This window comes from Solanum verrucosum, unplaced genomic scaffold (assembly GCF_900185275.1).
Source record: "Solanum verrucosum unplaced genomic scaffold, falcon-dt-bn FXZP01000007.1, whole genome shotgun sequence".
In the NCBI taxonomy this organism is placed as follows: Eukaryota; Viridiplantae; Streptophyta; class Magnoliopsida; order Solanales; family Solanaceae; genus Solanum; species Solanum verrucosum.
Window position 1 is genome coordinate 5,730,790 of NW_026020177.1, and position 72,089 is coordinate 5,802,878.

Below are 72,089 nucleotides of genomic sequence, written 5' to 3' on the forward strand. Positions count from 1 at the left end.
GTGTATGTGCTGGCACAAACTTTATATTTAATTTCTTATACATAAGTCACCATGACATAGAACACTTGTTGTTTCCTTTCTTTTACGTAGAAAGACATAAAATTGACACTTGAAGTTGTTTCGAAATTTCAAAAAGACACCTTAATATTTGGAACAACTTCATGTGTAACTTTATTTTTTTAGGATACCAGTACGCTTGAACTATTTAAGTACGATAAAAAGAATTTACTTTGGAATATTTAAAAATTGAAGTCCCCAACTGAAAAGGAAAATATTATACTGTTATTTAATATATAAAATAATATATGATTGTTAATTAAATCTTAGCTAATTATTATATCACATAGATTTTCCACATCATGAATTAGTCAAAACTACTTGTGTAACGATCGGGTTACGTCGTTATAGAAAAGCCAACGGGAATTTTTTTGGGTCAGAGAACTTTTTCGTAGTAACTTGGAATTTCCCAACCTAGTCCAGATTTCGACGAAATCGGAGTTGTTGAGGTGTAGGGAAATATGGTAGCTATTGGCTAATTTAATTATGATTTTGATTACATGAGTAGTTAGATAAGTCGTTAAGGAATCTGTACGACTTTACGAAATTGAATTCGGGCGAGTAAAACTCCCGGAATCGATCTTAGCACGAAGGGAATTTTCTGAGTGTCGTAGGTTAGAGGTGTGTTGTGAAATGGGGGTCTTGGAATTATTAAAATAGATCACTGTTTCATGCAAGCCGCTTTGGTGCTGGGTTTTGTCGCTCTGGTGGGGCCGTTGTAGCGGGGTGAGGGCCGTTGTGGTGGGCCAGACGCGACTTAAAGTCGTAAATAAACCCCTAAACGACTTTATTCTGCACTTTTCGATTTTTAGAGCTAAGGAACGAACCCCAGGTGACTCTTGACAGTTTTCCACCATTCTTGAGGCTAAAGGTAAGCTTTTCACTCCCAGAATCCATTTTTCGATCTGTAGAACGTAATCTAATGGGTAAATATCGATAGAGGAGGGTTTTGATCTAGAATTTATGGTGGAAACATCCCTAATTGGGATAATTAGGATCATGAGTATGATCTAGGGTTGTTAGAATTGTTAGTAATTCGGGTAATTAGTGATTGTTTATTGATTCCCGTATTACATTGATTGTTTGTAGACCAAGAACAGGCGGAACAAATTCGGAAAGGGAAGGATCAAGTTTCTTAGGGTTTCAAGCTTGTTTCGAGGTAGGTGATGGTTGTGATTCTAAGATTGTGTGATGTATGTTTGTTCTTGCTTCATTATGATACATGTATTTATGCGAATGTTGCATTATTGATCACATTAATTGTAAATGAGGATATATGAATGATGAATGCCATGAATCATGACTTGATTGTATGATTATGGGAATGTACTTTGTGATGGTGATTGTGGTTTGTTGAATTACGTTCCGGCATAACTAACTTGGATCGGTTGCCACATTCCGGCATAAACATTGGATCGCGTATCACGTTCCGGTATGTTAATTGTTTGTGTTCCATGAGAGAACCAATGATTTGATATAATTGTGTATCTTGGAAAATTTGAAACTGTACCTTATTCGTAAATGTTGATAATCTTGTATATGTTCGATATATGCATGTGATTATATTGTTATATTGACTTATGTATGTTACACTTAGTGGGATAGCCGTGTGATCCTACCAGTACACTTTGGTTGTGTACTGATACTACACTTGCTCTTATTTTAGTTGAGTACAGGGCATCTTCCGGCAGCTATTGACAGACCTCGCTTAGAAGATCAGTGACCGTTTTCGAACTCAAGGGTGAGCTAGTTCTTCTGGCACTACTAAAAAACGACGGAAGAAAAAGCGACGGATAGCATCACTCCAAAAAAGTGACGGACTAAGAGATGCCGTCCGTCGTTTTTAATTAAAATAATTATTATTAAAATTATTTTACAAAAAGCGACGGACTGCATCTCTTAGTCCGTCGCTTTTTATTAAAAATAATTATTTATAAATTAAACAATAACCACGCTGTTCGTCGTTTTAATTTATTTTATTTGATTAATTAGTTTTTAAAAAAAGTGACGGACGGCATCTCTTAGTCCGTCGCTTTTTGGTCAAAATATCTAGTCAAACATTTTTAAAAAGCGACGGACAGCGTCTCTTAGTCCGTCGCTTTTTAATTAATTTTTTTAAAAAATTTGTTTTAAAAGCGACGGATGGCATCGCTTAGTCCGTCGCTTTTTTTTGCGTATTTTTGCTAATTAATTATTTTATATAGATAGTGACGCAGTCCGTCGCTTTTTATTAAAAATAATTATTTATTAATTTAAAAAAGTCACGCCGTCCGTCGTTTTTTATTAATTTTAATTGTTTAATTATTTTTTAAATTAGCGACGGACAACATCTTTATGTCCGTCGCTTCTTGGTCAAAATATCTGGTCAAATATTTTAAGAAAGCGACGGACAATGTCTCTTAGTCTGTCGCTTTTTGGTCAAAATGTTGGTCAAACATTTTTTTTTAAAAAGCGACGGACATAGAGACGTTGTCCGTCGCTTTTTTGAAAATATCTGCACTAGCAGTCACGATTTCCCCATTTCTCCATATAAAAAACAAAATTGAGAAATATTTTGATTTAATTTTATTTAAATCGTCTTCCGGAGAATGGTTTTGTGTAAAATAAAAAACAAAAAAAATTATAATACCGACTTCCAGATGTCGGTAAAATTAAATAGTATGTAATAAATTAATATTTTCAATTAACTTTAAATAAATTGTCCTCCGAATGACGGTTTTATATAAGTTAAAAAATAATTTAATATAAAATAACGACCTCCCGATGTCAATATTATTTAATTAACATGATTACTTTTTATTTATCTTAAAATTTAATGTGATACCGACGTCATGAGGTCGGTATTTTTTATTATATTTAATTACTTTTAATAAAAGCGACATCCGGAGGTCGGTATGTTTAAAATATTCCTATTAATCATAATTTTGCTATTGTGCATAATATTAAAATTTCATTTTACACCTACGATTAATTGTTCAAAAAGTGTAACAATTTTGTATACTTTTACAAATAAAATGTTAGAATTCGTGAAATAAATAAATAAAAATCTATAATCCATATTTAGAGTATGAAACTACGTTGATATGAATTAGGAAATAATTATACTTATATTTATAGAGTAATGTACAAATCCTATCAGTCCGTCGTCTAATCATAAACTTAATATCTCATGTCATGATGTAGTAGAGGTGAAGAGCTAACATATAATCCATTCCAGTATGAAATGCGAGATAGTATTATTATATACGTTCGATCTTGAATGGATGTCAAGTGTACGTAGTGATCACCTCCTAATTATTATGACATGTAAAGGATACTTCATCGGAGTATGAAATACGTTGATTAATTATATATATATTCCTCGAGTAGTTTAACAAATCAAGTCTTATATTCTAGTGGTTCAGATATGAAATACATTATCAATTAAAGAAATACCGATGATCAATTCAAGGAGATTTATATATTAAATTTGATATTGATAAACTTTTGTTGATCAATAAAATTAAATTTATATAATTAGAAGGTATATAATTTAAATTTATAAAATTAACTTGATCGATAAATTAAATTTATTAAATTAAACTTTTGTTTATGTGTAGTTAAATTATATATATATATATATATATATATATATATATATGACCAAACACATATACAACCCCTCTAACTTGTCCACATTTTTCATTTTGGCACTTTATCTTAGCCTTGTTCCATTTTAACCCTTGAACTCCATTTTTTATGTTCCATTTTAACACGAAATACTATTTTTATGATTTATTTATTTTTATATATATTCTTCAATTGCAACTTCTTATTTTAAATCGACATGTGTCATTTAATTTTAGTTAAAAAATTAAAAATTAACAAAAAATAATTATTTTTAAAAAATAATAATTTCTTTTTAAGAGTGTTATGTATTTTTGTGTGAAAAATAACCGACGAAATTGTGTTGGTTTTCTTTCTTTAAAATCACTGACAACCTAACAAAGTCAGCCGAGTTTTAACATTGTTTAGTAGTGTTATTAGCAATGAACAAGAGTCTTTTTTTAGTAGTGTTATTAACTAAGTCAGTCGAGTCTTTTTGAAGATGGGTTTTTTTATTCGTATTGATTTATATTAAAAATTAAAAGTGAGTATTTGCGTTAAATTTAGATAGCCTAGATGATAAGAAAAAATAAATAAGTAGTGTTATTTAATTTGATTGAATGTTTAAGAAAGAAAATCAAAGAACTTTCGTCAATGTATGTATGTATGTATGTATGTATGTATATGTATAGGTATATGTATATGTAATTTTAATTAATAAAATCAACCTCAAAAGGTGAGTTTATATTAAAATAAATTAATAAATACCGACCTAAAGAGGTCGGTATATTTTAAATAATTATTTTATTTAGATAATATCGACTTCACGATGTCGGTATGTTGACACCCAATTTGACAGACCTATAACCCTTTCGGAAGTGCTATTTGGTTAAATACGTGTTTTTTTAAAAATATTCCAAATTTAAATTTTTAATCGATTTTGTCTAAAAATTATATATTTTAGTTTGCATGCTTTATAAAATTATCGTAAATATTATTAAAATATTTTTAAAATTATAAGTAAAACTCGGAATAATTATTTTATTCAAATGTTTTAAAATTTAAGTGATTTTTATTATATAAAATGTTGTAATATTTGTAGTATTTTAATTGGATAGCATTTCTTTAATTTTTCTCGAAATCATTTAATTTTTAGCCCATTCTAATCTAATTCCTTTCAATTTTAGCTTTTTCCTTATTCAATTCATTGCAATTCTAGCCACCTCAATCCAATTTCGTTTTTCAATTATAGCCTCTTATATCAATTTTAGTTGCAATTTTAGCCATTCATTCATTGCAATTATAACCCTTTTTGTCCAAATCTTGAAACATTAGTTTAAATCTTAGCCGTCCATCCTTTAAGTGAATCCTAGATCAAATCCTGGCCGCTCATCTTATCTAATCCAATGGCTCAAATTAAATCTACCTAACCTTCCTATTTTTGACCTAAAAAAAGACCAAACCCTCTAATCTCTTCTCTCTCAAGCAGGCCTCCTCCTCCCGTCGCCCTCCTCCCACTGCCCTCCTCTTCTCATCTCTTCTCTCCTTTCTCCCTCCAGTCTCTTCTCAGCGGCGAGAACGGCGAGACAAATCGCCGCCTCTCTCTCGTCTCTCCAATCAGCGAAAGTTCGCTGCTCTGTCTCTCCCTCAACTGCTCCAGCCAGCGAGCTCCAAGCAATCAACATCAACAACCGGCGAGGAAAGCAACAACATCTATGGCCAACTGACCCCGACCTCGATCCACTGCCCTTCTCCTTTAATTGAAGGTTAGGGTTTCATAATATTATTTTTAATTTCTTTCAATTTGAGTATTGAATTTGTTAATTAGTGTATTGAATTAGTTTTTTTATTGATTGTTAGTCTGAGTGATTGTTAGTTAGTAAGTGAATGATTTAGGGGTTTTTGATGGTTAGTTTGAATTACGAATTATTTGATTGTTAGTTTGTGTTTGTTGATTGTGAAATGAAAATTTTAATGTTGGGGTTTGTTTGAATTAGGGTATCTTAGGATTTGTTTGAAATTCGGTATTTCTTGAGTTAATTAGTTCGATTTTGGAATTGTAAGATTAGATTGAATTAGGGTATTTAAGGAGTTGTTTGAATTTAGGATTTTAGCACTAGTTAGATTTTGGGATTTTAGGACTAGTTTGAATTTGTGATTTCAATACTAGTTTGAATTTTGAATTTAGGACTAGTTTGAATTATTATTGAAGTTGAACTTAGAATTTGAACATGAACTTGAACTTAGAATTTGAAGTTAGACTTAGAACTTGAACTTGAACTTAGAATTTGAACTTGAAATTAGAACTTGAACTTGAACTAGAACTTGAACTTAGAACTTGAATTTAAACTTAGAACTTGAACTTGAAATTAGAACTTGAACTTGAATTTAGAACTTGAACTTGAACTTGAACTTAGAACTTGAACTTGAACTTGAACTTGAACTTAGAACTTGAACTTGAACTTAGAACTTGAACTTGAAATTAGAACTTGAACTTAGAACTTGAACTTGAACTTGAACTTAGAATTAGAAATTGAACTTGAAATTAGACATTGAACTTGAAATTAGAACTTGAACTTAGAATTAGAACTTGAACTTGAAATTATAAATTGAACTTGAACTTTGAACTTGAACTTGAAATTAGAATTTGGACTTGAACTTAGAATTTGAACTTGAACTTAGAACTTGAACTTGAAATTAGAACTTGAACTTGAACTTGAACTTAGAATTTGAAGTTAAACTTAGAACTTGATGTTGAAATTAGAACTTGAACTTGAACTTAGAATTAGAACTTGAACTTGAACTTAGAACTTGATTGTTAGTTTGAGTGATTGTTAGTTAGTAAGTGAATGATTTAGGGTTTTTTGATGGTTAGTTTGAATTAGGGATTATTTGAATGTTAGTTTCTGTTTGTTGATTGTGAAATGAAAATTTAATGTTGGGGTTTGTTTGAATTAGGGTATCTTAGGATTTGATTAAAATTTGGTATTTCTTGAGTTAATTAGTTTGATTTGGGAATTGTAAGATTAGATTGAATTAGGGTATTCAAGGAGTTGTTTGAATTTAGGATTTTAGCACTAGTTAGATATTGGGATTTTAGGACTAGTTTGAATTTGTGATTTTAAGACTAGTTTGAATTTTGAATTTAGGACTAGTTTGAATTATTATTGAAGTTGAACTTAGAATTTGAACATGAACTTGAACTTGAACTTGAACTTAGAATTTGAAGTTAAACTTATAACTTGAACTTGAAATTAGAACATGAACTTGAATTTAGAACTTGAACTTGAACTTAGAACTTGAACTTGAACTTAGAACTTGAACTTGAACTTAGAACTTAGAACTTGAACTTGAACTTGAACTTGAACTTAGTACTTGAACTTGAAATTAGAACTTGAACTTAGAACTTGAACTTGAACTTGAACTTAGAATTAGAACTTGAACTTGAAATTAGAAATTGAACTTGAGCTTAGAACTTGAAATTAGAACTTGAACTTAGAATTAGAACTTGAACTTAAAATTAGAAATTCAACTAGAGCTTAGAACTTGAACTTAGAACTTGAACTTGAAATTAGAATTTGAACTTGAACTTAGAACTTGAACTTAGAATTTGACTTGAACTTAGAACTTGAGCTTGAAATTTGAACTTGAACTTGAACTTGAACTTAGAATTTGAAGTTAAACTTTGAACTTGATGTTGAAATTAGAACTTGAACTTGAACTTAGAATTAGAACTTGAACTTAGAAATAAAACTTGAACTTGAAATTAGAACTTGAACTTGAACTTGAACTTAGAATTAGAACTTGAACTTAGAATTAAAACTTGAACTTGCAATTAGAAATTGAACTTGAGCTTAGAACTTGAAATTAGAACTTGAACTTAGAACTTGAACTTGAAATTAGAATTTGAACTTGAACTTAGAACTTGAACTTGAACTTGAACTTAGAATTAGAACTTGAACTTGAAATTAGAACTTAAACTTGAAATTTAACTAATTTTAGAACTTTTCGTGCTAGGCAACTGAGGAAGCTCAACATCTAAAAACATTGATACAAGACTATATTGCTTCTTTCATCAAAGTAGGAGATAAGGTTGGTGCTTCTAAATTTCTAAAGTTCAAGTACAATTGTTTTCAATAATGTGTTTGTGTCCATCTAGTATTGATATTTAGCTTTAATTTTATGATAATATTTTTGTGTCCATTGATTGTTTGTTAAGCATAAGTACCAACACTAGTTGATCCTATTGATGACAAAATTGATTTTCTAGCAAGATCGATTTGTGTCCATCTAGTGTTGACACTTAGCTTTAAATTTAGAAATAATATATTTGTTAAGCATGAGTACCAACACTAGTTGATCCTATTGATGACAAAATTGATTTTCTTGCATGATCGATTTGTGTCCATCTAGTGTTGACACTTAGCTTTAAATTTATAAATAATATATTTGTTAAGCATGAGTACCAACACTAGTTGATCCTATTGATGACAAAATTGATTTTCTTGCAAGATCGATTTGTGCCCATCTAGTGTTGCCACTTAGCTTTAAATTTAGAAATAATATATTTGTTAAGCATGAGTAACCAACACTAGTTGATCCTATTGATGACAAAATTGATTTTCTTGCAAGATCGATTTGTGTCCATCTAGTGTTGACACTTAGCTTTAAATTTAAATAAGTTGAATTAAAAAATGTGGTTTTGTTGATGAATTTAGTTGTTGGAATTAAGTCAAAACTAAACTAGTTAAAGTTGTTAAGTTGTTTAAATAAGTTAAATTAAATAATGTGGTTTTGTTGATGAATTTAGTTGTTGGAATTAAGTCAAAACTAAACTAGTTCAAGTTAAAAAGTTGTTAAGTTGTTTAAATAAGTTAAATTAATTAATGTGGTTTAGTTGGTGGATTTAGTGTTCTATTAAGTCAAAACTAAACTAGTTAAAGTTGTTAAGTTGTTTAAATAAGTTAAATTAAATAATGTGGTTTTGTTGATGGATTTAGTTGTTGGAATTAAGTCAAAACTACACTAGTTCAAGTTAAAAAGTTGTTTAAATAAGTTAAATTAAATAATGTGGTTTAGTTGATGGATTTAGTTGTTGGAATTAAGTCAAAACTAAACTAGTTCAAGTTATAAAGTTGTTAAGTTGTTTAAATAAGTTAAATTAAATAATGTGGTTTTGTTGATGGATTTAGTTGTTGGAATTAAGTCAAAACTAAACTAGTTCAAGTTATAAAGTTGTTAAGTTGTTTAAATAAGTTAAATTAAATAATGTGGTTTAGTTGGTGGATTTAGAGTTGTATTAAGTCAAAACTAAACTAGTTAAAGTTGTTAAGTTGTTTAAATAAGTTAAATTAAATAATGTGGTTTAGTTGATGGATTTAGTTGTTGGAATTAAGTCAAAACTAAACTAGTTCAAGTTATAAAGTTGTTAGTTTGTTTAAATAAGTTAAATTAAATAATGTGGTTTTGTTGATGGATTTAGTTGTTGGAATTAAGTCAAAACTAAACTAGTTCAAGTTATAAAGTTGTTAGTTTGTTTAAATAAGTTAAATTAAATAATGTGGTTTTGTTGATGGATTTAGTTGTTGGAATTAAGTCAAAACTAAACTAGTTCAAGTTAAAAAGTTGTTAAGTTGTTTAAATAAGTTAAATTAATTAATGTGGTTTAGTTGGTGGATTTAGTGTTGTATTAAGTCAAAACTAAACTAGTTAAAGTTGTTTAAATAAGTTAAATTAAATAATGTGGTTTTGTTGATGGATTAGTTGGTGGAATTAAGTCAAAACTAAACTAGTTCAAGTTATAAAGTTGTTAAGTTGTTTAAATAAGTTAAATTAAATAATGTGGTTTTGTTGATGGATTTAGTTGTTGGAATTAATTCAAAACTAAACTAGTTAAAGTTGTTAAGTTGTTTAAATAAGTTAAAGTAAATAATGTGGTTTTGTTGATGGATTTAGTTGTTGGAATTAAGTCAAAACTAAACTAGTTCAAGTTAAAAAGTTGTTAAGTTGTTTAAATAAGTTAAATTAATTAATGTGGTTTAGTTGGTGGATTTAGTGTTCTATTAAGTCAAAACTAAACTAGTTAAAGTTGTTAAGTTGTTTAAATAAGTTAAATTAAATAATGTGGTTTTTTTGATGGATTTAGTTGTTGGAATTTAGTCAAAACTAAACTTGTTCAAGTTATAAAGTTGTTTAAATAAGTTAATTTAAATAATGTGGTTTTGTTGATGGATTTAGTTGTTGGAATTAAGTCAAAACTAAACTAGTTCAAGTTATAAAGTTGTTAAGTTGTTTAAATAAGTTAAATTAAATAATGTGGTTTTGTTGATGGATTTAGTTGTTGGAATTAAGTCAAAACTAAACTAGTTAAAGTTGTTAAGTTGTTTAAATAAGTTAAATTAAATAATGTGGCTTTGTTGATGGATTTAGTTGTTGGAATTAAGTAAAAACTAAACTAGTTCAAGTTATAAAGTTGTTAAGTTATTTAAATAAGTTAAATTAAATAATGTGGTTTTGTTGATGGATTTAGTTGTTGGAATTAAGTCAAAACTTAACTAGTTCAAGTTAAAAAGTTGTTAAGTTGTTTAAATAAGTTAAATTAAATAATGTGGTTTTGTCAATACTAAACTAGTTTTAGGACTACTACTAGTAAAATTATTATTAAATTTTATTTATAATATAATTGAATATCTATATTTTTGTAGATGGATCATCGTTTGTGGATGTATAATATGCATTATAAAACTGGTGCTGGTTTGAAACCTGAGTTTATTGACGGTGTTTGAAATTTTATTGAACATACAATGACACTTGACATTTTCAAGATTAATGGATTGGTTAGGTGTCCTTGTAGTGCATGTAAGTGCTTAAATTTTTTTAAATCAGATAGAGTTATGGTTCATTTGTACTGTAATGGATTTAAGCCTAAATATTTTGTATGTATTGATCATGGAGAAAGTGATGGATTGGATGGTATCTTTTATAATTCGATGCATGTTGATGTATATAATATGGTTGCACCACATGGCCAAATTAGGGTTGAACAAGTTAGAGTTGAACATGATAGGGTTCATGAAATGATCAATGATGCTTTCGGGGTTCAAAGTGGGATGGAACCGGAACAATATTTTGATGAAGCTCCTAATGAAGAAGCAATACGCTTTTATGATCAATTAGAAGAGTCTAGTCGTCCACTATGTGAAGGGAGTCCGCATTCTGCCTTGTCAGTTGAGGTTAGATTAATGAATATTAAATTAGATTGGAATGTTCCTAATGCTGCTATGGACTCAATGGTTGATCTTTTGGGTGAACTAGTTAATCCAGAGTTTAACATACCAAAGAACTTCTATCAGGCAAAGCGTTTGGTGTCCAAGTTAGGATTGACATATGATAGAATTCATTGTTTTGTTAATGGATGAATGTTGTTTTACAAGACTGATAGTGAATTAGAAAATTGTAAGTTTTGTGGACATACTCGTTATAAGAGGACTCCGGCTGGAAAGATGGTCCCAGTTCAAGCGATGCATTATCTACCTCTCATTCCTAGGTTAAAGAGGTTGTATGCATTGATGAGGTCTGCCCCACATATGAGATGGCATCATGAATATAGAAGGCCACCGGGTGTCTTGTCTCATCCATCTGATGGTGAAGCATGGAAGCATTTTGATAATGTATATCCTGATTTTGCTAGTGAACCAAGAAATGTTAGATTGGGGTTGTGTTCAAATGGCTTCACACCATTCTCTAATAATGCTTCACCTTATTCATGTTGGCCGGTATTTCTTACTCCGTATAATCTTCCTCCTGAAATGTGCATGACCAGTCGCTACACCTTTCTAAGTTGTGTTATTCCAGGTCCCCGGAATCCAAAAAGTTTGATTGATGTCTATCTACAACCATGGATAGATGAGCTCAAACAATTATGGTTTGAAGGTGTTTTGACTTATGATATATCAACTAAGCAGAATTTTATCATGTGTACTTCTTTAATGTGGACTATTAATGATTTTCTTGCATACGAGATGTTGTCTGGTTGGATGACAGCTGGAAAGCTAGCATGTCCGTATTGCATGGAAAATAGTAAGGCATTCACTTTAAAGCATGACAAAAAAAATACATGGTTTGATTGTCATCGCTAGTTCTTGCCAATGGACCATGAGTTTAGAAAGATGAAAAATGCATTTAGGAAAAATAAGGTTGAAAGTGACCCCCCACCTCCATTACTCACAGGGCATCATATTTGGGAGAGAATTTCTCAATTACCTAAAGTTACAGAAGCTTCACCTTCTAGACTTCCAGGATATAGTGTTGAACATAATTGGACCAAATAAAGCATATTTTGGGAGTTGCCGTATTGGAAGGACAATCTGCTACGACATAATCTAGATGTGATGCACATTGAAAAAAATTACTTTGACAATTTGTTTAACACAGTGATGGATGTTAAGGGTAAGACAAAAGACAATCCAAAAGCTAGAATGGACATAAAGGAATATTGTAGGAGAAAAGAGTTATGGCTGCAGGAATTACAAAATGGTAAAATAGTTAAGCCCAAAGCTAGCTTTTCATTCACATTGGATGAGAAACGTGAAATTATTTAGTGGGTTAAAAATTTGAGGATGCCAGAGGGCTATGCTTCGAATTTAGGAAAGCGGGCAGATATGAATGAAGGAAAATTGATAGGTATGAAAAGTCATGATTGTCATGTGTTCATGGAAACTTTAATTCCTATTGCTTTTAGCCATCTACCCGAAAGGATATGAAAACCAATCACAGAGATAAGTCTTTTTTTTAAAAGATTTGTGTTCTGGAAAGTTGTTGGAGAGTAGTTTAGATAGGATGGAGGAAAATATTCTTGTCACTACTACTAAGTTGGAGAAGATATTTCCATGTGGTTTTTTTGATGTGATGGAGCATCATCCAATTCACCTTGTACAAGAGGCCCGCCTTGGAGGTCCGGTTCAAACAAGATGGATATATCCATTTGAGAGGTATCCATTTGAAATATTCACTAAGTTATATATATTCGCCAAGTCTTTTATATATTAACATATATATACATATATGCATGCAGAAAAATTGGTAGTTCGAAGCAAACGATTAAGCAAAGGGGAAGGATCGAAGGATCATTTGTTCAAGGTCATATTGGGAGAGAAACAAGTGATTTTTATTCTTATTACTTTGGTCACGATGTGTCATGTAGGAGAAACAGGCCCAATCGCAATGATGAAGGCGATATTGATCCTTTATTTCCACCGATATCAATTTTTAATCAAAATGGTCGAGGATCTAAAAAGCGTAGAAAGCGAGGCTTCACTGATATGGAAATGCAATCAACTGTGACACGTATTTTGCTTAATTGTCCAGAGATTCAATCATATGTCAAGTAAGTGTTAAAATATGTTATTAAATTACATACTAATAAGTTATCATTAACTAATGAAATACTTGAATGTAAAATGATCAGCTTGTTCGTAAACACATGGGGTAATGAAACCATCTATACAGAATTTTCCAAATGGCTGAGGAACTATGTAAGTGTGCAATCACTAAGTATTTAATAATATATTCATGTTATACTAAATTATATTACTTGAAATAACAATCGCTTAGGTTTACGATGAATACTTAAGTGTCCAACATTTGCAATTAGTGAAAGAAGTAGCCATTGGACCTGAATCTCAAGTACTGGCAATGAATAAGTATTGTGTCAATGGTTTTAAGTTTCAAACTGAAGAAGTATCTAGGAACAAGAAAACAAATAATAGCGGTGTCTATATACAAGGTGATGTTGATGGTATTGGTCAAACTATTGAATATTATGGTGTAATTCAAGAGATTATTGAAGTGAGGTATTCAGGTTGGCCTAATAAGAAGATTGTATTGTTTCGGTGTGAGTGGTTTGACCCATCACATAGAGGCACAAAGGTGGACCATCAACATAATATAATTGAAGTTAAGCACACTAGGAAATACAGAAGTTATGATCCTTTTATTATTGCACAACATGCTAAACAAGTGTATTACGCTTCATATCCATTGCGTAGAGACAAAGCTGATTGGTGGGTTGTTATAAAAAGTAAGCCTGTGGGAAGAATTGAAATTGACAATGTCTTAGATGTGGTGTATCAAAATGATGTTGCAATTGTTCAACAACAAGTTGATGTTGAATTGAAAACCACACTACAACATCCTCAACATATATTAGAAGAAGTATCTGATGATGAGATATTGAATGTTGAGGAAGAAATATCCAAGAATGAGGAAAATGAATCATTTGATGACGAAGAATGGGACAATAATGAAAATGAAACAACTGAGGAGGAAGAATGGGAGAATGATGGAATTGAAACAAGCGAGGAGGAATAATGTAGAATGAAAGCTAGCTAGTACATATGTAAGTGTATTTTAATAATTTTATTTCATTTATGATTTTTATATATATTATACATGTAAATTTGCATACAGATGTCATCAGGCGGTGACAGTGATAGACATCGCGAGCATTTTGGAGTTAGCCAGACTAAACAGGCTAAGAAGAAGAAGTCTAGGAGACCGATAGATCCTGAGGATATTGCAGGATCTATTTCTTCTACGCCAGAGCGCAACAGCCATGATACTCATTTATTTGCTATTCCGTTTGGTACGACAGATCCTCGACAATATTATCCTAATTATCGTCGACCAGTCGGTGCTTCATCTACTTGACATGCATTGCCTTCACGACGCTACGAGGACCTACCTTTATAGGCTATTCGTCGAGCACGACCCTTATCGGCAGGTACTCCATCTCCCACAGGTACATCTCCTCAGTTATTTACCATAAGGCTTAGAGATTCTAGTAGCGAGCAGTCAGATGCTATGGCCGATACTCCTCAATTGACTCAGCGTTTTGTGCATCCTGATGTATTACCCTCGTCTACAGCTGCACCTAGTGCTACACCACATGATACGATGTCTGCTCTAGCTCCTGGCCAGAAGGACAGACTTGGTAGAGTCATGATTGAGCCGGATGGATCATCGTAAGTTTGTTTTGTTATCTATTTGTTAGTGTATTTTATTTATTTCTTATACTTTAATATATTATTCATGAACTAACATATTTATTATGTGTTTTGCAGGTGGCATCCTGCAAAGGATGCTGCCCGGGCTTTAAAAGAGTGTGTTAGAAGACTCTATACACAAGCTTATCACTCTTGGAGCGAGATTCCAAACAGTGTATGCCATGCGATGTTTAATAACTTTAAGGTATATATTTTTTAGTTAAGTTTAGTATACTTTACTTTTTTTTACTATCGATTTAATTAACGTTATTCAATTTTTTTCAGACTATGTGTACTTGGGAGTCGAGGCACAATTTGGTCATTGGGACCACATTTGAGAGGAAGGCATCCGCCAGACTGTCTAGCTGGCTAAAGAGCGTTCAGGATAGTGGTGAACGTCTCGGTTGGATGTTGCCTCATGTTTATGATGAATTGGATCAATATTGGAACACATACAAGTTTAAGGCAATATCAGATCAAGCCAAAATGGCTAGAGGCAGTCTTAAAGGTGGCTCGTTGCACACCGGAGGTGCAAAGACGGTTGGAACAATTGCACGAGAGATGGTATGTTCTAATTCAAACTTTTAAATTAATAATTAGTTGATACATATATATCGTTATAAATTTCAGTTTTTATTTATAGGAAAACGAATTGGGACGCACTCCCATTGAACCAGAGGTTTTCCAAAAGACTCATGTTAGGAAGAAAGAAAATGAGTCGGATCCGGATGTGTGGGTGGAGGAAAGGGCCGAACGAACTTTTGTAAGTTATTTAATATGAATAATATATATCAATAGTGAATATATTTATGATATGTATATATATTGATGTCAATATTTATATTTAATATGCAGAATGACTTTCATAAGTACGTCGCTGAGAATCTAGATAGTTCGGTTCAATTGACACCTGAACTGTCTACTCAGATTTGGAAAGAAAAAGTGGTAGGGGGGACACACAAGGGTAGATGCTATGGTCTAGGCTCTCGCAACGATGTTAGATGCCTTCAGTCAGGCTTAGAAGGTATTGGATCGTCACGTCAATCTGAGGCACTTGACGATGTTCAGATTGCTGCTATGTCAGATCAAATAGCTAAACTTACAGCGGCACTAGCAGAATCGGAGCGGAAGAGAGTAGCTGAACAACAAAGCATGAGTGAGACCGTTCAGTAAATCAAAGAACAAGTGATGAACCTCGCTCGTCGACCTACTACTTCGGCTCCCGATGACACCGACGACGAGAGCGATGAGGATGATTATGTAGATCTCACTCCCTAGTTTAGATCTCTGGACATTATTGAACTTTTTGAAATTTTAAAACGAATTTTAAAAGACTTTACGAGTCTTTAATTTATGATTTAGATACTTTTGAATGTTATTTTAAGTTTGTTGTTTTATGTTTTGTTTAGATTGTTTATAATTGTGTGTGTTTGATTGGGCTGAATAGTGTAGGATTGAATTGAATTGCATTTGCAGGCGGGCAGCAGAAGTTGCGAGCTGCTACTGTCAAAAATATTGCAGAAAAAGCGACGGATAGCGTGGTTTAGTCCGTCACTTTTTTGGGTTTTAATTTTTTTTAAAACCCAGAAAAGCGACGGACAGCGTGGTTTTGTCCGTCGCTTTTTGGGTTTTTAAAAATAAAATTTCCAGAAAAGCGACGGACAATGTCCTTTTATCCGTCGCTTTTCTGGGATTTTCAAAAAAAAAAATTCTAAAAAAGCGACGGACTGCGTCGCCCTTTAGAAATTAAAAAAAATTAAAATTAAAATAAAGCGATGCAGTCCGTCGCTTTTTAAAAAAGAATTCAAAAAAAAAATAAAGTAAAAAAGCGACTCAGTCCGTCGCTAAAAGAGAAGCGTCGAGCTAAAGAGCGACGGAATTGACTCCGTCGCTTTTCCGTCGATTTTGACCAAAAAAGCGACGCAGTCCGTCGCTTTTGGTCGTTGTTTTTTGACAATTTTTTAGTAGTATGGGCTGCCATGGGTTCTCTTTCGTCTATGTCCACCATTTCGGACTTAGACTTTTCTAGTTAGTTGATTATTTCATTAGTTGGGGATGTATCCCTTCTTGTTTAGACTTGTTGAACTTTAGATGTTTTGGTACATTGACTTTCAGGTTCTAGACTTCTAGGTGTATTTTTTTCCACATTGATAGTTGTTAGATCTTTTGGAAGTTTATGGGAACTTCAGTTTTTAGATATTATTCCTGTTTTCGTATCCTTAAATGCTTTAGTTTTTGGTTTAGTTGCTTGGTTTGGGTTGTAGTAGTGGTTCTCCCACCGGAGGATTAGTGTGGGTGTCAATCACAACGGTCTGGGTCGTGACAACTTGCTTGAGAAATAAAATCTATTGAAAGATTGCATTCAATTATTCAAGTCATCACAACTCATAAGAGCCAAGAAATATTGTTAAAAAGTCATTACCAAATACCCAACTTTTTAAAATTGAATAAGTTTCAAAAGTACGTTGAATATAATTATGTAAAGGTAAGCATATTCAATGAAACAGTAGCTTATCAAGCGGTATTAATAAAATTAAAGTGCAATAACAATTAAAATAATATAATTACAATAAAAACGTCATAAAATAAATTAACTAGGGTTAGGTGGCAGAAAGGAATAAGAAGATACTATATATATATACGCGCACCCTCGGCCTAAATTCCAAATTAATCTTCAAAATTTAGACAAAATGTTCATCAAGTCATCAGGTAAAAATTTATTATCTAAAATGACTCAATTATTATTATTTTTTGCCAAAAATTAGACAAAATGTTCTTTGGTATTATTTCTTTGGTGTTTTCTCCTCCTCCCCTCCTTCTCCTCCTCCTCCCCCTCCCCTCCCCCTCCTCCTCCTTTTTCTGAGGCTCAACTTTAAGAATCTACGTGTTGTAAACGTGAATCATTTCAAATGAAAAATATATCAAAAGACTTGAAGTATTTAGAGGAACCCATATCCACATTTTGAAATTGTTTAGAGGAGATTTAAGTTGGTTGGGATTGAAATTTGCAATGTATACTTTATTGTATTAACGATGTATATAGAGTATATACATCTCTAATATACATCATCTATACATGATCAATATACACTATTTATACAAATCGATATATATATATATATCAATATGCTACTATACATAAGGTCATTTTGTTGAAACTATTTTTTGTTGCATGTACATACATTGCTAATTTGGACTATTTTTTTTTATGTAAATGAAAATTTGACTATATTTGTTACAAATAATATCAATATGTTACTACTATACATAAGGTCATTTTGTTGAAACTATTTTTTGTTGCATGTACATACATTGCTAATTTGGACTATTTTTTTATGTAAATGAAATTTGACTATATTTATTACAAATAAAACAACTTTATTGTATATTTATGAAATCCACTCATTAACCTAGTTATAATTAAGTTGAGACTTGAGGATGATCTTTCACTTCTCAAAATAAATTAATGTCACTTGAAGCCATTTTTTTAAGGGCAAAGGATCAAATATTCGCTGTACTATTGGAAATAGTTTAAATAAACCCTTCGTTATGCTTTCTGGCTAAATATACCCCTCACATCATACTTTGGTACTGATTTACCCTTATATCTAACTGAGGGACACGTGGACGGCTAAGATTAAAAGAACCCATTCAATTTTAAATAGACCCAATTGTTATACAACCAACCCGTCCTAATAACATAACCCAATCTAATTAATTATATTGACCACCCAATTCAATCTTCAAAGAAGAATAACAGAACATTGAAGAAAACTTCTTTGTTTAATGGGAAATTACAAAACATTGAAGTAATTTTTAGCTAGCCATTAATTTGATGGTTAATCGATTGTTGAGAGAAACCACTTTTCAGTACAAATTTGATTCACGAGTTAATATAAGAATTCAGTAAGGAACACATTTGACAACTATATTATTAATGAAGTTAACCAAGATTTTGGTTTGCAGCATTTCGTTTTCTAGCATCATTAGGAAATGAGATTTTAGAGCATAATAAATGAGACAAACTGGGAAAGAAGGATGTGTTAACAACAGTATACCACAGAGAGAACTTCAATCATGCACTGGGTTTTCTTTGTTTGAAGACTGAATTGGATAGGTCAATATAATTGATTAGATCGACTTGTGTTAGCGGGGCGGGGCGGATTATATCATAATTGGGTCTATTTTAAATTGAGTGAATTCATTTAATCTTAGTAGCCCATGTGTCCCTCAGTTAGATATAGGGTAAATCAATACCAAAATATGATGTGAAGGGTGTATTTAACCCAAAAGTATAACGGGAGGGGTATATTTAGCCCGAAAGTATAACGAAGGACATATTTAAACTATTTCCAATAGTACAATGGTATATTTGACTCTTTACCCTTTTTTTAATTGACATTATATAAATATGTAATTACAACGTGAATCGGGGGTACAAAACCTTAGAATCAAGTAACATTTCATGGGATGTCTTATTTTGGTCACGTCATTTAAGTAATATCCGGCTTCTGATTCATCCAATTTGCCAAGAACTTAAACATGACGGTTAAATGTGGGCAACATGTCATCAATTAACCATCTTGCTAACCAACTGTAGTCTGTTTGTGACAAATGAAGTCCATCCCAACTGAAGTGAGTACTAGGGTCACCACACACTGGGACTCCTGGTGTAACGACTTGTTCCCGTCAGTATAGAAAAGCCAATAGGCAAAGAATTGGGGCCAGAAAACTTTTGAGTAGTAACTTTGGATTTCCTAGCCTAGTCCAGATTTGGATGAAATCGGAGTTAGTCAGGTCTAGGAAAATCTGGTAACAAATGAGAAATCTAATTATGATTTTTATCATATGAGTATATAGCTAAGACATTAAGGAACCCGTACAACTTTACAGAATTGAATTCGGGCGAGTAGAACTCTCGGAATCGATCTTAGCGTGTATGGTATTTTTTTAGCGTCATTGGTTAAAGATGTGTTGTGAAATGGGGGTCTTGGAATTATTAAAATAGCTCACTGGTTCCGTGCAAGTCGCTGGGGCGGGATTTCTGCCGCCAAGGCGGGGTCGCTGTAGCGGGGTGAGGACCGCTGTGGTGGGTCCGATGCGACTTAAGGTCGTAAATAAACTCCAAACATCTTTATTATGCACTTTTTTGATTTTTAGTGCTAAGGAATGAACCCCATACGATTCTTGACAATTTTCCACCATTCTAGCTTGAGGCTAAAGGTAAAATTTTAACTCACCGAATCCATTTTTCGATCTCTAGAACGTAATCTAATGGGTAATTATAGATGGGGGAGGGTGTTGATCTAGAATCTATAGTGGAAAAAACCCTATTTTGGGTACTTGAGATCATGGGTATGATCTAGGGTTCATAGAATTGTTAGCATTTCGGGTAATCAGTGATTGTTTATCGATTCCCGTGTTATTATGATTATTTGTAGACCAAGAACAAGCGGAACAAATCCAGAAAGGGAAGGATCACGTTTCTTAGGGTTTCAAGCTTGTTTCGAGGTAGGTGATGGTTATGATTTCATGTTGGTGTGATATATGTTTGTAATTGCTCATTATAATGCATGTATGTATGCGAATATTGCATTATTGATCACCCTAATCGTAAATGAGGATAATCGAATAATTGTACGCCATGAATCACCTCTTGTTGTATGATTGTGAGAATATACATTGTGATTGTGATTGTGGTTTGTTGAATGGATCGGTTGCCATGTTTCGGCATAAACATGGGGTCACTTACCCCGTTCCGGCATAAAATTGGGATCGGTTGCCACGTTTCGGCATAAATATTGGATCGGGTACCACGTTCCGGTATGCTAACAGTTTGGGTGTGGGTTCCATGAGAGGACCATTAAATTGGATTCTGTGAGAGGACCATTGAATTGTGTTGTGTATCTACTTGTGATGATTACGTTCATATCTAATGATGAATGATATTGGAAGACTGTATGCTTCTCTAAATTGATAACCAATGTGTATTATTGAGAACGTGAAATGCTACATTGATCCTGAAAAGATGACTAATATTGTATATGTTCAGTATATGCTTGTTTTATAATATTGTGGTTACTTACATGTGGTTCGCTTATTGGGATAACAACGTGATCCTACCAGTACAGTGCGTTTCTGTACTGATACTGCACTTGCTTTTTTTTTGTTTAGTACTGGGCATCTTCAGGTGGCTATTGATATACCTCAACTAGTTGACTATTGAGCGTGACAGGATTCAAGGGTGAGCCAGTTCTTTTAGGCTGCCATGAATATCTCTTGTTTAAGTCCACTCTTTTCGGACTCAGATTATTTGTTTAAGGTGTTTGTTTAGTTTCGGGGTTGTATCCCTTGTTTTTAGACTTGTCGTTAGTAGAGTTTTGGTACAATGACTTCCAAGTTCTAGGGATTGAATGCCCACATTAGTTTGATTAGTTAAATGTTTAAACCTTTGGAGTTTATGGGAACTCCATTTTTTTTTTGTCATTTAAACTTGCTTCCGTATCTTTAAGTTCCTTAGTTTTCATAAAAAATGGTTTGTTTGGGTTGTAGTAATGGTTCTCCCACTGGAGGGTTAGTGTGGGTGCCAATCACGACGGTGTGGGTCATGACAAAGTTGGTATCAGAGCCCTAGGTTAGTTGATCTCATTGTACCAAAACGAGTCTAGTAGAGTCTTGCGGAACAATACGGTGACGTCCATACTTTTCTTTGAGAGGCTATAAGACTTTAGGAAAAACTCACTTATTTCTACTCATTCGTGCTATGACTTGTATCTAATTGTATCTGGGTGATACAAATTGGAATATTTCCTCCATCACTCTATGGTCCGAGCTAGAGCAACAACAACGGTAACACCATCACTAGCAAGAGAGGATGTGTATAGACTACCAACAGTTGAATAGGATCACCAATTAGAACAAGTATCCATTGCCTCGGATAGATGACCTTTTTGACCAGTTGCAAGGTGCATCAATTTTCTCTAAGTTTGATTTAAGGTCGGGTTACCATCAGTTAAAGGTTGAGGCGGTTAAGAATTGGATTCGACCAAGTTCTATGATTGAAATTTGAAGTTTTGTGGGGCTCGCTAGCTACTATTGTCGCTTGTGATATGAGTTGAGTCCAATTGGTATCTCCCGATTACAACTGGTATCTCAACGAAGTGAACTAGACGTCGTAGTCCCGACTGAAGGGACACAAGTAAGTTAGTTAGAACTGAGAAGGTTCCAATTGGTATCTGGCCTTAGGGCCCGTATAAGGCATAGATTATCAGTAATGGCCATCTATGGAACGAACTAATTAAATAATTTGGACTTGTCTGCAAGTTGTAATTGCTTGAGTGTCGTGAAACTTGTTGTGAAAAGAAAGTCATCACGAGATTAGGTACAAGGGTCTAGATAAATTACGATGTGGTTCGTAAGCAAGAAATCTGGAAGTGCGTTGAGACCAACTGATAATCGTGTGAGAGTATGGGTGTATCTTAGGGATATGTGTGTGATAGTTTTGAAACGATGTAAAAGGATTCTAAAGTGCGTACTTCGTTGGGTTGACCGGGAGAGGGCGGGGGTAGACAATGATTGTCCTAGCTAAAGGGATTTTCTTAAATGCCTAGTTATAGCCGGGAAATCTAGGGGAAATATAGAAAAGAGAGGAACCCCAGAAATTGTTGGCAGGGTACTGTTTCCGTCGGAGCCGCTGGGGTGGGATAATCTCACCAGCGCAAGACCGCTAGTGCGGAATTTCTCCCGCCATAGTGGGATAGAGCAAGATATAATCTCAGCCATGTCTCCCATGTTTTCCCCTAGTCACAATTATGGACCCCAAATCATACCCGAACTAACCTTCGCGATCTAATTCAGTGTTCAGCAATCGGATATAAGTTATAAGGTGTGTTAAAATTATGGAGACCCTGGGCATATGAGGAGGAAATCAGCGAGGTCGTGGAGGCCGGGGAAATGGTAATGTAGGTAGAGGAGTAGTGCAGTTAGGCGAGGAGGTTGCCCGTCAAGACGACAGGGCTCAGTTATATGCTTTTTTGGGCAAGACCGAGTTTGAGGTGTGTGATGCACTGGTCACTATTGCTACTCTTGTCTGTGCCCGGATGGCTATTGATTTGTGTGATCTGGGTTCTACTTATTCGTACGTGTTAGTTCAATTACCTTGGGATTTGATGTGGTTTGTGATATACTTGATGGCTCCATCCATGTTTCTACCCTAGTTGAAGAGTCAGTCATAATCACCCTTGTATATCGTGTTTGTCTTGTTGTGTTTAGGGATTTACAAACTTGGGTTTATTTGGTTATGCTGGATATGACTAACTTGATATAATCTTATACATGACTTGGTTGTCCCCTCTATTATACCAAGCTTAATTGTAATACTAAGTCGATAACTCTAGAGATCCCGGTAGGGAAAGATTAGAGTGGGAAGGGGTGTACAAGCTAAGATCATATCCTCTATTCGGGCTAGGAAACTAGTAGGGCAGGTTTGTTTGGCTTATTTGGTTCATGTTCGGAGTGTTGAGGTTGAGTCTCCCTCTATTAAGTCTATTCCTGTGGTATCTGAGTTGTAAGGAAGTGTTTCCTACGGATTTTCCTGGTATGCCTTCATATAGAGATATAGATTTCTACATTGACTTGGAAACTAACACTTGCCCTATTTCCATCCGTCCGTATCGTATGGCTCCAACATAATTAAGAGAGCTTAAGGCTCAAATCCAAGAGCTTCTTGATAAAGGGGTCATCCGTCCTAGTGTTTCCAAGTGGGGTGCTCCGGTCTTGGTTGTTAAGAAGAAGGAGCGTAGTATGATGACTGATGATTTTATCTTAATCCATAAGGGAGCGGATTAATACCAGAATGACAAGTTTATGGATAAAGAAAGTTCCATTTAGTATACTTGGGTAAAGGAAATTGAAGATTTTAGTAAGAAAGTGTGTACCAAGGATTGGGTTAGTCCTTTGAAATTGATGAGTTTACCTGAGTTTGAGGCGTTGTGTTGATGAAAAAGGTTGACTTCGTAGTGATAGTCAAGGCTGACGGAGTGTAATGGCAATAAGAGTTCGTGATGGATTGTGACGGGATGCAACTATATAATAAAATTTTGGTTAAGTAAATTTTTGTATAGTAATTACGACTTGCGAGTATCCAAGGTCGTGGTTTTCTAATACTTGGTGAGTAACGTGGTTGTATGGAAAATTATAAGAGATGGTAGGACACCACTCGAATAAAATGTTAAAGAGCTAGAGTTATAATGAAGGAAAATATAGTGGAATGTAGTACAACCTTTAGAGAGAGGCTAAAACAAGAATATTTTATTGAATTCGTAAGGCTAAAGAGGTATCTTCAGAGGGGTAGATAATTAGGTTCAGAGACGCATGATTTCATTCATTTTGTTGTAACTATGGTAATAGTGTCACGGATCCATCAGGTTGGTAAAAAACTATCGAAAAAGACTTGAGAAAAGAGTGTGCAGACATTAGCTTGAGTGTGATGACAAGTGCTTGGTTTTGTTTTTGAGTCTAGTAATGAGTATGATTGAAAATTTAGTAAAATATATGGTAAGATCGATGGAGATGCGATCATGATAAACAGAGATCTATGAATTCATAAAAATCTTCAAGGTACAAGATAATGTTGATAGAGAAAGGGATTGTGTTATATGGTGCAAATTACAATTCAGATTTTTCATTGTGAGTCTACATTCGTGGTGATGTATTTTGTTAAGGTATGAATTGGCAAGGTGAGAAATGATCAATTGTACATCTGGTATTTAGCATTTGAAAGGATTTACACCTGGGGTGAGTCGTAAGTTTACTACTATTGATTGTTAAGTACCTAAGAAAGGTTTCATTTTTAACAGTATTGGTTTATAATAAGGTAAAAGGTCGGAATGTTTATGATGGTTGTTAGTGTTGTGAGTATGATTCACTAGCTATGCTCTAGTGTATATTCACTTTTGTGGGTGGATTCCTAGTGGTGGATCAGGGGTACCGAATCCTGCGATGTTCTCTTAGTTGAGTGGGAAGATTTGGTTATGTCGAATGACATAATTGGTGTCGTTGTCTGAGAGTTGTTAAAGTATTTTAGTGGTTCTACATGTACCACTTTGCGTATGAGAATTTATAGAAGAGCTACCATGCGTATTTGTGGTTGTCCGACAATCTTAACATTCATCTAGTCCTCGAGGTCATGTATTGATTGTGTGTGGTTGTATGTGGGGATCATTGGGTCCAATTCCACTATTCTTAAGAGGTAATCTACAATTGCTAAAATCTGCGTTTGATAGTGTGGGTAGAGGGCTTGTATGCTTGAACATATCCCTCGATGAGTATCTGATTTCTAAAGATCAAATTTGTTATAACTTAAGCTCATGGGAATTTATGTTGTGGGATGAAGATATTGGTAAGAACTATGATTGTTTGGGTACTATGAGTGTGTGTTGGTTGATTCAGTTTCACTTTTACTTGTAGCGAGTATTGACTTGGAATTTTATCATGTTTAAGTGCTAAAGAATTCGTCCGGATGATTCTGTCAAGGTTCGTGATAACATATAACATGTTGTAGACGTGTGTACGATTAACTTTGGTGGTTGTTGGGAATCACTTTAATTTGTTGTAGTTAAGTTTACATACAACAATATTTATCACTCGAGTATTGAGATGACTTCATTGAGGCATTGTATGGGAGGATGTGTAGGTGTTCAATTGGTTGGTTTGATGTTGAAGATGTGAAACCTTTGAGAGTTGATTTGGTGAATGATGTTCATGGTAAGGTGAGAAGTATCCAATCTAAACTTCTAGCAGCCCAGAGTCGACAGAAAAAGTATGTGGGACAAATATCCCAGTCATTCGACGATTCAGATACTACTCTATTCTTGCTATATCCCTTTTCTCCTAGTTTGTCACTCGGGGATGAGTGATGGGTAAATTGGTACCTATTGTAACAAAATGTTCCTGTCATTATAGAAAAGCCAATGGGGAAAAAATTGGGACCAGAAAACTTTTGAGTAGTAACTTTAGATTTCCTAGCCTAGTCCAAATTTGGACGAAATCGGAGTCAGTGAGGTCTAGGAAAATCTGGTAACAAATGAGAGATCTAATTATGATTTTGATCACATGAGTAGATAGCTAAGACGTTAAGGAACCCGTATGACTTTACAAAATTTAATTCGGACGAGTAGAACTCCCGAAATCGATCTTAGCGTGAACGGTATTTTTTTAGCGTCGTTGGTTAAAGGTGTGTTGTGAAATGGGGGTCTTGGAATTATTAAAATAGCTCACTGGTTCCGTGCAAGCTGCAGGGGCGGGATTTTTGCTGCCAGGGCGGGGCCGCTGTAGCGGGGTGAGGACCGCTGTGGCGGTTTCGATGCGACTTAAGGTCGTAAATAAACCCCAAAACGTCTTTATTCTGCACTTTTCGATTTTTAGAGCTAAAGAACGAACCCCAGGCTACTCTTGACAATTTTCCACCATTCTTGAGGCTAAAGGTATGATTTTAACTCCCCGAATCCGTTTCTCGATCCATAGAACGTAATCTAATGGATAGTTATCAAAGGGGAAGGGTGTTGATCTAGAATCTATGGTGGAAAGAACCCTATCTTTGGTACTTGGGATCATGGATATGATCTAGGGTTCATAAAATTGTTAGCAATTCAGGTAATTAGTAATTGTTTATTGATTCCCGTGTTATTATGGTTGTTTGTAGACCAAGAACAAGCAAAAGGAATCCGGAAAGGGAAGGATCAAGTTTCTTAGGGTTGCAAGTTTGTTTCGAGGTGGGTGATGGTTGTGATTTCATGTTGGTGTGATATATGTTTGTAATTGCTCATTATAATGCATGTATGTATGCGAATGTTTCATTATTGATCACCCTAATCGTAAATGAGGATAATTGAATAATTGTACGCCATGAATCACCTCTTGTTGTATGGTTGTGAGAATATACATTGTGATTGTGATTGTGGTTTGTTGAATGGATCGGTTGCCATGTTTCGGCATAAACATGGGTCGGTTACCCCGTTCCGGCATAAACTTGGGATCGGTTGCCACGTTTCGGCATAAACATTGGATCGGGTACCATGTTCCGGTATGCTAACAGTTTGGGTGTGGGTTCCATGAGAGGACCATTAAATTGGGTTCTGTGAGAGGACCATTGAATTGTGTTGTGTATCTACTTGTGATGATTACGTTCATATCTAATGATGAATGATATTGGAAGACTGTATGCTTCTCTAAATTGATAACCAATGTGTATTATTGAGAACGTGAAATGCTACATTGATCTTGAAAAGATGACTAATATTGTATATGTTCAGTATATGCTTGTTTTATAATATTGTGGTTACTTACATGTGGTTCACTTATTGGGATAACAACATGATCCTACCAGTACAGTGCGTTTCTGTACTGATACTGCATTTGCTCTTTCTTTGTTTAGTACTGGGCATCTTCAGGTAGCTATTGATAGACCTCAACTAGGTGACAATTAAGCGTGACCGAATTCAAGGGTAAGCCAGTTTTTTCAGGCTGCCATGGATCTCTCTTGTTTAACTCCACTCTTTTCAGACTCAGACTATTTGTTTAAGGTGTTTGTTTAGTTTCGGGGTTGTATCCCTTGTTCTTAGACATGTCGTTAGTAGAGTTTTGGTACAATGACTTTCAGGTTCTAGGGGTTGAATTTCCGCATTAGTTTGGTTAGTTAATTGTTTAAACCTTTGGAGTTTATGGGAACTCCATTTTTATTGTCATTTAAACCTGCTTCCGTATCTTTAAATGCCTTAGTTTTCATAAAAATTGGTTTGTTTGGATTATAGTAATGGTTCTCCCACTGGAGGGTTAGTGTGGGTGCCAATCATGACGGTCTGGGTCGTGACACCTGGAGCTCCACATTTTCTACTTTTATCGTAATTATAGTCTCCTCCTATTCTACCCCATGCTTTATGTAAAGAGATTTTGTAAAATCCTGAAAATACATAAGAAAGTAGGGGTGTACAAAACCGAACCAAAAACCGAATCAAACCACAGACTAAGTCAAATCGGAAAAAAAACCCGACTAATGGTTTGGTTGGACTTGGTTTGGTATTGAAAAAATACCCGACTATACTTGATTGGTTTGGTTTTAACTAAAAAAAGTCAACTTGAGACCAAATCAACCCGACATTATATTTATAGTTTTTAAAATGATTTAGTACTTTTAAATTATGATCATTTTCATTATGACTTATCAATTTGCAATATTTATTTTATATGAATTCATTATTATTTTTTATCGAATATTTTAGTGTCATCATTCATCTCATATTTTGTGTTATTTTCTTAAGAAACACTTTAGATAGTTGTATTTTGATAAGATTAAATAAATGTTTGAAGCACAAGTTAATTATATGTTTGTATGAATACTTTACCGGAAAAATCCAAAAACCTGGAAAAAAATCTGAGGTTTAATAGTTTGGTTTGATTTAAAAAATTAAAAATTCGACACTAATGGTTTGGTTTGGTTTATAAATTTAATTTTTTTATACAAATGATTTGGTTTGATATTTAAAAAAACCCGAACCAACTCGGTCATGTACACCCATATAAGAAAGTTCGTGAATGCATATGGCTTTCTTCGCATTTCCATCAACTCTGACCTCAAAAATAGGTAAATAAAACGATGCTTTGAGCACATACCAAGAGTGATGGCATTTTGTAGAAACCACATATAGGCATTGTAGTAGTCACCATAAACGATTGTAATGTTTGTATAGTCTTTCTTCATCTCAAAATGGCTTGTTGCAAATGATCATTATAGAAGATCGCCAAATTATTCAAGTGTTTCAAGCAATGGTACTCATCGTAAGCAGATGAGTCATTGGTCATGAATTGTGTTAGGAAAGCTGGACCACAACCTTTTGGGAAATTCCATGGAACTACAATTCGGGTAGCACCAAAACCGATGACTCTAAAAAGTAGTGATAATCGATCGTTAGAGGAAACAAACTTCAGGCAAATGAAAGTAACAATTAGCAATCATGGAAACCGAGAGATTAAAACTCACTTTAACGCCATGAGTGATGGTCTGAACAACATCTGGAACCAATCTTCGCAACTCTTCCATGGTTTTACCTTGCGATAAGCCATAATTGATATCATTTCCTCCTATATGTCCAACTAGGAAAAGAGACTTCTTTAACTGTACTGGGCAATCTAGCAAGCAAATACTAGAAAATTATCAATTCAACTTGTTGTCAATTAGTTTATAAGTAGATACTGAATCACACCATTTCCTTAATTGGAAGTACAACAACATATTTAGAGCAGAATGTATGCAGATGTTATCACTTCTGAATTGGAAGTATTACCGGGGGAGCTGGTAGTCTCGAAATGAGAAGACATCCAATCAAGTTGAACGTCTAATGAATATTTGTAAAAGACATAGCAATCTTTTTCTCTGCCATGACTTGGGTTGATAAAGCAGTTGCCCCTGCTACTGCAAAATTTGCACCATGTGTAAAATTTGTACTTTGATCCTTATAAGGATTTAGGAGAGGAAGACCAAATTCAAGTGATGTATGAAAACACACAAAATCAACGTAGAGTTAGAGGTCATACAATTTGCTCATGAAATCATAATTCACTCAACATGTCTAAATTTGGATTGATAATTGACTCGCTCTTGTAGTATCTCAGGCCATCAAAGTTTGATCCCGAATAAATCTTATCAAAATATTTTCAAGACAAAAAACATTGAGGGATTCTTTTCATTTATCCTAGCCTTGATGGACAAAGTTACCGTATATGTTGTTGGTGGAAGGTGACAAGTATACTTCTCATAAAATTAGACAAGGTGTGCGAAAATTGATTTGAACACTACGGTTATAAAAACAAAAACAAAAAAATGACATTTGATTTAAAAATAATTAATCCAATTAGTTTATGCAGGAAGAGCTCAACTCATCAAGAGTGTATTGTATGATATCCAAATGTTCGGGTCCCAAATATACTCTCTAACAAAGAAAATCATTCAAACAGTGGAAGCTATGTATAGGAGATTCTTATGGACTGGCAATGTAGAGACTTCTAGGAAGGCTTTGATTGCATGGGATAAACTTTTTAGGCCCAAGTCAAACGGAGGACTGCAATTTCTTGATATCTATACCTGGAATAAGGCTGAAATTGGGAAGCTAATGTGAAATTTGTGCTGGAAACAAGACAATCTCTGGGTGGCTTAGATCCATAGATATTATAAGCAGCATGGTGTGTGGAACATACAAGAAAAGCAAGCTTCTTGGATAGTGCAAAGAATCCTCAAAGCAACTCAATATCTCCAAGAGGCTGGGTTAACAGAGGCATCTGTAAAAAGCATGGAAAACTACTTCATTGGTAAAGTGTATATGCAGATGAGGGTTGAATGGAGAAGGTAGAATGGAGATCATTGGTATGGACAAATGTGGGAACTCCTAAATGGTTGTTCATTATGTATCTAGAGTAAATGGAAGGCTTGCGACTAAAGATAGACTGGCTAAATGGGGTGTAATACAGTCTCCTATGTGTCCTCTATATCTGAAGAAGAATGAGGACCTTCACCATCTGATCTTTCAATGTTCCTATACTGCAGAAGTGTGGAGGAAAATTTTAACCTTGCAAGGGATTAACAGAAGCACAATGCACTGGACAGCTGAAGTCCAATGGGCAGTTAAATATATGAAAGGAAAAAGTAGCACAACACTCGGGTACAATCTAGCAATGGCAAGTTCCCTGCATTACTTATGGATGGAACGCAACAATGGGATATTCATACAAAAGAAGCAGCAAACAAGCACAATTGTTAGGCATATTATCCAGGAGACGCATGGACGAGGAAGTAGATATCCTAAGTTAGCTAATAGACTACATGCTATGAATATGTATCCATAAAAGGTAGAGGGTGAATTTTGGTTCTTGAAGATAGTAAGGATGGAGCTTATGTCCATGCCTGCTGAGTTTTTTTCGTTTTGTAATATTCACTTGGTAAATAAAATCTTTTACTTAAAAAATAATAATTAATCCAATTAGCAGCCCATGATAGCAATAAATTCAAAAATTATCATACTTTCTATCAATTACATATAGTAGCTGGTCGGTTCACGTTTATCTTGTATTTAATTAAATGCCCCTTTTCTCTTTTTTATTATTTATGTCCAAAGATGCACATACCTTTTAAAATAATAAAAGAAATAATTTTTTTTATTTGATCTTATATATATTCATAAAATAATTATAAGATGCTTAAAAAATTGTACAAGAACAAATAAAACGATTGAAATTTGGTCAATTTATTAACTCACTTCATTTTAAATACACACATTATATATATTATTAGCTAGGAGCAATTTAACAACAAAGTAATTGCGGATTGAGCTTTGCATACCTATGAAATCAATCATGAGCAAGCCATTAGAACAATGCGCAGTTGGTTTATGAAAAAAGTTGATTCCATAAGGAGATTTTGCAAAGGAAGAATGAGATCCACAATAGCTTTCTCTGATACAGTTTCCATTTTATCTGATCTGCAGTTCATCAATCCTCGTTTTCGATGGATTTGTAATTTTTGTGCATCAATTTTCAGTTGAAAATAACTAGGAGAATTAGCAGCACTCTGTAATGGCAACCAAAACTTACGAGCAGTAGTGGTGGGTTTTTAGAGAGATAATTAGTGTTATTTGTTGGTTTAGTTAATCAATTGTGACCCAAAGTTCTAATTTGTAGTATTAGTTTATTAATCTGATGCAGGAACTGATGGAAGAATAATCCAATCCAATGGAATAGTAAAAACAAAATTTGTAAAAGAGAAGAAGAAGTTAACTAATTCTAGCTAATTTTATGGCTAGAGATATTTCATATATGATAAAAAGAACCAAAGAAAGAACATAACAATTTATACTAAGTCTTAACCCTAGATGACTCGCCTTTCTTTCCAGACAAGAAGATAAGGTAGTACAGATTCCTGCAAAAAGCACCTAACATGGACTGGATACGGACCCCTCCTCTAATTAATGGGTCTAACGTACAAATAAGGAAAATACAATATAAAACTATTTGGGACCATAGTGTAACTAATACTCAAGGCCTACTTAACTACATTTAACTGATTGGTACCATTAAATAAACAGAAGGTACTACTCCTAAAGCTTCAACTTGTCATTCTAATTCCTGATTGCCTTTGTTCTGCATCATTTCTCCCTCCTTAGAAACTTCCTTGTCCTCAAGGAAGAGACCAAGGAACCTTATCTTCATAACTGAGTAGTCCTCCCAAGTTGCTTGCTCCACAACAATGTCCTTCCATTGAATTAGCAACTGAACCACTGCTTTATTCCCCATTCTAATCATTCTTCTGTCTAGAATGATATGGAGTTCCACACAATAAGGACTGGAAACATCAACCATTGGTGGATGAGTTATGTTTCTAGGGACTTCATGACAAAACTTCAATTGTGATACATGGAATGTAGGATTAATAGCAACATGAGAGGGCAAGTTAAGCTTGTAAGCTACTGGACCTATCTTCTGCAAAACTTAGCTGACATCTTAGAATATGAGTGGTTAGACACAGTGACTTGAGCCTTGCATTCCTTAGTCAACATACTCCTATCCACTTCTTCATCAGTAGCTTCACCCGACACAAAAGGTAAATGAAGAGGTGGAGGTTGACCATACAATGCTTAATAAAGAGTAGTTTGTATTGCCGAATGAAATGTAGTGTTGTACCACCACTCATCTAAGGGCAGGTACGATGACCAATCAACCTGGCTATCATAGCAATAACACCTTAGATAAGTCTCTAAAGTCATATTTAAGACTTCAGTTTGGCCATTTGATTATGGGTGATGGGCAGTGGATTTACTTAGTGTAACTCCATGAACAGAGAATAGATCCTGCTAGAACTTACTAAGTAATATAGGATCTCTGTCACTCACAATGTTTTCTGGCATACCATGGAGCTTATAGACCTGATCCAGAAAGATTTGGGCTACTGATGATATTGTGTAGGGATGACTGAGAGAAATGAAATGGGCACTCTAGGTTAACCTATCCACCACCACCATGATAGTGGTCTTTCCTTTAGACTTTGGTAGGCCATCAATAAAGTCCATGCTGATGTTGGACCAAGCAGAACTAGGAATGGATAGAGGTTGTAGTAATCCAGGATAAGCTGCTGCATCATACTTGTTCCTTTGGCATATAGAGCACTTCCTAATGTAAGTGTTGACATCCTTTCTTAACTTTTTCCAATAAAACAATGTTGAGATCCTTCTGTAAGTATTTTCCATTCCTGTATGTCCTCTATTAGGGTTGTTATGCCAGTATTGTAGGATTTCTTGCCTCACTTGATCATCCTTGTCCACCACCAGTTTGCCCTTTTTTCTGAGCTGATGGTTGACATATGTGTAACCTTTTATTCCTTGTTCTTGTTCCTGCACCCTTCTAATTCTCTCCTTAACCTCTGGATCTATTTCACAACTAATCTTGATCTTTTGCAAAAGTAAAGAGTCAGTGGGAATTACTGAGATTAAGAATAGATCAGCCACCGGTAGTCTAGAGAGGGCATCAACAACCTTGTTTTCTCTCCCCTGTTTATACTCAATGTGGAAATCAAATTGTATAAGTTTGGCTATCCACTTCATTTGAGTGCCAGTGTGTAACTTCTGATCCAAGAGAAATTTGATGGCCTTCTGGTCTGTCTTGACCACAAAGTGTCTCCCTAATAAATATTGTGACCACTTAGTCACTGCCAGCACCAAGGCTAGTAGCTCCTTGTCATAAATTGACAAGACATTTTGTCTAGGAGACAACCCTTTACTTAGGTAGGCTAAAGGATGTCCATCCCGCATTAGTACAACACCCACACCAAGATCACAAGCATCTGTCACGACTAGGAATTGTTGAGTGTTGTTGGGCAAACTCAAGACAAGGGCAGTAACTAGAGCCTTCTTTAATTGGTTGAAAGCTATAGTTGCCTTAACATTCCAATGGAACCCTTCCTTCTTCAACAAATCAGTAAGAGGTTTACTAATAATCCCATACCTTTTAATCAACGTCCTGTAATAACCTGCCAACCCAAGAAACCCCCTTAACTCCTTTATAGTCTGAGGAATTGGCCATTCCTGTACTGCTGCAATCTTCTTAGGATCAGTAGCCACTCCCTCTGCAGATATGAAGTGACCAAGATACTCAACCCTTGCTGCCCCAAAAGAACACTTTGACTTCTTGACCAACAGTCTATGTTGAATCAATAAGTTAAAAGTAATCCTCAAATGTTGCAAGTGATCTTCTAGACTCATGTTGTATATCAGGATGTGATAAAAAAAACAAAATGAAAATTTTGAGGTGTTCCTTAAAAACATGATTCATCAGCCCTTGAAAACTAGAGGGTGCATTAGTGAGACAAAAGGGCATTACCACGTACTCATAGTGGCCAGAATGAGTCCTAAATGCGGTTTTTTGGACATCCTCTCTTGCCATCCTTATTTGATGATAGCCTGATCTCAAATAAAGCTTAGTGAAGATTTGGGAACCTCCCAACTCATCAAGTAACTCTTCAATGATGGGGATTGGGAATTTATCTTTGATAGTCTGCTTGTTCAGAGCTCTATAGTCTACACATAGCCTCCATGAACCATCTTTCTTCCTCACTAGAACTACATGTGAGGCATAAGGGCTACAACTGGGTTGGATGATGCCTTGATCAAACATCTCTTGTACCAACCCTTATATAACATATGTCTGCCTAGAAGAATACCTGTAAGGCCTAGTATTCACTGGGTTGCTGCCATGCTCCAATGGAATTTTGTGATCAAATGTTGCTCTATAGGGAGGTAACTCTTTGGGATTACCAAACAACAATTGAAACTCCTCAGGGACTTGATCTAAGGATGGATCCTTTCACCCTCCTCTTCTAGTGGTTCTACTGTAGGTAGTACTTTGATCATAAATAGCTGACCACCATTCTGTACCATTTTTTCTAGGTTCTTGGCATTCACCAGCTTAATATTCTCTTTGATTCCCCTTAGTTCCACCTTCCTACCTTGATACACAAACCCCAAGGTCAATTTCTGGAAGTTAAGTTGAAAGTCCCTTAGTGGTAACAACCATTGCACCCCTAGAATCAAATAACAAGATCTTAAAGGAATCAACAAGAAGTTATCCACAAATGTAACCCCTTGTATCAACCAGGATAGTTGATGACACATCACCTGTCGTTCTCATCAGCCACCCACTGCTTGAACCTTCAATCCCAATTGCTTGACCAGCTCCTCATCAATAAAATTATGAGTTCTTCCAGGGACTATAAAAATATTCAATGGCCTCTTATCATTGTATCCCACCACTCTCATAGTGTGAAAGCCTGGAATGCCAGTTAATGCATGGACTGAAATTTCACATATTTGCCCTTGTTCTTCTTCTCCCACCTCCACTACTTCCTGCACCTCAGTTTTTTCTTCCACCTCTTGCTCTTGTTCATCAATGACCTCTAATAAGTATAATTGTTTGGAAGTTTGACATTTGTGGCCTGGAACAAATTTTTCGTCACAAAAGAAACATAATCCCTTAAGCCTTTTCTCACTCATCTCAGCTAGAGTAAGTCTCTTGGTATTGCTCCTATTAAAGTTGGCCACCCCTTCTCTTCTAGGTGGATTTCCTTCTTTCATGCTGAATGAGCCCCTGAAGTTCCCTCCATAAGAACCACTCTTAGGTTGAGAATAAGACCCCCATCTAGGATGTAAGGATGAGTTATTCCCAAACATATAGGATTTGGTCAGCTTCAATTGAGCATGGACCTGTAACTCAGTGTCCCCAGCTAGTTGATAAGCTTGAGGAAGTGAGTGAGGTCTATGATTCTTTACGGTGAACCTATCTCAGGTTTAAGCCTTTAAGGCATTGATAGCACATTCAGGAAGTATCACCAACCTAGTCATAATCCTATCAAATTCCTTCTGGTAATCTTCCACCGTCCCATTTTGTTTGACTAGTTTCAGTTCAGACATTGGGTCTGCATACTCAACCCCAAATATGTCCATCAATGCATACACATACTCCTTCCAAGAAGGATAAGGCATATGCGACCTGCTCTTGATGTAGGCTAAATGCCATTCTATAGCTATGTCATCAAAGTGAATAAAAGCCACTTTTACTTTCTGATTATAAGCTACTTAATCTAAGGAAAAGAATTGCTCTACCTTGCATAACCAAGCCCTTAAGTTGGTTCCATTGAACCTGGGGAACTCCATCTTGGTCATCCTTGACATTGTGGTGGTTCCCTAGTGGTGGTGATTCTGATGTCTCCAGTACAGGTTTCTCCTCCCTGGCCTCCTGGTTGTGGGTTTAACCCTAGGGGAACATGTGTTGGCATAGTGTCCCCTTGTGCTGAAAAGGATGGTAATGGACTAGCTCCCATTGCAAAAAAAACCCCGAAGAGTATTGCCCAATGGTGGGAAGCCCTGCAACATAAGGTGACCAAGCCATGGGGTTACCAGATAGAGTGTAGATTTTTGTATTCCCACCACCAGTATCATGCACCTCCTGATTCTTTCCTCTGTCATACCTTCTTAACTCATCAATGGAATCTTTCAGTTCAACAAAAGCCTTCTCATGCTGACCTTCTAGCTGATTCTGCCTCATTGTGAAATTGGCAATCTCGACTTTCATTCTCTCTATCATAGATTTGATCTCATTCATATATGTTGTCATTCTTTCACCCACAGATCTCAAGAATTACTCTGATACCAAATAACGCAGGAACTGATGGAAGAACAATACAATCCAATGGAACAGTAAAAACAAAATTTGTAAAAGAGAAGAAGAAGTTAACTAATTCTAGCTAATTTTACGGTTAGAGATATTTCATATATGATAAAAGAATCAAAGAGAGAACATTACAATTTATACTAAGTCTTAACCCTAGATGACTCACCTTTCTTTCTAGACAAGAAGATAAGGTAGTACAGATTCCTGCAAAAAGCACCTAACATTGATTGGATAGGGACCCCTCATCTAATTAATGGGTCTAATGTGCAAATAAGGAAAATACAATATAAAACTATTTGGGACCATAGTGTAACTAATACTCAAGGCCTACTTAACTACATTTAACTGGTTGGTACCATTAAATAAACAGAAGGTACTATTCCTAAAGCTTCAACATTTCATTCTGATTCTTGATTGCCTTTGTTCTGCATCATAATCAATTTACCTTTATTTTAATCAACTTCTTTTTCAAACAGTAGCAGCAGCTAGAGTCGAAAGGGTTTATTTGAATCCTATTTCGTGGAAAATTACCTTATTATATATGATTGAAAGAAAAGTTATGTATGTATAGAAAATGTTAGATTCTTTTTGTCGAGAGTTTGAGAAAGTCAGAAATAAAAATATAAAATTGAAAATTCTAAGTCTCAACGACTTTATATATTAAATTGTAAAAATATAGTAATTGGTTAATTTATTATTGAATTATTGGTTAACCCGTTAAAAAAAAGGGAGAAAACTTTAGAAATAGCAAACATAATAGACATAATAAGGCTCCATAGTTGTAGTTTCAATAAGTGCGCTCCATAGCTATAGTCTTGTTTGCTATGGAGGTTGTGGTTTGTATATTTTTGCCCGTTTATATATTTTTCTTGCAAATATACAAATATGGTAAGTATATAAAAATACTTTACAAATTTTTCAGAACTCCATTTGTATATTTCGCTTGCCAATATAAAAATAAGGTAATTTATTATGATTTTTTCATAAATCGTATGCAAATACCTAGGATAAACATATACAAAAAATTTAATTTATACCATCCGGAACCGAATTAAATAAATTTTCTAGATTTATACAAATCAGACAAATTATACAAATCGAGCGAATAGCAAGAATTGAAAAACTGTGGCCGCAAATTATAATTTTCTCAAACGGTAGCTATAGTACCTAATATAAGCTAAATTTTTATTATTCTACATAATTTCTCTTTAAAAAAACCTCAAGCATTTAAATCAATAAATTAATATATAATTATGCAAAACAGATACATTGTTCATCCATAGTTATACACATGAGATACAGGGCTTCTTGAAATTCATTTTAAATATATGTTGGCTAGAGTGAAGGGAATTAAATAATTATAGAATATATTAGCTAATAATTAAATATGTAAGAAGCCAACTAATTTAGCTAATTCAAATGAACTTTTACTACTGAGTTATTTTTTCAGAAAAGGGTCAACAATTAATACCCCTATATTTTCGTCTATTAGTTAGTCAAGTTTTTCCAACCTTTAGGTACCTCGACTATTTGATTAATGGATACTTTCTGCCTCTCACCAGCACAAATATAGAAATAACTTTGTTCATTAAATAGTCAAAGTACCTCAAGGTTGGAAAATAGTCCCAACCTCAAATAATGATGCATCAAGAACATAACATGAATCAATCCATCCATTCAACCACTTTTAATGACAAAACAACAACAAACCCAATGTAGTCCCAAAAATAGGGTCTGACAAGGGTAGAGTGAACATGGACCTTACCCCGACCTTAAGGAAGTAGAGAGATTGTTTTCGGAAGACCCTTGGCTCGAGTAACGAACATCAGAGAATACAGAAGTAAAGATGTCATAAAATAATAGGGAAACATAACATAGCATTCAAAAGAGGAGCACTCAACATAATTCACTAATGTGATAACTGAAGCACATTGAATAATGATGAGTAACAAAAGTCATAAGACAAGCAACTACTAGACAAATGCTACTAGGTATAAACAGGAAACAGGTACAATGCAGAATGCACCAACCTACTGCCAAGCCTATCCTGCTAGGAAACGAGACAATGCTCAACTAATCAACAAAGTTTATACAACCACAATCAAGCCATACTGAGTCATTGAGGCCTGGATAAAAGTTGGGTAGTCAGTCATTACTTCCAAGTCTCACTCATTTACTTACCTTACATGAAAATTTTGCAGAAACATCGTACGTAGATTTTGAAGTTATAGACCAAACATTGGAATAACCAATTTGTATTTTAAATAGACAACTTGCTTCATTAATGTTCCTCTCTCTTTGCAACCTTTCCAGAATATTTGCCTGCAAAACATCATTTTATAGTACACCGTCAGAGCATAGAACTTAATCTAGACAAAAGTACATTACTACATTAGAACTAAAAGAACACTTAGAATGGAATTGTACTATAGGTATTTCCCCATTCTTGATGAGTTGAACTTGTAAGCATCTCCTACTCGGAGTCCATTTTCTGCTCTGAATTTTGTCCATCCGCGTATAATTCCAAAATGACATCCAGTTGTCCCAATCCACACCGACCAACATCTTTGTGCTTCATCTTTCAAAACCATCTCACACTTTCTATTCATCAATCCATTTGACTTCACAAAATCCAATGAAATATGCTACCATAAAATTTATTCAATGAGTCGATTAAGTTATCGTTGTGTTGAAAAAAAAGAAAAGGACTACAACAAAAAGAGTTCAAGTCCTATACACTCAGTAGTGTACAATTTTGTACACCATCACGCTAAGTTGCCTACATTATTGTATATAATTAACTTCAACCTTAACAAAATTTAGTTCAATAACTTGCCAAAAATGCCTTTGTGAAGCAAGAAGGTTTAACGGTGAAATAAAACAAGGATGGTGATCATCACCAGAAGTCGAAGTAACTACTTGTGCATTGACAAGACTCATGTTTGAGGGTTTTTTTTTTTCATAATGTCTGCTTATTAAGAAAAACATAGCGAAAGAAAGAAAACTTGATAAGGAAGTGTAAAATTAGGATAAAAAGGAAGATATAACATATATAAAAATTTCAAAAATTAGCAGGGGACGCTTTCTAAATATGGACCTTCCGTGAACTCTTTTTCAAATTCCAGATCATTTTGGAAGGAGAAAAAGAGAATAACAACAACTACTACTACGCTTTAATTCAAACTCAAATTGTGGTCCGATATGAATCCTCACTAAGGATGTCGATCTATTAAGAGAAAACTATACAACAACTAACACTACTATGCAGTGGTGTAGCCCAAAATCTTTATTTAGGGGATTCAAAAACATGAAAAGTAAACACAAAAAAGAAGTCAAAGGGGGTTCAACATCTACTATATATATATATATATATATGAACAATGTAATTTTCTGCTAATGAACCCCCTTCACCCTACCTAGCCTTGCCCCTGCTACTATGCCTTGATCCAAACTCAAATTGTGGTCCGAGATATGAATCCTCACTGAGGATGCATGTCGCTCTTTTAAGAAAAACAGAATAACAACAACTACTACTACTATGCCTTAATCCAAACTCAAATTATGGTCTGATGTGTGAATCCTCACTAAGGATGTCGCTCTAAAAAGAAAAACTGAATTGCAACAACTAGTACTACTATGCCTAAATCCAAACTCAAACGGTGTTCTGATATATGAATCCTCAGTGAGGATGTCGCTCTATTAAGAAAAAGAGAATATGATATCAAAGTAAAGTTGAATGGTTTTGGAATTAAACTTGACTAGATTCTAAAACACGCAATTATGAAATTTAAACTATCGGCCCACCTGATCAGTCACTTTGATATTAATTTTCAGCATAACCGGCCTTTACCATTTTCAAGTTGCATTCTTGAGTGAATACAAACAACAAACTGCACTTTAGCACGATTCTACTAACACGAAAAAGTAACTAGAAGAAATAACAATCTGTTGGGATTTATGCAGTTTGGATAATTGACAAAGAAAGACGAAACACGTCAACCAATATGGTCCAAAGGTGTACTATCACTAGCAGTTAAATTCGAGAAAGCTTTTAGAATGAAAAAAGACAAGAGAGCAGAAATAAAGAAATGGATAATGTTAATTTCGTGAGAAAATCCAAGGAAATAAACATCTGATGAATTGAAGAGAAAGAATCAATGAGTTTGATTTGAAGGAGTTTAAAGAGGCAAGGAGTTTTAATTGAAGGAGTCTAACTTAAAGTAGAACTCTTCAAGTTACTGCTGAATTGAAGTGTTGGAGTTTGACTACAATACAAAAGAATCAATGAATGTAATTTGAAGAAGGAGTCTAAAGAAGCAAGGAGTTTGAATTGAATAACGAGTCTTACTTGAATTAGAACTCTAAGTCAAGAGAGTTCAAGTCAATGAGGAGTTTGAAGTAAACAATAACTCTATATGAAGAATTGTGCTTAAATAGAGGCGAAGTCGTCCAGACTACTTGTGCACTTACAGAGCAAAAAGAGCAATTGAGAAATTGACTTCACAAGTGCTACCAACGAACTGAAGGAACACATCAAAGAACCTAATCCTTCTACAGAGTTTTATGTGTTAGGAGTTTTTCTTTGCGATTAAGTCTTGATGTAAGCTTAGTTCAGTGAGTTATAAACTGAATTAGAAGTGTTGTCTTCAGGTTGTGATAACTCGAAGAGTTGGGAACACATACCTTGAGAGGTTTGTGTTGAAGGTTAGGAATTAGAGTTAGTTCCTAGGATTACAAGAGTTGTAATCTAAATCCATAACTTGAAGTTAAGGTAGGTTGCAAAGTTTGTAATCTATCTTTTGTGGAGGCTCAGTGATTTAGTGAAGTTGGAGTTAAATTCTATAGGGGTACAGGTCGTGGTTTTTACACCTTTTGAGATGGGTGTTTTCCACGTAAAATTATTGTGTTTTTACTTACTACACTTACTGCTTTGTTGGAACACGTTAGGCAACCTGTTTCACACCTAGGCGAAAAGTTAAAATCAGTAAATTACTAGGTCGTGCATATTAACAATCGATATTAGAGCAGGTTTTCTTGTCAAAAGTTTAATCACTTAAGAATAGATCGAGATGAATGTTGCACCTCCACTCGGATATTTTGAAGGACAAGATATCAGCAAGCCTCCGTTATTCAATGGCCGGTACTACTCATGGTGGAAAGCAATGATGGAAACTTTTATTCAGGCTGAGGATTATGAACTTTGGAATATAGTTATTGATGGACCAGAATACCCAACTAAGAAGGATGCTGAAAATAATGACGTAGAAAAGGAAACAAGTGAATACGAGGAGGCTGACTTTAGGATTCTTGAAAAGAATGCCAAAGCTAAGTTTATTCTTATTTGTGGCCTTGGACCAGATGAGTATCGCCGAATATCTAGTTGCATAACTGCAAAACAAATTTGGGATACTCTCATGGACGTAAATGAAGAAACAGGATCAAAACATACTGATGATAGAAAGGTAGATGAGATCACTTTCATGGCTATTGGCGATTCAGACATGGAAGAAGAAGAAGAAAAATCTGAGGTAAGTATGCTTGACTTGAAAGAAAAAATGCATCTTTTGTCTAAAAGAGAACTATTTAGCATGATAAGTAGCTTATTTGATGATTTTGAAGAATTAATCTATGAAAGAGATCAATTATTTAAATATTTTGCAGAACAAAAATTTGAGTGCATGGATCTAAAAAATTGCAAAACTATAATTGAAGAAGAAAATTGTTCTCTAAAGAAGCAGGTTAATAAACTTGAGTCATCAAAGTTGAATTTGAAATTTGAAATTCTTAAGTTCTCCATTATTGAAAAAGGGAAGATAAATGATACTGGGAAGAAATTAGAACATGATATAAAAGAATACAAAAATGATTTTTTCTGTGAAAAAGATAAGGTGAAAAAACTAAACCTAGAAATTTCCAGGTTAAAATGGATCTTGAAAAGTCTAATAGATGCACGAATTCCTCCAAAATTGTTAAGAAATTGAGTGATAGGGTGCACAATGAGAAGGCAGGTATAGGATTCCATAAAGAAAATACTATCTCTGAAGATTTGTGCTATATTTGTGGTAAAATTGGTCATCCAACTACTGAGTGTCCAGTTGCTAATGATTTTAAAAAAAGAAATACTAAATTCGCAAATAGAAACAAATTTATACCTATTGGCAAAAACAGGTCCACTAACCAGTTGCCTAGATGGGCGAGAAGAAATCTGATTCACCCTTTTGATTATAAGAAAGGACCCAAGCTTGTCTGGGTTCCTAAGACTAACCCTTGAGCTATTTTGCAGGTGAAGCTGAAATGAAGCAAGTGATTTAATTCATAGATATTGCTTGCTTAAGAGATATCTATGAAGTCAAACAAAAGTTCCTTTCGCTCACTTCTCAAAAAGGGGGAATGTGTCATTAAAAAAAAGGAAGAAAAAAGTGGAGCTAATGCATATGTAAGGGGGAAGCAAAAAAAAAGAGGATTAAAGTGAAACTGATGAAAGTGCATTGGAGCACGTTGTACCACATGCTTCATTTGTTGAAAATACGAAGGGCATATTGATAGGAGGAACAATGAATCTTGAAACTGATTTATTCATAAAAGTATGTGGTTGCTGGATAACGTTGTTCGTTTGTCAAACAATAATTGATGGATTGTGACACTAAGTAGGGAGCATTATGAAAAGAATAAGTTAGACTTGGGGATGATTAAGATTGCATGAACTCCCCTCAATGATTGGCTAGAATAATTATTCTCTTTAATTTTATGAGCTAAAATGTTATTCAATTCAGTCTTACATTGTGTCTCCCAATTCCAGATCCTTGACTTGTTTTAACCTAATTTTGTATTAGATTGTGCAGAGAAATGGTGAAAACAAGCAACAATGATCACAAAATTGCTCTTATTAGGTATGTTATATATTGATGGAGGTTAATATTGTATATAGTGAAACAGTTGAGCACTCAAGTTTCATGTATTAATTGTTCTAATACAGAATAAAATAATCGGCAAAGCTCAAGAGTCTTATTCTTCCAAATTGTTCTCTCACTTAGCCCTCTTGATTATTTTTTTTCAAGTTTAAATAAGATATTCACCAAATACATCTTTCTATATTTGTGATGATGCCCTCTTCAAATTGCTCTTAACTTGGTACATATATAATTCTCATTTGAGAAGGGAAATCTAGTTCCTCATTTTCAGTTCATGAGGAAGAACCAACTCCAAAAACACATTTCATTTCTATTCCACCTTGAACTCCCATCTAGAAATCATAAGTGTCAAGAGGATGCCATTATTAAAGAAGATCTTAGAGCTAGCATGAAAAAAAAAATGACATGATTCCCATAGTGATTTTTGAGGAATACTCAATTTCAATCTAGGCATGGACTTTTCAAATGAAAAAAAAGAAAAAAGAAAAAGAAAAAAAAGAGGTTATTCAATAGATGAACCATTTTGATCTACATGCCTCGTGAGGAAAATTGATACTCCAAAGAAAAGGTTGAAGTAATATTTTCACTGATAAAATTGTTGAATTGGAGGCTACTCATGCAACTTATGAGAAAAAAAAATGTCCTTCGGATAAGAATTTAAGCTCTACAGGCTATTCTTCATGAACAAAGGGATGAAAATGCTGCAATTATTCTTTGGTTGACACAATTATTGCCACTTTTCCATTCTTCTCTTCACTTTTCATTGTTAGTGTCTCTAGCTTTATTCTATTCCTGTCCAGTGTTTGTATTTTGATTAGTGCTCAATAGTTTTTGCTTCATTCGGTATGACTTTGATTTTATATAGTACATTATCTGACAGTGTAATGGAATGATTATCTATTGCTTTAATGACTCTTGTTCTTGCTCTCTATAATACATTATTATGTTGCATGAAGTCGTTATCTGATTGTTTTGGTGATAGCCAGTGGCCATGAATAGTTTAACTGATCAATCTAGCTCGTATATTATAGGATTTACATAGCTTTTCAATGATGCCAAAAGAAGGAAGATAAGAGTTGTGTAGTGTTTATAACCCATTGACTAACTTGTTTCATGTTAGTATTTCATGCTTCAGTGTGTACAGATAAAATTGTTTGAATACACAAAGAAAAGAGGTTTGTCATCATCAAAAAGGGGGAATTTGTTAGGATTTATGCAGTTTTGATGATTGACAAAGAAAGACGAAACACGTCAGTCAATATGGTCCAAAGGTGTATTGTCACGAGCAGTTAAATTCGAGAAAGCTTTTAGAATGAACAAAGACAAGAGTTCAAAAATAAAGGAATGGATAATGTTAATTTCGTGAGAAAATCCAAGGAAATAAACATCTGATGAATTGAAGAGAAAGAATCAATGAGTTTGATTTGAAGAAGGAGTTTAAAGAGGCAAGGAGTTTTAATTGAAGAAGGAGTCTAACTTAAAGTAGAACTCTTCAAGTTACTGTTGAATTGAAGTGTTGGAGTTTGACTACAATACAAAAGAATCAATGAATGTAATTTGAAGAAGGAGTCTAAAGAAGCAAGGAGTTTGAATTGAATAACGAGTCTTACTTGAAGTAGAACTCTAAGTCAAGAGAGTTCAAGTCAATGAGGAGTTTGAAGTAAACAATAACTCTATGAAGAATTGTGCTTAAATAGAGGCGAAGTCGTCCAGAATACTTGTGCACTTACAGAGCAAAAAGAGCAATTGAGAAATTGACTTTGCAAGTGCTACCAACGAACTGAAGGAACACATCAAAGAACCTAATCCTTCTACAGAGTTTTATGTGTTAGGAGTTTTTCTTTGCGATTAAGTCTTGATGTAAGCTTAGTTTAGTGAGTTATAAACTGAATTAGAAGTGTTGTCTTCAGGTTGTGATAACTCGAAGAGTTGGGAACACATACCTTGAGAGGTTTGTGTTGAAGATTAGGAATTAGAGTTAGTTCCTAGGATTACAAGAGTTGTAATCTAAATCCATAACTTGAAGTTAAGGTAGGTATCAAAGTTTGTAATCTATCTTTTGTGGAGGCTCAGTGATTTAGTGAAGTTGGAGTTAAATCCTGTAGGGGTACAGGTCGTGGTTTTTACACCTTTTGAGCCGGGTGTTTTCCACATAAAAATATTGTGTTTTTACTTACTATCCTTACTGCTTTGTTGGAACACGTTAGGCAACCTGTTTCACACTTAGGCGAAAAATTAAAATCAGTAAATTACTAGGTCGTGCAGATTAACACAATCATACATAACACTTCTATTTAATCACACGAAAAACACTTTACATAGATAGATTATTAGTAGCAAAGATATAACAACTTCTATATTGATGGAAACAAGTGATATGAAATACAAACAGAAACAGTATAATTAATGGAAGTACGCCCATATTTTTTTTTATTAGGTGAGAAAGGTAAAAGAAAATGGTTTACACACTCAAGAAACGTACAAAAAAAAGATTCAATCCAAGACGAAATACTTACATAAACAATGAAGAATAATACACATATATGACGATATTAGAATTGGTTAACGAATTAGTTAATTAATTAAAGTAGTTGATTAGTTGATTAATTGTAGTTAGTTAGAAAGTGGGGACTACAATTTGTTAGTCGGTTAATATTGTATATATAGCAATGTGCACTGTAAACTCTTCAGTTAGTTGAAATAACATTTTCCATTTTTCTCTTCTTCTCTCAAACTGATCTATCGTTCATATCATTGAATTGTATTTTCATCATGGTATCAGAGCAGAGAATCGAGTTCGATTCAACTGCGTGAAGATTGATCCTATTATTCAGCCATTGAAGAAGTTCTCTGGAAGCAACTGAAATGGTGAATAGTGAAGAATCAGGGGAAACTGTAATTAGGGTAGAGACATTAGATGAAATCGAGAAGAAGCGAAATCATCCACTATACCTTCATCCATCTGATACTCCAGGATGTGTGCTCACTACGGTACAACTTACAGGGACGGAGAACTATTCATTATGGAGCAGATCCATGTTGATTAACCTTCGTGTGAAGAGTAAGCTGGGATTCGTGCTTGGAACATGCAATAGGAGTGATTACAAGTTGGATCTAGAAGAACAGTGGGAAAAATGCAATTGTTTTGTGCTTGCTTGGATCATGAACACAGTATCCAAGGAGTTACTTAGTGGTATAGTGTATGCAGATGATGCAGCCACAGTATGGAAAGATCTTAAGGATAGATTTGATAAGGTCGATGGATCAAGGATCTATCAACTTCATGGAGAAATTTGCACAATGCATCAAGGTAATTTGACTATATCTAGTTACTTTACGAGATTACGATTGCTATGGGATGAATTTGATGCTTTTGTTCCACCACCATCATGTAGTTGTGAGAAGTCGAGAACCTATGTGGATCACATAGCCTATTTGAGATTGTTTGCTTTTCTGATGGGACTAAACGAGGTATATAGCCAAGCCAGGAGCCAGATCCTGATGATGAATCCTTTGCCTAGTGTGAGCAAAGCTTATGCCATGATAATGGCAGATGAAAGCCAGCGGACAACAGCAGGGACTCATACAGGAAAAGAAACACTGGATCCAGTTGCTCTGTATGCAGGCAAAGGACATCCTCGGAGAAACCCAAGAAATTCTCAACAGAAAAAGAAAGATTGGGATCAGATCTGTGATTATTGTAAAGTGCAGGGTCATGTTAAGCTTAACTGTTATAGATTGAATGGTTTTCCACCAGATTGGAAGTTTAAGAAAAGGTTTGGGCTAGGAGTTGATCAAGGAGGGTCCGGTCAGATGCAAGGAACACACACTAATGATAAGCAACACCAAAGCATGGCAAATCAAGTGAGACATGATCCAACACCATCAATGGATGCATTTGCACCAGTATACAACAAAGAGAAGTCATCGGCCTTGGCAGCTCATCCAACATTTACTCAGAGACAGTACCAAAGACTCCTGCACATGCTAGACAGGGAAGGAGCAGAAACACTGGAAGAACCTATGGCAAATATGGCTATGGCAGGTATGACTAGTCCTAGTAATTCAGCTTTCTCTGTGAATGATAAAACAGGAAGTTGGATAATAGATTCAGGGGCTACATGTCATATGACCTCTAAATTAGAGAAATTAAATTCCAGTAAAGAGTGTATTGGAAGAAAAGTACATTTGCCAAATGGAGAAACGACTTCAGTAACACACATTGGAGACTCTAGTATGCCTGGTGGTGATTCATTAGAGAATGTCTTAGTTGTTCCTGCATTCAAATTTGACTTACTATCAGCATCACAAATAACAAGGCAATTGAAATGCTCAGTTAATTTCTTCCCTGAGTTTGTTATTTTCCAGGATCTCTCCAATGGGAGGGTGAAGGGGATTGGCAAGGAGTTGAATGGATTGTACTATCTTCCTAGCCAACCAGCATATGCAAATGGTAAAGGGAGTGAAAGAATGTTGATGGCACAAGATGATGCAATGACCAATAAGTTGTTGTGGCACAACAGACTAGGTCATCCTTCCACTAAAGTGTTGAGATAATTGTCTTTGTCATCTGATGATATGGATACAGTTTGTAGTGCATGTCCTATATGTCCACTAGCTAAACAAACTTGAATTCCTTTTTGTTTGAGTCTATCTAGATGTAATAGTGCATTTGATTTGATCCATTTGGATGTGTGGGGACCCTATAAAGTGATGACTCATAATGGATATAGATTTTTCTTGACAATTGTTGATGATCATTCTAGGCTTACATGGGTATATTTGCTTAAACAAAAAAGTGATGTATTTCAGACCTTGCAGTCTTTTATTGTTCTTGTCAAAACTCAGTTTCAGATAGAGATTAAGAAGGTGAGATCTGATAATGGAACTGAATTTTTTAACAAAGACTGTGATGAGTTGTTGAGAACACAAGGCATAATTCATGAGAGTAGTTGTCCATATACCCCACAACAAAATGGGATTGCGGAAAGAAAACATCGACATATACTTGAGGTGTCCAGGGCTCTTAGATTTCAAGGCAATATTCCTCTAAGATTTTGGGGAGAGTGTGTACTAGCAGCTGTATACTTGATAAATAGGTTGCCAACAACTGTATAACAAGGTTTGACTCCATATGAGGTTTTTCACAAAGTAAAGGCTAAACTTGATCACTTAAGGACATTTGGATGCCTATGTTATGCTACAAGGTTGCCCAAAACCGATAAACTATCCCCCAGAGCAGAAACATGTGTGTTCATGGGGTACTCATCTACTCAAAAAGGATATATTCTGTACAGTTTACAACAAAGAAAATTATTGGTTAGCAGAGATGTTACATTCAGAGAAACCATCTTTCCTTTTCGAAAAATGGTCACTTGAAACTTCTCCTTATTTCCCGACACTTCATTAACTGATGATTTGGAAGATCTGACAAGTTCATTGTTACAGGAGGAAACATTCCCTGACATTCCCATGCATGATATAGATTTACATCATGATGCTCAGAATGATCTTGTTGATGCCAATATACCAAATACTATAGTAGATAATGTTGATTTGCCTGCTAAGAATGCTGATTTGCCTGTTGATGTTGTACAGCCTAGACAGTCCATCAGAACACCTCATCCACCTATATGGATGAAAGATTATGTAACACAAGTATCAGATTCTTGTCAGCCCTATTCACTTAGCAATTATAGATTCTATCAGGATATTACTTCAAGCTATGCAGCTTATCTATCAAAATTTTCCACTGAAGTGGAGCCTAGGAACTATGAAGAGGCAGTCCGGGATAACAGGTGGGTCGAAGCTATGAGACTAGAGATCAAGGCATTAGAAGACTATGAGACTAGAGATCAAGGCATTAGAAGATAATGGAACTTGGAAACTGGTCCACTTACCGGCAGGTAAGCCTGTTATAGGGTGCAAATGGGTTTCTAAAATCAAGTATCAAGCTGATGGAAAGGTGGACAGGTTCAAGGCAAGATTGGTTGCTAAGGGTTACAATCAAACTGAGGGAATTGACTATCAAGAGACATTCTCACCAGTGGTGAAAATGGTTACAGTCAGGTCCATAATCTCATTGGTTGCTGCTAAGCAATGGGTTATATATCAAATGGATGTTTTTAATGCCTTCTTGCAAGGTGATTTGTTTGAAGAAGTGTATATGGAGTTGCCCAAGGGGTTTAATGTACAAGGAAAGAATCTTGTTTGTAAGTTGGTTAAATCTCTATATGGACTAACAAGCTTCTAGACAATGGAACGCAAAGTTGACAAATGCTTTATGTACATCTGGTTATACTCAGAGTCACTTTGACTACTCACTATTTACCAAGAGAAGAGGACCTGGCCTAGTCATCATCCTTGTATATGTGGATGACTTATTGATCACAGGTAATGATGCAGTTTTGATAGAAGAGACTAAGAATGTGTTGCATAGTAACTTCAAAATCAAGGACTTGGGAGAACTTAAGTATTTTTTGGGCATTGAATTCATCAGATCTAGCAAGGGGATAGTGATGAACCAAAGAAAGAATGCCTTGGACTGATTTCTGAAGCAAGACTAGCTGCTGCAAAGCCTGTCCTCACACCACTTGAATGCAATATGAAATTGACGAGTGTTGAATTTGATCAAGGTACTACTATCATTGATGAGTTGTTTATGGATGTGAACAAGTATCAACGACTTGTTGGGAAGCTATTGTACCTCACCAACACACGGCCAAATATTGCTTTTGTTGTACAATCCCTGAGTCAATTCATGCAGAGACCCAAGATGTCACATTGGGAGGTAGCATTGAGGGTAGTAAGGTACATCAAGAGTGATCCAGGAAAGGGGTTGTTATTGGGTTTAGATTACAAATCTCACCTTACAGGTTTTTGTGATGCAGAGTGGGCTGCTTGTCCAAACTCTAGAAAATCTGTAACTGGTTTCTTATTGAAGTTTGGTGATTCTTTGATTTCATGGAAGTCGAAAAAACAAAGCACGGTATCTAGGAGTTCTGCTGAGGCAGAATACAGAAGCCTGGCAACCTTAACTGCAGAGATCGTTTGGGTAGCCAATTTATTTCACGAGTTGGGAGTCAAGTTACATGGGCCAGCAACTGTCTTTTGCGATAGTAAGGCTGCCATTCAAATAGCTGCTAACCCTGTATTTCATGAACGTACCAAACACATTGAGATCGATTGTCACTTTATTAGAGAAAAAATTCAACAGGGTCTGATCAGAACCACTTATATTCCTACCAGAGAACAACAGGCAGATTTGTTGACTAAGGCTCTGGGAAGGATTCAACATGATACACTTGTTACCAAGCTTGGATTCTTGAACTTGTTCAATACATCCAGCTTGAGGGGGAGTATTGGAATTGGTTAACGAATTAGTTAATTAATTAAAGTAGTTGATTAGTTGATTAATTGTAGTTAGTTAGAAAGTGGGGACCACAATTTGTTAGTCGGTTAATATTGTATATATAGCAATGTGCACTGTAAACTCTTCAGTTAGTTGAAATAACATTTTCCATTTTCTCTTCTTCTCTCAAATTGATCTATCGTTCATATCATTGAATTGTATTTTCATCAGACGATGAAAAAGATCATCAAAGAAATAAGAGATTGGTTACATGAGAAAACTTGCCTTGAAATTCTGCAATGGAGCTTCTCGATCAGTAACTTGAAATTTCCATATTTGTGTCTCTCCAGTAGCAATGACATCAAACATTATGTGATCTCCTTTCTTTAAGAAATTATCAGCAAAGAATTTTGTCCATCCACATCCAATAATATAGGTTCGAGGTTTAGAAGAACTTAGCTTTACATTCCACGACCTTTGTCTTTCATCTCTTATAATCAAATCACCTTTCTAATTGGCGAGGCCATTTGCATATGCGAATTGTCGAGGAAGGTACTGACATGGTGTATAGTCATTTTTAAAAAAAATAACAAAAGAAATTTAATTTACATACATTGGCAATGTAAACGTTTTATAATGTGATTACAAATTAGTTATCATTATTACCATGTAAGTAACTAATTAATGCTTATCATAGAGATTTACGTATAATTTATTAATAAGTGACCTGATTGTGTAACACATTCACTTGAAGAGTTCCCAAGAAATAATGAGTTTTGAAACTTACCAAATAACCTCGCGAAAAGCAATATTCTCTAATAATGCATTTAAAATGAGAATGATCCAAAGACTTGTGATGAGTAGCAGCATTTACATGGACAGAAGCCTTTATTGACGACTTGATCTTGCGCGTTGGTCTTTCTGTTGCATCCTCAAGAAATTAAATATGACAATTGTTACTTGACAAAATTAGCAACATTTAGGGTGTGTTTGGTATGAACGAAAATGTTTTCCATGGAAATTGTTTTCCTAGAAAATGTTTTCCTGGAAAACAAGTTGATTTTTTACTTATTTTCTCATGTTTGGTTGGTGACTAGAAAATATTTTTCGGAAAAGATTTTTAGTGTTTGATTTATGAATGAAAAATATTTTTGAGAAATATCTTTTATTTTTACTAGAGTAAAAAATAATTTTTGAAATTGAAAATATTTTTTTAAAAACAAACTTAAATTTTTTTTGGGGGTGGGGGGGTCGAGGGTAGGGGTGAAAAATTGAAATTTTGAAGTTGAAAATATTTTTTAAAAACAAACTTAATTTTTTTTTTTTGGGGGGCTGGGGGGCTGGGGGGCTGGTAGGGGGTGGGTGGGGGGGTCTAGGGTAGGGGTGAAAAAATAAAATTTTGAAGTTGAAAATATTTTTTGAAAACAAACTTAAATTGTTTTTTGTGGGTGGGGGGGGTCGAGTATACGGGTGAAAAAATGAAATTTTGAAGTTGAAAATATTTTTTAAAAACAAACTTAAACTTTTTTAGGGCGGTGGGGGGGGGGGGGGGGCTGGGGCTGGGTAGGGAGTGGGTGGAGGGGTCGAGGGTAGGGGTGAAAAAATGAATTTTTAAAAATAAACTTAAATTTTTTTTTGGGTGGGGGGGGGGGGGGGGGTCAAGTGTAGGAGTGAAAAAATAAATTTTGAGGTTGAAAATATTTTTTAAAAACAAACTCAATATTTTTGGGGGGTGGGTGGTTGAGGATCGGGATGAAAAAATAAAAATTTGAAGTTGAAAATATTTTTGAAAAACAAACTTGGAATTTTTTCTTTTTGAAGGGGGTGGGGGGTGATAGGGGGCTGATGCGGGGGAAGGTAGGGGGTGGGGGTAAAAAAATAAAAAAATGAAATTAGAAATATCTTTTAAAAACAACTTTTAATATTTTTTTGGGAGGGAGTGGTGGTAGGGGGTGGGGGTAGGGTGAGAGTGGGGTAAAAAAATTGAAGTTAAAAACAAGCTTTAAAATTATTATTTTTTTGGGGGTTGTTGGGGGGGGGGGGGCTGGTTTGAGGGTAGAGACAAAATAAATTGATTTTTTCAACAAAAAAATAATTTTAATTTAAAGTTGGAAGAGAGTTTTGGAAAATGTTTTCCTTAAGTTTTGAAGGGAAGTCATTTTCCTTAAATTTGAGGAAAATGAGTTGATTTGTAAAACATTTTCCAATTTTCTCATGTTTGGTTGGGTAAAATGTTTTTTCAAATCAACTCATTTACTCATTTTCCTCAAATTCAAGGAAAATGACTTTCCTTCAAAAATTAAGGAAAACATTTTCCAAAACTTTCCTCCAACTTCATATTACAATTTTTTTGTTGAACAAATAAATTTAAAGCTTATTTTTAAAAAACATTTTCAGCTTCAATATTTTTATTTTTTTACCCACCCTCACCCCAACCCTCCCCCTCCCCCCCCAAAAAAAATAATAATTAATGTTTGTTTTAGAAAAATATTTTCAATTTCAAAATTTTATTTTCATCCCATCCCTACCGTCGGCCTCCCCACCACCCCCACCCCACCCCCAAAAAAATAATAATAAATTTAAAGTTTGTTGTATAAAATTTACTTTCAATTTCAAATTTTGTTTTTCACCCTCACCCCACCCCTGACCCTTCCCCCAGCCAGCCCCACTACCAACCCCTACCCAAAAAAAAAGAGTTAAAGTTTGTTTTTAAAAAAATATTTTCAATTTCAATTTATTTTTATTTTTTCACCCCCACCCCACCCCTACCCCGTCCCCCCCCCCAAAAAAAAAAATAAAAAATTAAAGTTTGTTTTTAAAAAATATTTCCAATTTCAATTTTTTATTTTTTCACCCCCACCCCAACCCTACCCCTCTCCCCCCAAAAAAAATAAAATTAAAGTTTGCTTTTAAAAAATATTTTCAATTTTCATTTTTTATTTTTTCACCCCCACCCCCCTACCGGGCCAGCCCCACTACCCCACCCCCCCGCCAGCCCCACCCCCAAAAAAAAATTTAAGTTTACTTTTAAAAAATATTTTCAATTTCAATTCAAAGATTATTTTCTACTCTCTAGTAAAAAAAAGAGATATTTTTCTCAAAAATAATTTTCATTCATAAATCAAACACTAAAAAATTTAAGTTTACTTTTAAAAAATATTTTCAATTTCAATTCAAAAATTATTTTCTACTCTCTAGTAAAAAAAAGCGATATTTTTCTCAAAAATAATTTTCATTCATAATCAAACACTAAAAAATCTTTTCCAGAAAATATTTTCTACTCACCAACCAAACATAAAAAAATAAGTCAAAAGTCTACTTGTATTTTCCAGGAAAACATTTTCTAGGAAAATATTTTCCTTCATACCAAACACACTCTTAGATAATAACCAACACTCTTTTTGGCTAATTTGGAATTAGTTTTTTCTTACAAAATAAGCATTTGAATTATGCGGTTTCCGTTACAGATTGCATAAAAATAATTGTATAAATTATAGGAACCACATATTATAAATACTAAATAACATCCTATCCCTTCTAATTTTCTATTTACCAAAAATCCCTTAAAAATGATGTTTGCGGGATACATAACATTGTGCACGGGATACATTAGGTTTGATACATTCCACATAGCGGGATACATAGCGTTGTGCACGGGATACATTAGGTTTGATGCATTCCACATAGCGGGATACATAGCGTTGTGCACGGGATACATAGTATTGTGCACGGGATACATATCGTTTGATACATTCCACATAGCGAGATACATAGCGTTGTGCACGGGATACATGCGGGATACATAGGTAAAATAAGGGATTTTCAAATTTTTTGAAATAAGTAGGGATAAATGGATATTAAGGTAAGTAAAGGAGTGTAGTTAAGTAATTTGTCCAAAATAATTTCCATAAATCAAAATTAACACCTTTTTACTACTGCCTCCGTTTCAGTTTGTTCGTCTTACTTTTCTTTTTAGTCTGTTTAAAAAAGAATGCTTATATCATTTTCCTGTAACTCTTTAGTTCTAACTTTCCATGTAACATGTTTAAGATCATAAGAACAAAAGACATTTTGGTACATTCTACCTATTTTTAATTTGCGACCACAAGATTCAAAAGTTTCTTTTTTACTGTCTAAAGTTTCATGTAAAGTGAAATCAGATAAACAAATTGAAACGAAGGAAGTAATTTTTAATATAAACAAGTTGAAACTTTTGCTAAGATCTAAAGGAATTAACTTCCAAAAGTATAAATCAATGGACTCTAAAGATGTTACCTTTACACCAACAACAATATTCCCAGTCAAATCCCACAATGTGGAACATATAGTATATGCAAACCTTATATATGTCTCTTGAAGGAAGAGATATTGTTTCTGAAAGACTCTCGACTCAAGTAAAGCAAATCAAAGTAGTAATGAAAAGAAAAACGATAATAGGAAATTAAAGCAGTGTACAACATATATGCAAGAAAATTGTAACATCACAACACAACAAGGTGCGATCACCTAAACACAATAAACACCAAATGACAACAAAAATGTTACCTTTGAGATTAAATTTCTTGGAAATCTCTTCACTTGTATGATCTCTTCCTCCTCCTCCTCCTCCTCCTTCCTCCATATACTCTACATATTCTCTATCACAATGACTTGAATAAAATATGGAAACCTCAAATTCCATGTTTCCTTCATGTCTAAACATCAATATATCTCCCAATTTCAAACCATGTTGTTCTACAAATTCAACCCAACCCGCTTCGAATCGATGTCCATTCACCTTCATAGGCCACTAATAGCCACCCCTTATCAAAATTGCATGTTCAACATTGTCATTTCCCTTCAAATACTTCAAGAAACCTATCGGAATTTTCTACAATATACAACATAAACTTTATTTAACATAACGAATAATTCTATATTGGAAAAGTCTCAAAATTGCAAACAATTTTGCCTTAATTAATTAAATAAATATTATAGTACCTTAGTGAAAATCATGAATTTGCCGCTACTGCATCTTATATAAGGTAAATAAAGGAAAGACGAGAAAGAAAAAAAAGAAAAAAAGGATTACTTAGAAGACCATTTTTGAAACCTGGTTGCATAGGTTTGAAAAAATGAGGCTTTTTTGGAGGGATTTTCATGGCACCCAAAAAATGATCTATGTCTTGAAAGATTAACAATGCATGACATTTTATTTTATTTTATATAAGGAGCTATAGAGTCGCCATCAATAAGAGAAAAATGACGACACTTAAGGACAAAACAAATAGTTCAAATCGTAATAAAATGTACTCCCACAGTCCATATTTAGTTGACGTATCTATTAATTTTTTTTTTTTTGATAAAGTGATTTTATCATTTTGCCCTTATTAATTGATACAATTTTAAAATCTATTTTCATTAAAGAAGCTTTATCTTTTACAAAAATATTAACTTTCGAAATAAATTGAGGATATAATAAATAAAAAAATAAATGACAAGTAAAATATGATAAAGGGAGTACGTGATTTCTTAGAGCATGCTTGTTATTATAATCTCAAAAACATTTAACTAAGAAAACGTTCTCTTATAATTTTCAAATACATTTTTATGTTCTAATATTTTTAAAGTCTTCTTAGAAGTATATCGAATTGATGTAATAAGAAAATAAAATAATCATGAATATAATTTTAATATTGATTTACGCCTTATTTATTTATATTTAATAAATGATTTAATCTTAATTATTCAGATTTCAATCATTAAATATGTTTGTTTTTTGGTATAAATCTTAATTATTTAGATCTTAATATTTAATTGCGTCTATTTTTATTGTTTTACAGCCACTTAATGGATATGAATAATTAAAATATATAACAAAGTCTTTAATATCATTAAGATGTCTATTAAATAATTTGTATAAAAATGATAGTTCACCAGTACTCCATATACTTTCACCCACCACTCAGAACTATCATTTCAGCCACAACAACCATCACCCGTCACCCTCAATCCAACTACAATCACCATTACCGTCAATCACCAAAATCAATCATCATCAGTCATCACCATTAGCCATCATTTACAATCATCACTATCAACCATTATTACATCCACTAATTACTACCTATAATTACATATTAATAGCATTAAATACCTCTAACCACCATTGGTTGCTACCGATATCACTATCATTCACCAACAACAACCACGTTACTACTAATCACTATATCATAAGATACTATCCACAACCACCATCATTAGTCAACAACATCTCAAACCAACCCACACAATCACCATTTTAGTCATCGATCTTTATCATTATTTTTCATATAATTTTTTAAAAAATACTTTAGTGATCTAATATTAAATCAATTTAGTATTTTATGTTTATTATTTCTAAACAAAGACAAATTTTATATATTTAGATGTTGAAAAAAATTCAAATTAACTATTTAATATTCAAATTTTAATATAAAATCCTAATATTCAAACTTATAAACTTAATCAATACAAATTTTAATATTTATTTATGTATTTAAATTCAGACGTATTGATTTTTAATAAAAACTAATGAGGCCTTAGGCTCGGATTTAGCACGAGCCAAATTAGTAAAAGCAGATATGGAAAGATATCATATTTGTCTCTACGAGAAAACAACAGGGCCCTTGTGTTTGGAAGTATATTTAAATATATTTTGGTGACGCCCAACTTTTAATAATTTGTGGCTATTAGATTTAACAAAAATTGTAAGAAAGAATTAAGAGAAAATGGTCAAATGACCCCTCAATCTATTAGCCAATTATCAATTACACACCTAAATTTTACGGGGGTCCTATTATTTCCCTGAACCTTTTATTCTTGATATTTTATAACAACGCTCGACTTTTGTCATTACCAGATATACACATATGCAATACACGCGCTAGATGGGCCCACTTTCTTCAATTTTATTTCAGATGCAGTAGACCCCACTTTTTTTTTTAACTTATTCTTTTAATTAGTTAAAATTCTCATTCCAAACATAACCAACAACATGTCTACTTTTCAATTGAATATCAACCTTTCTTCTTCTTCTTCTACATTATTCTTAGCAAGTAATGCAAGTCACAGTGACCCAAGAATAATTCTTTTCAAGATTACTTGCTCCGTCACCTAGATAATTTTAACAATGTCATTTATCATGTGATGTAATCTTTTAAAAAATAAATAAAATCGATCTTTAAATGAAAAAATGGATCTTGCAAATTGGTATTTTCTAAATCAGTAAATCTTCAAGTTCAGATGTAATGGTGAAGGAGTTGGAGGAAGGTGAAAAGAATGGGTGTACATACGTCTATATTTATGAATTGAAGAGGGAAATAACTTATTTTTGGGCATTGACATGGAGAAGAAATCTCAAGCTCCATAGCTAGATCTAGTTGACTTTGCAATTTTATATTTATGAGTGAGGAAAATAACTTATAACCTTGAATCTAATAACGATTTTTTTTTAGAAGATTAGAAATTCTAAAGGTTCAAGATTTGAAATGGAAGTTACCATTGAAGCTTTGAAATGAAAGACAATCGTTCCCAAGCTTCAAGCTTTTTAAATGGCAGAAGAAAGGAAGAAGATGGAAGATTTGTGGGAGAAAAAAAGCTTAGAAATGCAAGTTGTAATTGAAAGCCTTAATTTTAGGTTGATTTGGACTTACACGTGGATTCCAAAATGCAGATAATGTGTTTTAGATACATCCTTACGCGCCTAAGGGAGGTGAGAACACCTCCTATAACAGGTCAGCGTTTAAGTGTGTAGAAAATAGAGAAATATGAAGTTCAGGGGGGTAATAGGACACCCGTGAAGTTGGAGTGTGTAGTTGGGATTTCGGGTATAGATTGGGGGGGGGGGGGTTTAGACCATTTTCTCAAAGAATTAACTTTAATAATGTGGGTATTCATATAAAAAGGTAAATGAACACTAATATTATGTTAATTATATAGCGTTTTTTCTCAAAATATCTTTTTTTGTGGGTGAGAAATCAAGCAAGTCCCTATTTATGATAAATTTATAATAAATTATTTATTCAGTTGCTAATACTTACAATTATCTTTGGTTTAATTAATGTCATTTAGTTTGTATTAGTATAAATTTTAAAAATAATTTGGACTTTTTCTTTCACTTTAATTGAAAATTAACATTTGACCATGAAAATTTTAAATACATCTTCAAGTTATATTTGAAATTTGAAAAACATCCAAAAACTCATTTCACTTTTAACACTTTCACTATATTTTTCTTTTCAAATTTTATTCTATTTTTTTCAATTTATAAAAAAAACTCCATTTAAATCACATTTCATTTTTTAAAATAAAATAAAATTATATTCAAACAATCAAATATTATTTATAAAAACTATGACCAAACACAACTCTATCTTCAATTTCAACTTCAGAAAAATAATATTTTTTTTGAAAAAGTATTATAACAATAAATAGTAGCTCATATATGAGATTTAATCTACAATATTAAGAAACTATTTATTTTGAAATATTACTCTTTTATAACAAATTTAATTATATATAGATCATATAAAAGTAAACTCAAATTTTGGAATTCTTTTTCTAATAAAAAATGACCAAACACAACATTAACTTAAAACATTTAAAATAAAATATCATAAATAAACACCTACTTAAAAAAAATAAAATGCAAAAAGATAACATGAAACAAAAGAAGCTGAAAATGCAACTTTTTTTTCGGCAAAGGGTCCAAACTACCCTTCAACTATTCGAAATAGAGCACATATACCCTTCAACTATATTTTGGCTCAAAAGTACCCTTCCCGTTTTACTATTGGTTCACTTCTACCCTTCGATTTAAAGGAATAAGATGTGGCATTCAATGTGTATATTATAATGCCACATAAACGTCCACCTAAGCACACCCACCCCACCCCACCCCACTAAATGATGCAACCCGCCCCTTCATTTCCACCCATGGATTCCATAAACAATAATTTCTCTGGCAGTATTTTGGCCGCACCAGACTTCATTTTCTCCGCCAAGATTTGCCCATCCCCGTGTCACGATCCAAGGGTACACCCTAGATGTAACATGGCGTACTTGACCCCGAAGGGGTCTCATACAAGCCCTTAGCATATCATAACATAAGATAATATAAAAGTACGGAAAATTGAAAAACTTTTATCCATACAATCGAAGTCTTTATAAAATGCAAGCGGAAGTCTTTACTACACTTTTGTCTCAAACCATCTAATACAACTTTAGAATAAAACTCTTAGGACAGAGCCCACACAATAGTCTTAATATGAAAATAAAAGACATAAAGGGAATAGTGGGTGTTGTCCTCGAAGCCTATGAGGACTCACCAAATCTTCAACTCCTTGCAACTTCTAGAAACTTATCTCCAAGAGTAGAACTCAATCTCCTAGCCCTATATTTGATGAGAATGTAGGCAAAGTATGCGTTAGTACAAAATGTACTAAATATGTTAGCTAGCATAACCATAAGAGCATAACATAAGGGTTAGTCAACATGAGATATAATCATATGAAATACTTCATGAAAACATCAACTATAGGCATAAGAGACAATATCATAATAACATGAAAAGTCTCCAACATAAGCATTATTCAACTCCTAGTCATTTGTACCATAATAGGACTACTCTCAAGTAACCTCAAAGCATACTTGTGCAATGCATGAATAACATCCCATAATACCATCACAGCTAAGCACCCCTTTTTGGTCATCTTAATCATAGTCTATATGCATAGTCAAGATCTCGGCTTCATGTACTAAGAGCACTATACATCTAAGTAACTTCAAAGCACACTTGTGCAATGCATAAAGGGGATCCGATAATACCATTCACACTAAGCATAACCTTAAAGTCACCATATGTATACCTACATTTATTTGGTCTCATTCTCAGCTTACTTCATATAGATAAGGAAACTATCACCTTAACTCAATCATATCATGGAAGGCAACTATAGCAACAACCCAAGTTAAGTCTACACTATATAACATAACACTTCATAAGTAGCTTCAAGTCATACTTGTGCAATGTATGAATAACATCCCATACTACTATCCACACTAAGTACCACTTTAGGCTATCATACATACTCATTAGTTGGGGACTACTCCCTCTTTACTATTTGCCATTAGTCATTTAAGGTACTTCTCTATTAGTACAAGGCAAGTCATAACACATGAAATGAATTCTATTTCTCAATTCAAGGTTACCAAGGAATAGCACCCTAATAGGTTAGACCATGCTATCATCTTGCTACCATAACTATATTATGCTAAACTAACTACCTTGGAAGGCACACTATTATGCAAGTCCAAGCTATTCTAGGAAGGGTACAAGTTTTCCATCCTAGCTACCATGAAATAGACTTAGACCAACTAAGTCATGCTACCCTTACAAGCACAGTAAGATGTTAATGTAAGCTATCCTTAGGAGAGTATGATTCCTTAATCCTAAGCTAACCTTAAGAGATTATAAATCCTCAATCCTAAGCTACCATGAAATGGTCTTGGCCAAACCAAGTCATGCTATCATGAAGGCATCCTAAAAATGCTAGTTGAACCTACCCTTAGGAGAGTATAGATCCTCAATCCTAGGCTACCATGACTATCCCTAACTCAAACTACCATGAAATACATCTTACAATGCTAAGTCAAGCTACCCTTAGGAGAGTATGAATCCTCAATCCTAAGCTACCAATCTTTGTCTTGTCTTACCATGTCAAGCTATACATGAAGGGAACATAAGTCACAACTTCAAGCTATTCTAGTATAACATGCTTTGATTCATTATAAATGATTAAATTTTCAAGCTAGAATCATTCTATGTGAGAAAACCTTTCACATTCTACATACATATCTAGATTTCAAGATATTCTAGTCACAAGCTTCTTCTTTAAGCAATTCTAATTGTAATTCATCATATTGCCCCAATCTAGATCATTACTCATCATGGTCCATCATATATATTCTACTCTAATTCAACCCATGTATAAGTGTTTGTAAACTTAGACAATTACTACTCAAAACATTGATTATAGAAGATCACTCATGAACCTTCAATTTCACCTTTCATGGTAATAACCCACATAATTCAACTTCATCAATTAGACTAGAGTAACCATGGAAATCACATGAGTTCATCATAATATCACAATTAAATGCTAAATCAATCATAATTCATCAATACCCACTCAATTGGGTCTGCATACAACATAACCCACAACATTGAGAAACCCTAACTTGAATTGGGGATTTTTTTCATCAAATTGGGGAATTCTAGGGGGCTCTATGGGTGGAAGAACCCATAGATGAATAAGATAACATACCTTAATTCAAATCCCTAACACAAGCTTGCAACAATTGAGTTTCTGTTCTTGACCTAAGCTTCAAGCTCTATCTTCTTCTTCAAGTGTTGGGTTTTCTAGAGAGAGAAGTATTTGAGAGGAGAGTATTTTGGGGTTTTGATTTGGGTCTTGTGAAATAGTGACTTAATTGGGTGGTTAAAAGCTTAAAATATCTTATATAGGGGTTCTAAGACTAGGTAAAATGACCCCACTGAATAACTCCCACGTTTGGAATTTCCTAAAAACTCCTCCACTTGGCAGCCTACTGTCCAAGCTTCATGAGAGGCACCACGGGTCGTGGTCCTCACCACTAACCGTGGTCCTGCTCGTGGTCTTAGACCAGTATCTAGGTTGTTGAGTCTTGTCCTCCACAAACCTAAGGCATGACCACGAGCCTTCCCATGAGCCGTGGTCAAGACCACTGGCCGTGTAGTGGATTGTGGTCCTTAGGAAGTAGCTAGGCCTCAAGGCCTTGCCTCCCACAATACTAAGGGGACTTCATGAAACCCCTCATGAACCGTGGTCAAGATCACTGGTCGTGAACTTGAGGCAACACTTTGCCAAGGTTGGGGCAGCCTTGTCCTTTGGCTTAGGCTTTGCCCCTTTACCTTGGCACTTGCCCTTGCATCCCTCAATTAAATCTTAAATGGTCTTCTAAACTACGGGGTGTACGTTTATCCCCTAAAGCCCTCATTCTAAGTACGGGAAGTCTTATCTACGGTTCTAACCCATTACATTAAACTCTAGAACCCTTGCTTGAGGCTCTAGTTTGGTCTACTAGTTTCCAGTGTATTACAATATCTCCCCCTTGGGAACATTCGTCCTGAAATGACGATTCTAAACACTTCTCAAGGGAAACAACTCTAGACTAGCAGACCATCATGCATGCAATACATCTAAATGCACACAATCAAGGAGGAAAACTTCAATTCCAAGCTAAACATACTCAATGCAACACAAGGGAGTATGAACTACATCTAACAACCCAAAATGCATGAAATTATATATCTATTCATATTCAAGGAGGAACTAACATCTCTTAGGTAAAACATGTTCAACACACACTCATGGAGTCTAAATGCAATTTTACTCTAAAAGGCATTTACTCAAGGAGGAATCTTTCAACTCCAAACTAAAGCATGCTCATTAATTCCTCTCATGAAGCCTATATGCAACTTTACCCAAATGCACTACAATATGAGGCAAAACAATGCATATAAGTCATTTCAATCAAGACCTAAGCATTTTCATGGACATGCATATTAGTAAATCATGGCAACACATAAAACACACAATAACCTTACTAGATAGGCACACTATCTCCCCCTTGGGAATAAGCCTACACAAGCTCTTCTATACATCTTTCACACTAAAGACAACTTAAAAGTCCAAAATAACAAGACATAAAAGACAAGAAATTCAGAAATTAGTAAAGCATAAAATACATACCGGTAGCAACATGAGGAGATCACTCATGATCTTCTATAGATTGGAGAGCATAAAACCTATTCTTCTTTTGAGCACTCTCATCCAGACCACTAGTGGCAACTTGCTTACCCTCTCTTCTTGTACCCTTTGCCTTTGGACAATCTTTCATTATGTGGCCACTCTCACCACAACTAAATCAACCTTTTCTACCGGCCAAACACCTACCCTCATGTCTCTTACCACACCTACCACAAGTGGGCCATAGGGAATCATTACCAATCCCTTGTGGCCTAGGGGTAGACACCCTCTTATCCTTATGCTTAGGAGCATTAGAAAAGCCTTGACCGAAAAACTTTTGTCGATTCCTCAAACGACCATGTCCATCAGACCCATCATGAAAGGACTTATCATTATCCATCCTAGACCTCTTTTTCTTCCTAGACTTTTCCTCTTAAAGTTTATCCTCATCCATTTGTTGAGTATACACCATAAGACGTGAGATATCCATATCATCATGGAGCATTACCGTACGACATTCTTTTGCCACCACTTTGGACACACCTGTCAAATACCTATTCATCATATCCCTCGGACTCACTACCATCGATGGAGCATACTTAGACAATAGAGTAAATTTCAAGGAATACTCTTTAGCAGCCATACTACCTTGCTTAAGGTTGATGAATTCCTCTACCTTAGCTTCCCTCAACTCATGGGGAAAGAACCTATCAAGAAATTCCTTCTTAAACACTTCCCACTCTATAGGACCCGCTTCTACCGTCCTAGCATAATTCCATTGCTCATACCATATTTGGGCAACATCCTTTAATTGGTAAGCGGCTAGTTTCATTTTTTCTGCCGAAATCACCCCCATGATAGCTAGCACCTTATAAACCCCCTTGATAAACCCATTCTGATCCTCTTCCATTTTGGAGCCACTAAACTCCGGAAGATTCATCCTCAAAAACTCTCTCACTCTAGAAGCAGCCATCCCCTTTATTGGGTTTGCCAGAGCTACTACCGCCCTATTCGTTTGTGCCGTCATGGCTTGATCTTGAGTAGTCAAAACTTGGGTCAATATTTGGAGATCCGACCTTATTTCAACATTTGTCATAGCCCCCTCATCAATAGGAGTTTGAGGACCTTGGGGATCTTGGGGAGAAACTCCCTCATTCACATTGCCCCTTTCTCATCTCTCCTAGCATTTACCCTTGTATTAGCGATACCCTGAAAATCACAGGGCACAGATTAGAAGAAGGACCTACTAGAGCCAAACTCTTTGGCACGACTTAGAGAATGAAGAAGTGAGATTTTCTAAACATCCAATATCCTCCTATTCATAAATGTGGCGCACTTCACATTTATGAACAAGACTCTACTAGATATGGTTTGAGACAATCCTAGAACCATTCCAAACGTTGTGCTCTGATTACCAAGTTTGTCACGACCCAGGGGTACACCCTAGATGTAACATGGCGTACTTGACCCCGAAGGGGTCTCATACAAGTCCTTAGCATATCATAAAATGAGATAATAGAAAAGTACGGAAAATTTAAAAACTTTTATCTATACAATCAAAGTCTTTATAAAATGCAAGCGGGCGTCTTTACTACACTTTTGTCTCAAACTGTCTAATACAACTTTAGAATAAAACTCTTGGGACATAGCCCATACAAAACTCTTAACATGAAAATAAAAGACATTAAGGGAATAGTGGGTGTTGTCCTCGAAGCTATGAGGACTCACCAAATCTTCAACTCCTTGCAACTTCTAGAAGCTTATCTCTAAGAGTAGAACTCAATCTCCAAGCCCTACATTTGATAAGAATGTAGGTAAAGTATGCGTTAGTACAAAATGTACTAAATATGTTAGCTAGCATAACCATAAGAGCATAACATAAGGGTTAGTCAACATGAGACATAATCATATGCAATCTTTCATGAAAACATTAACTAGAGGCATAAGAGACAATATCATAATAACAAGCAAAGTCTCCAACATAAGCATCATATAAGCATTATTCAACTCCTAATCATTTGTACCATAATAGGACTACTCTCAAGTAACCTCAAAGCATACTTGTGCAATGCATGAATGACATCCCATAATACCATCCAAGCTAAGCACCCCTTTTTGGTCATCTTAATCATAGTCTATATGCATAGTCAATACCTAGGCTTCATGTACTAAGAGCACTATACATTAAAGTAACCTCAAAGCACACTTGTGCAATGCATGAATGACATCCCATAATACCATTCACACTAAGCATAGCCTTGGAGTCACCATATGCATACCTACCATTCATTTGGTCTCATTCTTAGCTTACTTCATATAGAGAAGGGAGCTATCACCTTAAGTCAATCATATCATGGAAGGCCACTATAGCAACAAATCCAAGCTAAGTCTACACTATATAAAAGAACACTTCATCAATAGCTTCAAGTCATACTTGTGCAATGTATGAATAACATCCCATACTACTATCCACACTAAGTACCACTTTAGGCTATCATACATACTCACTAGCTGGGAACTAGTCCCTCTTTACTATTTGCCATTAGTCATTTAAGTTACTTCTCTATTAGTACAAGGCAAGTCATAACACATGAAATAAATTCTATTTCTCAATTCAAGGCTACCAAGGAATAACACCCTAATAGGCTAGACCATGCTGTCATCTTGCTACCATAACTATATTATGCTAAACTAACTACCTTGGAAGGCACACTATTATGCAAGTCCAAGCTATTCTAGGAAGGGTACAAGTTTTCCATCCTAGCTACCATGAAATAGTCTTAGACTAACTAAGTAATGCTATCCTTACAAGCACAGTAAGATGTTAATGTAAGCTACCCTTAGGAGAGTATAATCCCTCAATCCTAAGCTACCCTTAGGAGAGTATAAATTCTCAATCCTAAGCTACCATAAAATGGTCTTGGCCAAACCAAGTCATGCTATCATGAAGGCATCCTAAAAATGCTAGTTCAACCTACCCTTAGGAGAGTATAGATCCTCAATCCTAGGCTACCATGACTATCCCTAACTCAAGCTACCATGAAATACATTTTACAATGCTAAGTCAAGCTACCCTTAGGAGAGTATGGATCCTCAATCCTAAGCTACCAATCTTGGTCTTGTCATACCAAGTCAAGCTACACATGAAGGGAACATAAGTCACAACTTCAAGATATTCTAGTCTAACATGCTTTGATTCATTATAGATGATTAAATTTTCAACCTAGAATCATTCTATGTGTGAAGACCTTTCACATTCTACATACATATCTAGATTTCACGACATTCTAGTCACAAGCTTCCTCTTTAAGCAATTCTAATTGTAATTCATCATACTGCCCCAGTCTCGATCATTACTCATCATATATATTATATTATAATTCAACCCATGTATATATGTTTCTAACCTTAGAAAATTACTACTCAAAGCGTTGATTCTAGAAGATTACTCATGAACCTTCAATTTCACCTTTCATGGTAATAACCCACATAATTTAACATCATCAATTAGACTAGAGTAACTATGAAAATCACATGAATCCATCATAATATCACAATTCAATGCTAAATCAATAATAATTCATCAATACCCACTCAATTGGGTCTACATACAACATAACCCACAACATTGAAGAAACCCTAACTTGAATTAGGGAGTTTCTTCATCAAATTAGGGAATTCTAGGGTGCTCTATAGGTTGAATAACCCATATATGAATACTCTAAAATACCTTAATTCAAATCCCTAACACAATCCTGTAACAATGGAGTCTTTGTTCTTTACCTAAGCTTTAAACTTTATCTTCTTCTTCAAGTCTTGGTTTTTCTAGAGAGAGAAATATTTGAGAGGAGAGTATTTTGGTGTTTTGATTTGGGTCTTGTGAAATAGTGACTTAATTGAGTAGTTAAAAACTTAAAATATATTATATAAGGGTTTTAAGACTAGTTAAAACGACCCCACCCAATAAATCCCACGTTTGGAGTTTCCTAAAAACTCCTTCACTTGGCAGTCTACTGTCCAAGCTTCACAAGAGGCACCATGGGTCATGGTCCCCACCATTGATCGTGGTCTTGGACCAGTAGATAGGCTGTTGAGTCTTGGCCTCCACAAACCTAAGGCATGACCACGAGCCTTCCCAACCGTGGTCAAGACCACTGGCCGTGAAGTTGGTCATGGTCCTTAGGAAGTAGCTTGGCCTCAAGGCCTTGCCTCCCACAAGCCTAAGGGGACTTCACGAGACCCCTCACAAACCAAGGTAAAGACCATTGGTCGTGAAGGTGGTCATGAACTTGAGGCAGCACCTTGCCAAGGTTGGGGAAGCCTTGGCCTTTGGCTTAGGCTTTGCCCCTTTGCCTTGGCACTTGCCCTTGCATACCTTAAGTAAATCTTAAATGGTATTCTAAACTACGAGGTGTAACATGTGCCTTGATGTTTAACCCCTAAAACCCTCAGTCTAAGTACGTGAAGTGTTATCTATGACTCTAACCCATTACATCAAACTCTAGAACCCTAGCTTGAGGCTCTAGTTTGGTCTACTAGTTTCTAGGGTATTACAATATCTCCCCCTTGGGAAGATTCTTCCTCGGATGATGATTCTAAACAATGTCAATAACTCTAAGAACATTCGTCCTTCTGAGGTATTACACCCCGCCACACCCTTCCTCTCTTCTCCACATTACCACACTCTCAAAACTATTCTCACTTGTGTCAGCCTTTTATCCAATGTCAATAGCGCTAAGATTTCCCAAATATGTTCAATAACAATTGCTCTTTTACTTCAAAAGCTCTATTGGACAAGTATGAATTTTTGCGAGAGATAATTCAATTAGGTTTGTTAAAATCAACAACTTGACCTTTAGTGAATAGTCATCTCATTGTTCATGGAATCAACGGTGTATTGGAGCATCGACCTCTTCTTGATCACACAATCAGAGCATTAAGGAGAAGACAATTCATTATCGTTGCTAATGCGTTAATTATCAAACGATCGAAGTTGTTAAGTTCGACTTCTATTTCCGTTTTTGTGGCTTATGATATAGCTTTGTTCTCACAACCTGACGGATCCTGTTACTGTCACCATGTTGTTCCCGACGGTGCTGTTTTGGGGATCTTGGTAAAAATGCCAAGGGTACTATGATTTTTCAGATTATCTGGTTGATTCTGGCAGCTTTATGCCTTCTCTATCGTCGGTGACAATGGACATCCGTTATCTGGATGAAAGAAATAACAATTTTTCCAGCAGTGTTTTGTCAACATCTCCGACAACAAGGGAGATTCGTTATCCGGATGAGATAGTTAATGGTTATAACTTATAACTCTAGTATTGTTCAGTCTCGTTCGCCGGACACAACGGGGTTCCCCTATGATAATGAACGTTTTGATACGACTGTTCAATTTTTGTGGCCTTTTAATAGGTGTGAATGGATCTTCTTAGGTGGACGCTTATGCGGCATTATAATTTACATATTGGATTCCACATCTTACTCTGTTAAAAGGAAGTGTAGAAGTGATCCAATAGTAAGACGGGAAGGGTTATTTTAAGCCAAAATATAGTTGAAGGGTATATTTGCTCTATTTCAAATAGTTGAAGGGTAGTTTTGACCCTTTTCCATTTTTTTTGAATGGACGGAGAAAACCGACAAATAAAAAAGAGAACCTTGTTTCTTCTTGGACTATATTATTGAAGTACCGTACTCCTCATTTACAATTAGGAGTTAGACTAGTTATGATGAAGATTTGTTGAGCATGTTATTTTGTATTTGCTTTTGATATGAATTTGAATGACCTAAATCTATCATATTGTGTTGAGCATTGTTTATGCTGCTTGTATAAAAGTTCCCCCCCTTTGCCTTGTAGCCTTTGATTTTATATTATTACTTTATATTATTTTCCAGAAGGAAACCCAACTAACTAAATTGCTAAAAGTTAGGCATTGCATTGGAATTGATATGTAGGCTTGTACGTAACCAGTGCATGGCTAGTTGCATTTCTCTTCTTTGTAGACTCCGGCATTTGGAACTTAGGAACTCCCTTGGATTTTTTCTGCAACTGTTAATATGTATTCCTCAGAATAAAGCATTAAGGACATGTGGGACATCATCAAAAAGTGTTAGATACATAAAAAGATAAAAGGAAATACTTACATGGTTCTTAATAAATCTACCAAATGGTCTAAATCCTCTAGTCCTACTTCTTTATACCAAAAGTAGAAAAATACTATACAATTTCACTTTACTACTTTCTCAATGGAATCAGATTTATCTTGTAAGCACCTCCCATTTCTTTCTCTCCAAACTGTTCACCAGATGCATTGTGGGATTATCCTCCACCACTTCTTTTGACTCTTGCTACCTCCTCTTTTCATCCGACAACTTCGCATGTTTGCAGTATGTTCAGGCATAGTCCAACTTGTCTCTGTTATGTTGAGGAATTAGGACCACAGTTGTGCTACAAATGTGCAATATTAAAACAAATGATTATTGGTTTCATTTGTTTCTTTGCACAGGAAACATTTGGAAACTATGATGACCACCTTTTTCTTCAAGACTTCTTGTGACAAACATGCTCTCTTAGTCACCAATCAAGTGAAGCATTTAACCTTGGTTATGAAGATTCGACCTCTAGATTTGCACTCGTATCGGGTACCCACACCCGAGTGTGTGCAACATTGAATAAAAGTGTGACCTCTCTAAAAACGTAAACTTTTTTTGATGAGATGGTCTTAAACTTCAACATGTTGGTAGAGTAGCCAAAGGTCCAGGCTCACTACCACCTGTTATTAAAAAATTCACGTGTTATGCCTGTTAAATAATTCAAGCTTGTATGTTGGGGTGCGTGTTGAAGATATAATTAAGCAAATAAAAGTGTATTATCTATAACAACAAAAGATTTTCGATGAGACGGACACAAAATTTAACAATTTGGATGCAACCAGAGGTAACACAAAGATGCAAGGGACTGTAAAAACATCAATAGACTTCCACACGAAGGTTCTTATATGGAATGCCAAAAAGATCGATAATTTGTTAATGGTTGACACTTTCATATGCCTATGTCCAAATGAGAGAGAGAGAGAGAGAGAGAGAGAGAGAGAGAGAGAGCACTTTTCCACTTTTTCAGTTTTGAACTATGTTCTTAAGGAGATAAATACCTCTATTTTGGAAGATGGAACGATCATCATCATAATCCAATATTCTGACATACTCACGTACAACCTTTATTTATTTTGTATTCCATCATTAAAGAATATCAAAAAATAGTCATGAATTTGCTATATGTAGGGTCTTAATGGAGAAAGATAGTATTCTCCGATGGAGTGGAACTAGGTGACCAACCCCCCACACCCACACCTTTTCTTTAAAATTTTTATAAGGAACTATGTGACTAACCCTTTGGTCAAAGGAAACATAGGTATTCGTAAAAAGCTACTTTCGATAAAACATAACTAAGGATGTGGCAGATGGATGTTTTGCTTGCAATGAGTGGATGGTTGTCAGAAGTGATGACATACTCATTTAGGGAAACTACGCTGAAAAAAGACTCAGTTCATTGATTTTGAAATAGGAAGTGGACAGTAAATTAGGTTTTGGTAAGTTGTTTAGTGGGGAGAGTTGGCCTCCAATGAAGCATATCCACATATAAACGAAAAACAGGTATATTGTGGTAACAAGTTTCCTCACTAGGAATAAAACTAACACATTGTGAATCTAGGATTCAAGAGAACTTTCCAAGCTTGGGAGCTAGACAGTTGAACTATTTTTTTCATAATGATTTGTGATCATTTATAAATTTATCGTGGGAAAAAGTTGGTTGATTTACAGAGGGCCAAAAAGTGAAATTTTCTTTCTGGACCATTTTTGGTTCCATGTTGACCTTCTTGGTATCGTTTCACTTTTATTGGATGTTTCTGGAAGAGACCTAAAAAATAATTTTTCTTGGAAAAATCTTTTCATGTGTGGTTACAGATGGGAGGATATAGCTAGCGTGCCTATGTGTTAATTGTTAGGGAGAACTTGTGCCTTGATGGAGATCTATTACATGGTGTTCAAAAATTGAAAGTCATCCTAACGATCAATCAACTTAGATATATGAAGACTTTGTATGCATTGCACTCAATTTAGGCCAATTTTATTTTTTACTGAATAATTTGTCTCCTTAGAGAAGTTAGAGGTTCTCTAGTCCTTGACTTATCCTTACATAGGCTTTTAAACTGGAACAAAAATAAATTCAGTAAATACTACCCCTTTTGTAAGTGTAACCGGAACAAGTCAACCTTAAGTTGCAACTAATTGGTGTTGTCGAATGAATCATTTCCCCCCTCTCCATTATGTTCTATTCTTAGCCATATTCATAGTGATTCCAAGAGATTGTATGTATTTTAAGATAATTTCCTTCCTTATGATTTTAGGTCTACCTTGTCCCAACACCTTCCATTATGATATTGTCGTGTGTACGAATGCTAAAATTATGAAGGGTAAACTCTTGTCGTAAGGCGCTTCTTATGCAAAAAAAAACAAAGAGGTTGTCTCCCCTGGCCCCCTCCCACCCAAATTGAAGAGGATGAACTAGGGAA

At 34.7% G+C, this 72,089-nt stretch overlaps 2 pseudogenes; both read right to left on the reverse strand.

Moving 5' to 3' along the window:
- Nucleotides 1–19,220: 19,220 nt before the first annotated feature.
- On the reverse strand, nt 19,221–32,021 carry LOC125829135 (GDSL esterase/lipase At5g03980-like; annotated as a pseudogene).
- Nucleotides 32,022–50,955: 18,934 nt separating this feature from the next.
- On the reverse strand, nt 50,956–55,849 carry LOC125829046 (B3 domain-containing protein REM17-like; annotated as a pseudogene).
- Between the last annotated feature and the right edge of the window lie 16,240 nt (nt 55,850–72,089).